This window comes from Cryptomeria japonica, chromosome 5 (genome assembly GCF_030272615.1).
Source record: "Cryptomeria japonica chromosome 5, Sugi_1.0, whole genome shotgun sequence".
NCBI classification, from domain to species: Eukaryota; Viridiplantae; Streptophyta; class Pinopsida; order Cupressales; family Cupressaceae; genus Cryptomeria; species Cryptomeria japonica.
Genome location: NC_081409.1, coordinates 203,829,955 through 203,902,043, shown reverse-complemented (window position 1 = coordinate 203,902,043; position 72,089 = coordinate 203,829,955). Strand labels below are relative to the sequence as shown.

The following is a 72,089-nucleotide window of genomic DNA, read 5'->3' as shown; positions in this document are numbered from 1 at the left end:
CACAATTGTGTCTATACTGGGTAAAGGAAACTCATCGTTCCGACAAGCCTTATTGAGATCTCTGAAATTTGTGCATATGTGAATGCTATTGTCTAGTTTTGATATGGGTACAATGTTGGAAATCCATTCTGCATAGTCAATCGACCGGATGAATCCTACATCTAGTATTTTTTTTTAGTTATGCTTTGACTAGAAGTGCCACATGTGGATGCATCTTTCTTAGCTTATGCTTTCCTGGCTTAATTATGGGGTCTATGGAGAGATGGTGCATGATTAAATATGGATCTATCACTAACATATCGACATATGACCAAGCAAAATTGTTTTTCTTTTCTTTGAAGAAATTGGTGAAATTTGGTCTCTCTTGATTTGTCAATGATTCAGCCAGGTATATGGTCTTAGTTGCCTCTTCAGTGCTGATATTCATTGATTGTGTCAGCTCAATCAATATTGATGATGGCATGCAATGAACAAAGACCCTGAACTACTCTTAGAAAAAAATTGCATTTTGCTTTCCCATATCTGCTTGTTTCTTTCGACATTCATTTGCAAAGTGTCTATACTTCTTGCAGTAATAACACTGAACATTAGATTTGTCATACCTTTGTGATGACTGATTATTATTGCGTCCTCTAGAATTGAAGCTTTGATTTATCCTTTCTCTTGGATCTAGACTACTTGTGCCTTCTCTTTCATAATTGGTTCTTCCTCTTCCTCTTCCTCTAAATATTGGATTTCCTCTTGCCCTGCCTCTACCAAATGTCATCTATATCTTGAATGCATTCTCCAATGAAGTATTTGTTAGGATTCCCACAGATACTGAGAGGGGGGGGTGAATCAGTATCTAACTAGTATTTAGAATTTCTCAACTTAAAACATGCAGAGCATAATATAACTGTGTACCGGTATGCAAGAAATAATGCAATAAATAGAAATGAAAACAACCACATGAAAATCACACCATAACACAATGATTTAACGAGGAAACCCGGTGTGGGAAAAACCTCGGTGGGATTTGTGACCCACAATATTTTCTTACTAGCCAATAAGAGAATACTACTTACAATAGGGGGGCCTGCACATGCAGGAAGGCCAAGTGCCTAGAGCTCACTGCTCAATGGAAGTCTCACTGACTTACAATGTGCATTATACAAATCCAATAACTTGTACTGCTTTACAATAACATCTTCAATGCCAGATTCAGTACCGGTTGCTGCTTCGTTCTTTACATATACCCCTTAACCTATATTTCGCATAATAGGTCTGCCTAATAATATTTCATCCCATTCATCATCTTCCAAAATGTCCTACAATGACTTCTTATATATACAAGTCATTTTACAATGATATCAAGTCGGCTTATAAAGTTTTTCAATAATAAACAAAATATATTATGTCAAAAATCCTGTCAGCCTCTATGTCGGTGTTGGTGTTCTGAGTGTCGGTGTAGAGTGTGTTCTGTTGATGCCGGTGAAGTGCCTTGTCGGTGCCATACAATTCTAAGGTTGCCATCAATGACAAAACCTTCAATCACCTTCAATGTCTCATTGAGTGTTTATATGCCAACAATCTCCCCCTTTGGCATTGATGGCAACACTCATGAGAAATTTCAAAAGTGTTATTCAAAAAATGTGGAGTCCAAAAATGTTACCAAAAATGTGTGCTCCCCCTAAGCATGTGATCTCTGTGATATTTGAATTTTCTCATACCTCTACTCCCCCTTTGGCATCAATGACAAAGGTTGTCAAGATGTCAGTAGAGTTTGTAGTTTCAACCTTGTAACTGGGAAGTTACAATTTGAAATAGATCTGCCAAAATTAAGTTTATGCTCTCCATAAACTTTTTACTATCTCTGATAGTTGTCTCTGTCCTCTGGACTGTACCAGTGAGTTGTTGCAAGTGTTATGTCGGTGTCCTTTGACCCTGTACAAGTGCCTCAGATATCTCCTTCCGCATAAATATTAGATAGACCAATCTTGGACTTAATCTTAGCCTTAAACTTTTTGCTTTATCCACTATTCTCTCTTTTTCTCTTCCCAACTTTAGTATCTCATCCTCAAAATTTGTTATCTATTTTTCAAAAACTGATAGTGTATCAGGTGAGTTCACAAAACTGTCTGCAAGTCTATTTATTTGATCTTGTGCCTTGCTCATATGTTTATCTATATCAGCTGTTAGTAGATTTGTCTTACATACTTCACTATACAAGGTTTTGAACTCTTTTAGTAGATTACATAATTCCGGTAGAAGTGTGTCAAATTTACTTGTACACTTCTTTATTTGATTTTCAAAGAATTTTTGTCTTTTAATTTCCATTTTATCCTTTAATGCCTCTTCCTCAATTGTTACTATGTTTTCATTGATATATTTTGACAAAATTTCAATTTGACTTAGTGAATCCTTATTGTCTATGTTACAGTTAGGAGCTAATCTCTTCAAAATTGGAATAGTATCATCTATAGCCTTATAGGCTTGAGAGCTGCAATATGTTATCCTCTTGATTGAATCTAAGAGTACTTCAGTCACATTAGTTGCTTTAAAACCTGCTGATGAGGATCCAACATTCTGAATACCACTGGTGGTGGAAGTAACCAAGCTTGTATTGACCTCTGGTAGGTCTGTTTGTGTTTGCATTTCCTTAAGCAATGGTCTATCTACTTCTCCAATTGTCGGTTTCCTTGTTTCCACATGATTGTGTTCCTGTTTCTATTTCAGAGCCTATTACTCATTTTGTGTCTCTGATGGTGTTCCAGTTTGTTGCTTTGTTGGTTGCTCTATCTCTGTCTGAGTTTCTACCTATTCCCCTGTGTTATCATCTGCCGGTTTCTTTTGAGTGTTATCAGTCTGCTCGGCTATCGGTGGCTCACTAGTCATTTTAGTCTTATCAATTGAATCTTGGTCTACCACAATGTTGATCTTTTGTTTATCAACATTTACTGTATATAAAAATTCAAGATTAGGATTGACATCCTCTACATCCATACGTTCAACTACCGGTTGATCATCTGTAGTTGTTGTTGTTCTTATTGTTACCGATGGAGTAATAAAAGGAGGTGGGGGTAAGTTGTCTTTGACTTTGATACTAGGTGGTCCACCAACTTTACCTTTACCCTTGTCTCTTTCCTTCTGATATACCTTTATAGGTTTGGAGCTCATGTATTCTTCCTATTTTTCCTTTTCCACTAGGAAGATATCCCGTCCATTCTCTATTTCCTCAGTCACCTCATTGACTCTTCCAACCATTAGTGCAATGTGCCGGTGTGCAGTAGAAAATACTGACTGGTTGGCTTCAGCAATTAAATCATCAATTTCCTTGGGTGAGTTCACTGGGTATACAACAAGTATTTTTTCTACCTTGATTTTCTTGTCAAGTTCTACTACTGCTTGTCTCCTTGCTTCTAACCTTTTAAACAATTCTTCAAGTAATTCCTCTACCACTTCCAACAAAAATTTCTTGTATATATCCATATGCAAAATAACACTGTTTTCCATTTGTTCTTTTTCACCTACAGTAAAAGTTCATTCATTTTCTTTACATTCTTTAGTTTGCCTTCCTCTGTGATTTCATTTAGTAGTTTGTCTAGAGGGGCCATGTCTTGATTTGTTTTCTTCTTCTTCTTAGGTGTTAACTTTTTCTTTGGTGTAGTTTTCTTTACCGGAGATCTTGCTACTTGTTGCTTTTGTCTTGTCCTCCTAGGTGAGGGTGTGGTTGCCAGTGAGGGGTCTCTTTTCCTTACAACTCTCTTGAAGGTTGTAGGCATGTCATTCTCTGAAGATGTGCCTACCGGTGATAGGTGAGTTTCAGGTTCAAGTGTTTCTAACTCAGCCTCACTGATGCCAGTTTTCTTAAGTACATCTTCTTTTATTGCCTTTGCTTTTCTACAACCTCTTCTCACAACAGCTTCAACCTTTTTGAAATTCTTCTTTGATTGAATTTGACTCTCTATGGTCTCAGCATTACCATAGACTTTTTCTTCAGGTTCTCTGGGTGCTTCTAGAAGTGCTTTAGCATATGTTTCAATGATTAGGTCATCTATCTCATAACCCATTTCTGTTACCCAAACTGTCCTAGGGATGACTGCTTCCATCCAGATCTCATCCTTTTTAATCACAAAATAGATTTCTTTCTTGTATTTGTCAACAATCTTTTGTGACAATCTGATTCTTTTCTTCATTTTGGCCTTAAGTGCTTGGAAATAGTCTTGGATATTCTGATCCTTATCTTCTCCCATATTGTTGAATAGTTCAGTTAACTGTTTACCTACCGGTATATCATATCCAAGTTCCTTTTAGCCTATGCCAGGAACCTATTTGGTTATATGTAGCATCAGACATACTAGCAGATTTCCAAACCTAAAAGTTCCTTTCTTGTCCTTCTTAATCTTGCCTAAGTTGTCAATTAATTCGTCCTTCAACCACTCACATATATCAATCTTTGCATTATCAGTGATCATGTCATAAGCACTTTTAATGCACAAACTTGAAACTGAGTTGAGTTGGTTTGCATGAGTTGCCTTATAACCTAATATCATGCTGACAAACCTTATATTGGTGTCGGTTACATCATTTACTCTTAAGGACCTTTTATTAGATGTAGCACCAGTTAAACTAATAACTAGGTCATTTGAGACCTTCTTGGTTTTGTCTGGCCTTTTACCGGTTGAGGGTAACCCTGTCACTACCTTGACAACTTCTTTGGTGATTTTGTGGATTGCATCTAGCCAAAAAAATTCTCCATGAACCCTGCTTAAGACTATCCTAATCACATCCTTGGGGAATTCAGGAATGCTAAGGATCTTTGTAAATCCTAGGGTTTCAACAATTTTGTGTTCATCTTTTACATTACCGGAAGCATCACATATGACAGTTTTAAACATGGTTTTAATCTCTTCATCACCTAATTCCTCTATGTTGCAATGGATGTAAATTCTGGGGTCTTCAGCATAAACAACTCCTTTAGGGATTTGGGAAAAAGCACCTGCAGTATCATCCTTCTTTGCTATTTCGGGAACTAGTTGAAAAACGGGCCTAGGGTGTTTTATAACCTCGACCACAGTAGGGTTTGCTATGTATTCAAGTGCAGAAGTGGATGCCATGATGATAAATACCTCTTTCTGCCTTAGGGTGGATGAGTGCTTGAAATCCTTTGCTTATTCGTTGTGAAATGCCTTTGCTCTGGGGATTTCGCACTCTTCAGGTGTTTGAATTCACAGTGAAGTGAAATGGAGCTAAAACCTCATATTTATAATGTCTATTTTGCCATCTACCACATTTAATGAATGTCGGTTAAGTAGTCACTTAACATTGTCTGCCGGTATAGAAGTAATTTTAACTTCTCACTTTAACCGAGGGAAAAATAGCACATGTGTCATTAGATTGCTAAACCCTCTGAGAAACTTTCTTCAATTTGATGAAGAGCTTCTTGCTGATGGAGTACTACTTTGTCCTGTCGGTGAAGCATCACTCTGTCCCATCGGAGGGGTGTTGATTGGTTCTACCGGTGGAGGAGTATTCCCAACATTTAGATCTGCTTTCCTAATCCATTGTTTTGAGAATTCTTGCTTGACTTCATCAACCTTTTCTTTCCCTTTCAAGCTAGCACTTTTATTGTTTGTCGGTGATCCTTTGCTTCTACAGAATTTTGCAATATGCCCAATCTTGTTACATGCATAACAAGTTACATTATTCTTTTGAATAGCTTTGCCATAGCCTATGCCGGTTTGAGTTCTGCATTGATTAGATAGGTGTCCAAATCTTCCACAAATATAACATCTTACATTCATTCTGCAATTTTCAGAGTCATGACCAACTTTGTTGCATTTTGAACATTGACCGGTGGGTGTGTTGATATTCTGATAATTCCTAGATCTACATTGATTTGCTCTATGACCATACTTGTTACAATTAAAGCATTTGTCATTGAACATATAAGCATTAGGTTGTCTTACCGGTTTGCTGTGATCTTGAGTGTTTCCAGTGCCGGAGCTTTCACCAACTTCAAAGCCAAGTCCATTTCTGTCACCATTAGGTTTCTGATTTTTCAATAAGTCACCAAGTTCTTCTGAGCTTTTCTTGAATTTGTCTTTATGTTGATTTGCAGTTGCCAATTCTCTTTCCAAGATTTTTTTCTGTCTCATGAGTTCATTTGAGTCATTCTGTGTATGCATCAGATATGTCTTCAATAAGTCATTTTCATAGCTAAGTCTTGTGTTTGTATTTTCAGCATCATTCAGTCTTCTAGTCAATTCTTCCTCATTCTTCTTTCTATCTTCAATTTCCTTACAAAATCTCATAGTCATATCCTACATTTCATTCTTTGATGCCATTTTTTCTTGTTTTAGTTTGCCAATCATATCATTAAGAGATTCTTTTTCATCATTTTCAAATTGCAATTTTCACAAAGTTCTCTTCTCTTGTTTCTTGCAATGGTGAGATTCTCTTGAAGTGCTTGGATTATATCCCGAGCTGCCTTTAGATCATCTTCAAGTTTTATGTTTTTCAATTTTTCCGAATCATAGTTTGAGAGAGCTGCTTCAAGTTGCTTCATCAGATTTTCCATCTTTACCGGTGTCAAGATCTTCCTCAAGCTGTTAGGCTTCTGAAAATAGAGGACCAAGCTCTAATACCAATTGTTAGGATTCCCACAGATACTGAGAGGGGGGGGGGTGAATCAGTATCTAACCGGTATTTAGAATTTCTCAACTTAAAACATGTAGAGCATAATATAATTGTGTACCGGTATGCAAGAAATAATGCAATAAACAGAAATGAAAACAACCACATGAAAATCACACCATAACACAATGATTTAACGAGGAAACCCGGTGTGGGGAAAACCTCGGTGGGATTTGTGACCCACAATATTTTCTTACTGGCCAATAAGAGAATATTACTTACAATAGGGGGGCCTGCACATGCAGGAAGGCCAAGTGCCTAGAGCTCACTGCTCATTGGAAGTCTCACTGACTTACAATGTGGATTATACAAATCCAATAACTTGTACTGCTTTACAATAGCATCTTCAATGCCAGATTCAGTACCGGTTGCTGCTCTGTTCTTTACATATACCCCTTAACCTATATTTTGCATAATAGGTCTGCCTAATAATATTTCATCCCATTCATCATCTTACAAAATGTCCTACAATGACTTCTTATAAATACAAGTCATTTTACAATGATATCAAGTCGGCTTACAAAGTTTTTCAATAATAAACGAAATATATTATGTCAAAAATCCTGTCGGCCTCTGTGCCGGTATACTTGTTTTCTTTGTGCCGGTGCCGGTGTTCTGAGTGCCGATGTAGAGTGTGTTCTGCTGATGCCAGTGAAGTGCCTTGCCAGTGCCATAGGATTGTAAGGTTGCCATCAATGACAAAACCTTCAATCACCTTCAATGTCTCATTGAGTGTTCATATACCAACAGTATTGTTATTTATGTTTACCCTGCATTCATGAAGTAACAAAGATCCAAACAATTCATCTATAGATAATTTTGATAGATCTTTAGTCTCCTCAATGGTTATCACAACACTATCAAAATTGCTTGGAAAGCTTCTGAGAATCTTTTCTACAACCCTCTGATCTAATAACTCATCACCATTTAGCCTAATTTGGTTAACAACATTCATGACATGAGCTAAAAATTGATCTACTGAATCTGAATCTTTCATTTGAAGATTTTCCAAGTCTCTTCTAAGTGCTTCCAACTGAGCTATTTTAACCTTAGATGTACCTTTATATTTAGTTTCTAATATCTCCCAAGCATTTTCAGCTGAAAATGAATTTTTAATTCTTTCAAAAATCAACTTTTCCATACCTATTTATATAAACTGCAAAGCTTTTCCATCTCTTTCTCTATTTTTTTGGAGTTCTCTTCTTTGATTATCATTTAATACATACTCATCATTTGGTTTTGAAAATCCTTTTACAACAATATCTAACAACCCTTGAGACCAAAATAAAGTCATCATTTTTATGGCTCAATTATCATAATTCTTACCCATGAAAAACGAAATTTTAGGTTGTACAAAATTGATGTTAGATGCCACACTTTTAATCTCTTTGATCTTCTCTATCTTGCACGTTATAAACACAACCAACAACCTTCCTTTCTCCCACGATCCACTTGCTTTGATACCAATTGTTAGTGGGCAGAGGCAAAACAAAACACAAAAATAATTACAAATTTCTGCACAAAATTTCTAATTCTATTGCTTGTACAAAATTGTTTTACATCTGCCTCTTTTATAGAGTCAGTACAGAAAATCCCAGAATGAACCTACTTACAAAAATTACAGAAAATACTATATGACAAATAGATTTACATGATTGAAAGAACGAAATAACTAAAAATTTAACTAACTATAGACTGTGGTAGAAATTTCCTAAACATTATAGAAATTTCCTAATCCAATAGAAATATAAATTTTCTAATTTGGTAAAAATTACCAGTACATCTAGAACATTCTAACAGTGAAAATCTACTGTCTATCTACCAAATAGATAGCTGGGTTTCAACAACCATTATCAACAGACATACCCATCCTTATGATTATTCACCAAACAATGCTAACCGCAGTTCCAAGTCCTTCTAACTAGCAGATTTTGTAGAGATTTTCCTTATTTCTTCATAATATAATGAAGCTACACAGGTTATATCTACTCTTCTTTGCAAAAGAGAAGATTCCTGGAGATTGTGAGAATAGCAGGAACAAGCTGCTTTAGAAGCTGCAGACAATATGTCAAGAGGATCTAACCCCTTCTCTGCGATTTCTATCTATGATGAGTCCATATGCTTGGCTTTGTCCATTTAAAGAAATGGAGGTGGTGCATTGGAGGGCGGTGATAAGAAAATTTATGAGCATGTATGCCAATTTTTCCAACTAGGATTGACATTTACTTACTTTGGAGATGGTGCACAATATTTTTGTTTTTTTCCTGTACATGTTGTAATTCAATGCTATAATTTATTGGTCAACTGGGTTTATCAGTGATTGGAAAATGACTGCTATAGTGTGCACTCCACAACAATATCGAATACTTGGAAAGTTGATTGCCAGTTCAGCTAGCTCAACTTTTTTTTCAAGAAAGTGAGCCTGCAGACAAAATGAAAACTTCTAACGAATTGAAAATGGTTTACTGGGTAGTAAAAAATAGTTTTCAGGCGTGAGACATCTTTTCGGTCAAAGTTTCTCACATAATATAGCCTATTGGCTAATTATTTGGGCCAAGCCCTAGTTTACGCCCCTTTCCTATGGTAGCTTGCCGAGTTGGCCCCTCGTTTATCCTCTAGCAAATCTAGCTTGAATGAAATAGACACATTTTTTAACAGGTTTTTAGAGTATAGCCATGCAAGTTTTGATTAGGATTAAGGGTGTGCTCAAAGAAATGATTGAGGTTGAGTTTAGTATGTATGAGACCTTGACTTCTTCATATGATCATATTGCTAAGCTCTTAGAATTGGATCTATCTAGTTATTTCGAGACTAAGATGAATCTTAGACAACACTCCTCCAAAAAGGTGGACAAATCAACAAAGTGGTACCCTCACCTAGTGGGTTTTTTAATATTGCCATAGATGGCCCTACTCATGGCAATCCAAGTGCAATAGGGGTTGATGAGATTCATCTTAACATTGAAGGTTTCTCCAACTTATTCTTTTCTACTTATGTTGGTTTGCATACAATACTTTAATGGAATTCTAGGCAATTCTTCAGGATTTAGAGATGACTAATGAACTAGGGTTGAAAAAGGTTAGAGCGAATCAAAATCTATGATTTTGGTTTGTTTTCTTTTTCTTTTTCGTTATGACAGGGGTATCCCCGTGACCCAGCCCAATGCCCAACCTGCCTTACCTTGGACTTATTTTATTGCCAAGTTGGGGTCGAGGAAGGGGGTGAGTTGAGGTGAGGCTAGTCCCTTGTAGGGAGGATCCACAACCCGCAAGTAGTCCCCCCTCTAAAACCCAGGAGGGAGTCGAACTCAGGACCAATGGAGATCAAACCCACGGCCCAAGCCAACTCACCTACTCGTGCGGGCTAGTATGATTTTGGTTCGTTATTGAACAAAATAGAATTGCAAGTTTCCTCATGGAGATTGACTCAAATTTTTAAGAAAATTCTTATTGTTGCAACAAAATTTGATTCTATTTTATTTGTTCATACCCTAAGGAAGTGAAGCAAGGTGGTTGATTATCTATCCAAATGGGCTTTAGAGGAAATGAAGAGTTGTAATGTTTTTAGATGGGAAGTTCAATCATAAGACAAAACTATCCAATTTCATCAACTCATACAAAATGACTAGGTGGATTGATTGTTGTGAGTTGGTTAAAAGAAAGATTAGTATGACTAGCAGTTTTGGTGGGTGTGCATTTGACTAGTACTGCGCAAATTCTTTGTGGGTATTCCTACATTGGGTTCACTTGATGACTATTATCATTTATAAATCTATTTGGTGTATATATATTTTGATCTCTTTGAATAAAATTTTATCTTTACCCCAAACTAAAAAAATAATCATAACTTAAAACCTAATGGGAAAAATAAACTTAAGGAAAGTCCCAAAGGGTGTATGAATGATCAGTTCACTAATTTATGTAAGAGAAGCTAACCACGTTAGATAAATATGCATGGGTAGATTAATTAATCTACCATGAATAAAAACCTGGACTTCAAATAAATAAAATACTTAAATTTGAATTCAACAAAGATCTCGTTAAGCTAAATGTTGTCAATTTATTCATCAATATGTTAGAAATTAGGACTTATGCCTTAGGATTGATATTTTTTTATCTATCATTTTAATCCACTTTCATAAATGTGAAACTGACCTTTGCAATTGTAGATCTAAACTCTACATGTAAATTTGAACTATAACTATGGATCCAAACCTTATGCATATATTTGAGCTTGACTAGCTTTATTGTTTTATAAAAAAATTTATAGTTTTTAATAGAAAAAAATGATCCTACCCATCACTTGATTTATTCAAATATACATATATATATACACTTATTATATTATAATTAATTTAAAAAATGTTAATAGTAAGAGGAATAAAACTCTCAAAAGCTATTCACCTTAATGCTTACAAGCTATGTTTGAAAAGAGACACTAACAAACATCATTTAGAAGTTATTCTTCCAAGTCAAACAATTATTACCAAGTCACTAATACAACATAAATATTAAAGACAATAGACAACCATACAATATGCTTATAGTGTTGATGCAATGTTGATGTTGCATTCAAATATCTTTTCTATCCATAAATGCATACCATATTCTTGCTTAGATGCTTTCTTAATTATAAACATTCATAATGACTTAGGAATGATCATTTTATATAACATCCTAATGTGTAATTTGAAATATAGTTAACTCTAACAACTAGACTAAAAGGGAAAACACAAGCCCATTTTTAAATTTTGACTTTGGAAGTGTAGGGTCTTTGATGTACACAAATATGACCGGGGTTAGTTCCTTGAGTGCAAAAATGACCCAAGATGAATGGGTAAAATAACTATCAAGACCATTCCTTGGGGGATGTGTAATGATGGAAACAAATTAGGATCAAGTCATTACTTTCACACAAGAATATGGCGTTTTCTATGCTAGCCGTTATATTAGGGAACAAATCAAAGTGACTCAAAAAAAGAGTTTTAAGTGAACGCATACAATTATGTAACCATTTGTATCTATCCTTTTTGTTTCCTTGAAATTTTATGATGTAAAATATATTTTCTTTTTTTGTCAGCATTTTGACTTAGTATTTAATATATAATATTTAGTTAATTTTTATTTTAAATTTAAATATCTTTTCTTAATTTTTTATTTCATAATTGAATTTAGGTACTTTTGTTGCCAACTTGGCAAGATTTCAAACCTCGGTTAATTTAGATGAGAATGCTTTTAAAGTTTATCTATTTCTATGAACCAACATTCTCTTTGATGGCATCTTGTGATCACTTGCTATGATTGACCTTTAGTCAAAGAAATATGGGTTCATAAAGGGATTTGATTCACTTCAAATATATTTTCCAAATCCACCAAAAATTAAGCTAGCTTGGCTTGAAGCCAAGGTCAATTATTAGCTTTCCAACTAAGATTTTGAGTTAGACCATTATTGAGTCGGTTCCTTTATAAATGCTCCACAAGATTGGGGTTAGATGCACTAGGTCCTAGAGGAAAGATTGTAAATGGTATCTAGATACTCATTTTTACAAATACAAGCCTTGTAAATGCTATTCACAACTTATCTCCACGTCTACCTATGGTTCAAAATCTCAATAATAGACCATGTCTTCAATCCACAACCACTATATGACAATAAAGGCTTCATGCAAGAATTGTTTATCTTGCTTCATATATTCTTTAATAGGCTCTACCTATTGGATCTTGATCAATCCATCTAAGTGTTTTAATCTCGTTGTCCTTATGTGTTCATCTAGAAGCATTTAAGCACCTCTTATGATTTTGCTTATGGGCTCAAGATTCTTGGACTTAGACAAGTGATTTCTTTAGGCATTTTAGAGATAAGCTCCTTTCTTGGCACATGATTCTTCAAGTGTGGTTGCAAGTGTTGGCTAAGTTCACCCAAACTTGACATGCTTTTAGAATGCAATTTTTGTTCAATATTTGGAAAGATAGAAGATCAAGTCTGTTTTCATAAGCTTTTATTGACTCATATATTCCCTTGTATACTTTACCAATGATTTGTCCCAATGTTCTTGAATATAGGTTGAAGTGCAATTTGACAAGGTTGCTCTTAAAGTTATCTATTTATAAATTCTTATTGAGCATTGATCTCATGCACATTATAGTATTGCATGTGTGCTAACTTCCCCTTCCAACAAAGGCACATCTTCTCCTCGAGGGCATATGCATGACCATAATCATACTAATTGTATCAAAAATAATTATCATGATTTACACAATTCTCCTCAACATTGAGGAGACAGGTGGTCATAGCAAACATTTGTGTTTTATGTTATTTTTTAACAACATGACAATCTCAACTAATAACAAGGTCTCTTAATTGAATTTAACTATCTCTCTGTAAGAAATGCACCATAATTTAATGAGATTAAATAAAAAGACTCCATTATGAAATGAGAGACAGTTCTTAACTACCATAAATCCCTAAATGACTAAAGACAACTCTTTAATTATAGCTTGTCTCTTCCTCTTACTATTTCTATTGACCGTTAGTACTCTTTTTATTTTGTTTTAAGCTTCACCGTACCTAAACATTTTGAAGTGTAATCACTTTCCTTTTTTTTTAGTAATAAATATTATAAAAATCACTTATTCATTGAAAAATAAATTAATTTTTTTGGCTCCTATTTTAAGTGGCTAATAAAACTCTCCCACTTTGGCTTCAAAAGGCCTATTTGTTGTCGCATAATTTGTCATTACCTATTTATTGATGTTATTTTTTCGTTAACACATGTTTGATATTTTGGACACCAGATGATATTTTCAAATATTCCTGGCAGACAAGCATGAGGAGTAAATAGTTACTAAACAATGGCTATGGCCGTGGCAGCATACCGGGCAACAAGCACCTCAAGACAATTTGCAGCGATCATCAATAAGAAAGGCATTCAAATTCTGAAGAGGATTAGTGCCTGTGCATATTCAAAAGGCATTGTGAATAACTCATCTTCTTCTGGTACTCAGTTATTTGAGGTCTCTGGCCATAGAGGTTTTCTGCCAGCCGTGAATCCTCCGCTTCATCTCTCGCACCCACAATTCAGTCCATGGGAAGAAACTCTGCACGACCTCCCCAAGTTGCTTGTTGCCTTCGACCATGGCCAAAAGCTCCGCCAAACCATAGAGAAATTACCACCATTTTCTTACCAACAATTGTTAGAAGGAGGTGATTCAGAGATTTGGAGAGGAATGTTGGTTTTGTCGTTCATCGCACACGCTTATGTATGGGGCGCTCCGTCTCCAGTAAGTGTGCTTCCCAGTAAGTTGGCAGTTCCATTCTGCAAAGTTTCTTCATGCCTGGACATGCCTCCTGTTCTCACATATGCCACTTATAATCTCTTGAACTGGCGGGTTTTGGACGAAAATTCTGCAATCGAACTGGGAAACATAGTTTGTCTTCATAATTTCTATGGTGGTTTGGACGAAGAATGGTTTCGTCTTGTTCATGTTGATATTGAGGCCAAGGCAGGCATAGGATTGAAGGCTCTGGTGGATGCCCATGATGCTATTGCTCAACAAGATGTGGCTCAGGTGAGGAAACTCCTTACTCTTTTGTTTATAACTAACTACATGCATTGTTTAAATACTTTATTTTTCTTGTTGTGGGCTTTTTGTTCATGAGGCCTTTGTCAACAAAATACCTGCTTACCATTACACCTGATTTTTTTTTTTTTGGAGGGGGGGAAGAGAATCACACGTTTGATTGCAAATAGACCTAAAGTTTAGTGATAGAGCACCTCCGCATGCTAGTTGGAGGTCCCAGGTTATCGTTCAGTTATATTCTATATAAGGGTTCTAACATAGTTTTAGAGAATAAGTGTACCGGGAAAGTAGAAGCGGGTTAAACTTTTTTGTTTTTGTAGGACAAGATCATATTATTGTCAGTGAAACTTGGGTAAATGCATTCAACTAAATGTTGTATCAAATATCGATGTGATGTCAACTGATCGATGCAGAGGTGAGACTACTGGAATTTTTTTATCGGTTGGAGGACCTGGGCTCTTTCTCCCCTTGCCTTTAGAGTGCTAATCAATCTTGCCTTTACTAGCATGCTGGCAGTTGACCGATATTTGAGCCATCAAGCGTATCTCTAAGATTCTTTAAGATGGCAGTTGGATCCATTAATAGCTCCCTACTTCAAATGACCTTATAAGTTTGGGCTACAGAGTCCCATCGAATGGACTACCGGACTTTGCTCACAAGGTGTTACTTATAGAATTTAAGAGTGTTTTTGCACAAAATCTGTCCTTGTGCTTCTTGAGAAAATATATAAAATAATAAACCATAAATAATGTCTAGTAAGATTAGAAGCTTCCCATGTTTAATTGAAATTTGTGTTTATGTGTTCTTCTAGTAATTAGCTTGTATGGTACCCTTGCTTTTGAAAAATCTTGCCATTCCGATCTGCATCGCAGATATAGCGAGGCTGACTTAAATCGCAGATATAGCGAGGCCGACTTAAGGCCAAGTGTTCCTACAACTCATTTATGTAATTTAAATTAAAGATACACGGGATTTACCAGGAAGATGGAATTTCGTTCAGAATTGTTTACATATATGCATATGCACGCGGTCTCCTCAATTCGATGATTAATTGGCAAGTAATAGAGTAATATTTTTTCAGAAAATCTATGCTTACAACACTGTTTATGCCCTTCTCCTTTCCCTCTACTTAAGGGCTGAAAGTATTAAATGGTATTCGAGAGGGGTAAGCGAGAATTATTATTTTAGAATGAATTGAAACGTTAAGTAAGGCAGCATAATGTAGGATGGGTGACAACTATTTTTTTGGGAAAAAAGAGAAAGCTATTTTTACAAAAGAACTTTTTAACAGTGGCGAAAGCTCTATGTAGAAAAAACTAAGGAGGCAAGGGATGGTAGTGTAGAATATACATCATTGGGACATTAAAACAGTGGAAGCACCAAAAGAGTTACAATAGGGAATTATCTACTAGAAGCAAAAATGCCCTTCATTAGTAAATAACTTTTCGGAACAGGGAAGGAAAGCAGCAGAAAACACTGCAGAGATTCGATCACCCGTCCTTCCAGTGGAGCTCTGAAAAAGAGTAACAGTGTTTTCAGATTTTTTTCTTCCATGATAACAACCAGCTCCATTGAAGTTGCTGTTTTTGAAATAGCAGTAGCAGGGCTATATAGGTCTCCACAGAGCCACCTGTAATAGCGGCATCCACAAAATTTTAGGTTGGACAGCATGCCTTCTATTGGCCTTGATATTTTATTGGATTACTTTAGTGAGCCATTTCCTTTTTTTCTCCACAATGAGTATTTTCTCAATGGCCTCAGTAGTGCTTAGAGAAATTTGAAACTATGGTTCAAATACAGAAAAACACTTTTCTTGATTCAGCATTTATACCTGAAGGGCTTCAATGTATTCTTGCTGCTGCTGAATGCATTTGACCATTATAACACAGGTATTTTCCATGAATAGGATATCATGATTTTTTCATCCAACACACGGATCACACTTAGCAGAAGCCAATTATGTTATCAAGAATTTTGAATAAGGTAGGATTAGCCAAAAAAGGGTTTGCAATTTATTTGCATCAATGTTTTGGATCACACTCTATGATCCAGCTTTATTTCCTCACCTTGATGGTGGATCATGGAGTGTAGTCCAAAACATTCATGCATATAGGATACAATTTTTTTCAGAAACTTTTTTCACTCATTCTCATGAAAGGTGAACCATGAAAACCTCATGTTAATAAGGTAGGAATGTGCTTGCCATCGTTAATGGACCCTTTATGAGGTTGCTGATAGGTTTGTCCAGGTTAGAAAGCAGTCTACTAGGAGGAGTGGGACGGTTATTTGTATTAGCCCTTATATTTGTCTATGTAATTAATATGGCTGACTGTACCCTTTCAAAACAATCATGGATCCCTCTTTCCTTGGTCATCATTTTTCAAGCTCGGCTGCCTCACCAAGGATGTTTTAAGGCACAAAGGTTTCTCATCACATCATTAATACTGTCACATTTTCATGAATTGCACAAGTATGCATGGTTTCTAAGACCCTCCATGAGCAAAGAGTGATTCATTCATCATATGGATCAAGGTTACAGAATTGGACACAAATATATAATAAATGTGATTGAGATAATAATCAGCGATTATTCCATGTCAAATTTTTGTGCTGGAATCAATTTTCCTTGCTTTTTCTTTGTTATGAGCTGGATAGTAGTTCTGATGCCAGGTCACAATGTTTGTAGGAGATTCTATTGCCCAATGGATAAGGCTTAGTGATCCCAAATTATGTCAAAATTGTAACATTTGTACTTTGCAATTTGCATTTAATTCATTTGTGAATTAATGCTTACCAAATGTGGATTTTACGCATGTTTATGCTATGAGAATATTTTTAATGTCCAATGTTACAAGGGGAAAGTCCCTTTTATAACACGTTGTTACAAGGTGAAAGTCCCTTTTATAACACGGGTGAAAGCCTCCTGAATGAATTGAACTTTTTAAACCTGTTAACCATGAATAGAAGCCATATAAACGTCGATCATAAAGTGTTATTTTTAATGAAGAGGTCAGGTTGTGAAGTCGTGGTCATAAGTGGTTGAAAATGTTCAGCCTAGAATTGAAAAATAGCTATAAAACTTTGTGCAAGATGGGGAATTGCACAAAAGACATGAAAAGGAATGGAAAAGCATTCTTCTCTTCTTGAAGGTCTATTAGTCTATGAAAAATTGTCTTTTTGAAGCAATTTAATATGTGTCTCATTACTGCAAATTTAGAAATGAGTATCTCATTATATGCATTGTGGGGTTTTCTTGGTCAATGTGCTATGTGTCGTAACTTGTGTTGATAAGAAGATGTTTTTCATATTCATGACAAGTCAGTCGTTGTAGGTTAAAATCTGCATTGTAATTCAATGAGGTAGACTGAATGTGTCATTAGATTAGTCTCAATTATGGGTATGCTCTTGGGATTTTTTATTAATAGGTGTAGAGACATGCCTTGAGATCTAGAGGACTTTGTGCCAGAAGTAATTAAGGTCTGATTTGAAAATTGTTTGTGCTATTGGTGTTAAGCAAGGGACTTTGGGGCCTCTTTTTTTTCAATTATCTGGTCACTGGTGTATGCAAGTATCTTCCACCTACATTTGTTGTGTGTTTTACAAGAGAGCAGAATGTTTTCACTACTGACCACCTTCCTGTGTTTATTTGCATTCATTTTGCCAGAAGTACAAAAAGCCCAACAATACTGTCACATGAGGAAAGCTATCCTTTCAAACGTGGAGAGGCATCACTTGTTTGGTGGTGTGATTTATCCTATTTGTTGCTTGCAATTTTATTGTTAATTGGGTCCCAGTCAACTCAATCAGCAAAACAAATTAGCAACAAAAATATATGTAACAAAACAAAGGAGTGGTATTTCAGCTGCCTCTCAAGGGGGAGGCATGACATCATCTCAGAGAAGGAAGTTGAGCAGCACCAGGATTAATCTCGGTATATTGAGTTTTGGAAACAAGAGTGTATATTGAAACTAGGGTGCTTGGACTGAGAAGAGTTACATAGATCTATGGTAGAGAACACTTGGATAGACTAAAAAAGCCTTGGGGGCAAGGGAGGGTGACCAGGCCCAGGGATATTAAAAGTAGTGGAGGGAAGGAAATTATATGATTGAGCAAAAGATTATGTTGTGGATACCTTGATGGCAAGAGGGGCAGCATAGGGCAAACCTAGTGTTTATGGGCTTCTCATCATCAATTCTAATCAGCTGATCTCTTTTTTTAGGGGGCAAGCTATCTCTGATCCATCTCTTCTGACCAACACACTTGTTCATAGCCTTTTGTTGTTTGCAACAAAAATGTATGCTAACAAAATAAAGGAGTCGTATTTCAGCTGCCTCTCATGGGAGAGGCATAGCATCATCTCGGAGGAGGAGGTTGAGCAGCACCAGCTTTAATCTAGGTATATTGAGTTTTGGGAAAAGGAGTGCAGACTGAAACTAGGTTTGCTTGAACTGAGGAGAGTTGCATAGATCTTAAGTTTTGGATACCTTGATGTTGAGCAAGAGGGGCAGCTTATTTGTGGCTTCTTGTCATCGATTCTAATGGGTGGATCTCTTTTTTTGTGGCTTAGCTATCTCTGATCCATCTCTTCTGACCAACACAATTGGTCATAGCCTTTTGTCGTTTCCTAACCTTATTTTGGTTTTTCAGCTCTTAATAAGATTTCAAGGGGCAATGAGGATTTTGGAACACTTACATTTGCACTGGGCTTGAGCTAGCAGTCCAGGGTTCTAGCATTTGTGCATAGCCATCACTATGGTTATTCTAAAAGCAAGGAGACTGGGTGAAAATACATAAGAAAATCATTGCATATATTGTAGATAAATCATTGAGATCTCCTCCCCAACAAAGCTATAAAGAGTTCATGGAAATTAATATCACTAAGGTGATGTGACATGTCTTGTTATAAAATCTGATTTGCACAACAAGAGGTTCATAAACACTCTTATGACAGTTTGATTTGGTGTAAACCTATTAAATGAGGAGTTCACTGGTACAAAGATCAGCAGGAGCACAATTGTCAACCCCAGTAGGCTTTTTTTGTGTATGGAGTTTGCTATCTAGAAACTAACATAAAAGCATGTGATCTTCTGTTTATATCTCTTGGTAGTAGCAATTAACGTGATGCAATAATGTGATCAATTTATTTTTCCTTTGATGAAATAGATGAGGAATGTTGTACTTTTGCAAGAGACGGGTACGTAATGTTGTTGCTGTTGCAATTCATTGTGGGTGCCATTGCAAAACAAGAGCACTGTGGGTAATGGTGTCTAGCTGTTGCACATGTTGCATGAAGGGTATGCTGAAGCAATTTGAAAGAAATAAGTCAAGTGCCATGGAGAACATAAAGATTTCTTTGTATTAGGCATCCAAAAATGAGAAAGTGAAAAAGATGGTGAAGGTGTAAGGTAAAGATGCAACGGAGGGAGAAGGCAATGCTAGACAAGTGACTTTGAGAAAATAAAAGCCAATGTAGTCTATGTAGTTAGGAAAATACAAGGGGCAAATAAAACAAATATAAAAACAGAAAAGGTAAGGGGTAGTGAAAAGCATACAATAACATAAAAGGACGATGTAGGAATCAATAGAGTAGTGATCCAATTCAAATAATCAACAAGGATGATTACATATTAAAATAATACAATATGTGTGAAAACAACTATATACTCCCTAAGTTGAGACTAATAAAATATATTCTATGGGCATGCATAACAAACAACATAAACAGCTTTTTAAATAGTAATTATGCTAACTTCTATATAGTTTATCTATCCTAGCTCAATGATGTAGTAATTAATTTCTCTAACATCCCCCCCTACTACGTCATGGTCTTAAGAATGCAAGAGAAAATTTTGAAATGAATCAAACTTCACACATGCAATTGACTTGGTGAAGATATCTTCCCACCAATCTTAGGACAAAATTGGAGCTGAATATTATGTTGCTGAATTTGCTTACTCATGAAACAGCAATAGACCTCAATGTGTTTTGTGCACTCATGGAAGTGGATTACAAAAATTTTTTAGAATGCTCTGATTATTGTAGTATAGGATCATTGACTGTGTTTGTGGCACTCCCATTCTTGCTAGCATACAATGTAATAATATCACTTTGTAGACAACTCCAATAGGTGTGCATTCTGCCTTGGTGGAAGATTGATCAATTGTGTTTGCTTCTTACTTCCCCATGAAATTTAGGAGGGAATGTAATCATGTTTTGCTTCTTCTTCATAATTTAGGAGAACAATCATGTTATATTTTTGAATTGACATGTAAAAGGAAAAGGGGCATAGAATCATAAGGCAAATAAGGGAGACATTCAACTAATGGAGCAAGAGGTGGACTGCATCCGTAGCCAAGGTCTTAGTCAAATGGAACAAGGAGAAAATTGTATCCATGTTATTTTGTGTAACTCATTGTATATGCCATTTTATGACATAATATAGGTAGTAGGCAATTACCACTGCACTAGTTTTGTTTTTCACTCTTTGGAGAGTTGCTAGGATAAACATAGTGTTTTAAATTGTAGTCTCTTCCCCTCTCTCTAAATTATTCACAACTAACGTTTATTTTTTTAATTAAGTAGAACAATATACTAATTCTTGATATTATTGATTTTAAATCAAAGTGTTTATAGATTTATTTGGTATTAGTGAAGCTACACAAAGGTTGCTCTTGGATTTGCAAAAAGGAAGAAAAATTGTGAGGTTTGATTTCCACCTCAAGAAAGCATGTAAAAATTTGTACCACTTGTTGTGTGTAACAAGTAGGAAGGAATCTGCAAATTTCTAACCCATAGCATCCAATGTATCATGCTTTTGATCATCACAATAGCTACCAATGTTTTAGCACAAGTTGATTCACATAGAGATTTCACAAATGGGGTGAGTTGATAGTGAACCCCACAGCTTCCAACCAAAACACTTATCACATTTGAAGAGAAAAAGCCATGATTAAGCTATGCAACCTTGAGAGATGAATTGATCCAAAGAAGCATTTGATATGCCTTTTTGTATTGATTTGATAATTGGATTCAACTAGATAGATTACAATGTACAAATGTATGCTTATAAAATCAAACCCTAGATGAAACCCTAAGTGAGAATTAAATTAGATCATAAAAAGTGTCCTCATCTTATGATTTGAGACAACATGACCTATATATAGCTCAATCTAAATATAGTAAAAACACTCTTAAGTTTAGCTTAAGTGTAATAAAGTAAAAGGGGACCTAAGTAATTAATTGATGATTTATTAATTACAAAGGTGATTAACCTATTTACTCCAACACTGCACTTAAAGATTAACTTAGGGGGAAGCTAAAAACCTAATGGTGAATGCAATGATGGATGCATGGATGGGTTTCAGCTACAAGGCTTGATGAGATACCCATGTACAAACAAATTAAATCTCTCATAATCGGAGAAAAGGAGAAAACCACATAGGAAAAAACTCCCCTTCAAAAGAGAGAAAAGGAAATAAATGGACCAATTGAAGAAGGATAGAAGGACTTAATATGCCCCCACAAGGATTGTTTACAGCACATAAGTACAGTTAATACTCCCCAATAGGAGAGAGAAAATAAGGATATGAATTCCCCTCATAAAGAAGTAGCTCCCATGCCAATGGTGAAATCTTGAAGACAAAACATAATCCACTGTCTGTAAACAACGTTTCTCCTATTACTAAAAAACAAATCCATTAGTGATTGGAGAAGCCATTCCCATAAGCTAGATGAATAGGGAATCCAGTTTCAAATGATGTGTGCCTTTGAAAATTGCTCAAATGTCCACATGTCAGAATGAGATAATGCCAGTCTAGAAACTTGTAAAACTAATGTACAACAAGCTCCAAAGATGATGATGTTGGGCTGACCGATTGGGCTGTCATAAGAGAGGAGATGAATATCCTCAAAATAAATCTCCAAATTTGCAATTTGAGACTCCACAAACAAAGATGATAGATAGGAATCCCAAGTAGCCATGTCCAGAACAAGATGAATGTCCTACTACATTGAATCAATAGGGGCCATGGATGTGGCGATACCGAGTTGATCATGAACAAAAGAAGATGGAGATTGGGTCTCAATGTGAGGAGTAGGAACAAGGAGACAAGCCTCTAAACCACCAAAACATGTAAGACCTATGATATACTCAAGCTCCTCTAAAGTATCATCTTTAAAGGGTGTGCAATTTGCACCTACAAGGGGAATGGGACAATCTACAACAAGAACCTCTGGGAATGGAGAGATATGAGGATCTCCATGCGTCTCCCAAACTCTAGTCCAAAGTGTGTGGGGACAATCAATGTCCAATACAATACACAATGTCAGGATCAACACTAGAATGAATCACTCTAACAATATGATCACTAATAATACCCCAAGTTGATATATTCATTGGTGTGTGTGGTATAGGTATGAGCCCATGCAAATAAGGCAAAATATTAAGCCACTTGAGATGTGTCAGGATACTGTTTTGTTGGGACTCAAAATTATCCTTTCCTAGGATGACCACAAAAGGATGAATATGAAAACCCATGATACCTCCTCAAATGAAAAAAATCATAGACTAGTATCCTCAATGCATGTAAAGTAGACCAAATGAAGTCATCTCATGCAAACAAATCCTTTCTAGGTGCCAAAATGTCCAAGTGATTGGGTAGAATGTGAAATCACAAAAAACTAAATAAAATGCCTAGGGTAAATTTTGGAAAAATTGTATGGATGGAATAAAAAAGATTTGAAATACCTTTCCAATGCCACAAGAATCATGAAAATTGGAGATACAAGTGAAAAGTTGTGAGCTAAGAAGCAAAAAGGTATTATGTGACTTTGACTGAGAATAAAATGTATCAACAACAATATCAAATGATGAGACCTATACCACTATAAAGTGCTTGGAACCAACTTTTCCATGATATCTCATTTGCCCAAGTTTGACATTGTAAGTCCAAGTTATGGCCAAAAGAAGAAAAAAAAAGCTACCTTAGGCCAAATGAGGGCTAGGAGGGGGCAAGGTCTAGTTGTAGAGGTTGACGTCATGTTGACGTTAGCATGGAATATTCCCCCTTGCTAGAAAAATGGCAATTGGAAAGAGCTGCCATTGGAATATGCCAATTTTCTTGTTAAAATTTTTGTTGCTTTGTGGAAAAATTTTGCCGACAACCCTATCCTGTTGGTATATTCTGAAATGACCCAAACTATGTAAAAAAGATTTGCTTTGATGTAGTTTTCCATTGCCGAAGAATGGGAGTTGCCATTCATTTAATGGGCATCGATAGATGCGCTAGTTTTATGACGCCATTAGGGATTTTAGGGCTGTTGGGGAGATTGTTGTTGGCTAGCAATGGAAAAACGGCTAATGCCAACAGAGGAGTGAGGGTCATCAGTGGGGCCTATGGCAATGGTAGGTCTACGGAGGGTACAGTACCTTACACAAAACCTTTTCTAATTTGTCATATTTGTTTTTTATATTCCAGATCGTTTACAAATATTTTGCTCATACGAGCATCAACTTGAGACCATTACATGACACTAATATTTGCTTATATTGAGCAACCACAACCATGACACTAATACTAGCTCATTTCAAGCAACCACACTAGAATCAACCTATGGAAGACCAAGAGTCACAAATTAGAATCCACTTATTAGAAACCACCATTAGCTCATTTTGAGCAACCACACTAGAATCAACCTATGGAAGACCAAGAGTCACAAATTAGAATCTGATGCAGAGGGTTTGGGATGTTATATCACTTTCTTAGTTTTTACTCAAAAAGGGTCTCCACTTGGTATCACCCAATGGACCAATGTCTTTAACCTTCTCAAGGTTTCTAGAGCTTGCCCTAGATCCTTCCCAAGGATCTCTTCACTTAGGACAACTCACAATTGACAAGGAGTCTCCTACCCCTAAGGTTGCAACCCTTCAACCAAGGACACCTAACAACCCCAAACCCCAAGCAACAGGATCTTTACACAAAAGTGGAAACTAACCTAGGTGAGTGTTTACACGTGTTATATGGCTTGTGCACTGATCTTGACCCCTTAGATGGGAGTTTACTAGCCCTTTGTATCTTTTCCCCTTTTGGACCTAGGAAATAGGGCTACAAGTGATTAGCCCTCCATTCGGACTTTTCTTGATTTGTCTCACAACCTACTTGAACAACCCCCTGAATAAATTTTATATTCGAATACCCTTTTGGACATTCCACAAGATTCCAAACTTCCGCATCTGGGTTTTGAGTACGGATGGTCAAACCCTACTGACCCTATTTAGCCTCTTCTAGCCGGACCCTATTTAGCCTCTTCTAGCCGGTATTGGGGTTTAAGCTCAAAAGCTTCATCAGTCACAAAGGAATGAAAGGATAACACTTGCCAAGGGTTTGCACTTCTCCAAGGGTCCTTCTCATGCCAAGTTTGACCATCCTTCAATCTGTTGTTCAAGGTTTCCACCCTCTTTTCCTACTGCACAGGCTTGCCACATGAGCGATGTCAAGCCTAGGGTATCATCTTAGGAAAGACAAATGACACTCCTATCTCCAAAACCACCAGGAACATCTAGTATACATGTCAAATCAACATCCTCCCAGGTTTCAGATTGATCCCATAGAGAGATGATGATTTGTGTCATTGTTTGCATCCAACCCTGGTTTTGAGGGTTTTGTTAGGCCAACGGGATAGAAAATTCAGTTCCTTCCAAACCCGAAGGCTTCAAGACCTCAGATCAACTCCAAATGGACGGTGAACCTCTGTTACAACTTGCCAAATGTTTAATGCATGCCCACCATTCACAGGGAATTATGCAAGAATAGAAAACTCAAGAAAAATGCAGGAAACCACAATAACCGTTTGCTTTGAAGACAAGAAATTCATTCAATATCATCTCTAACCAGTAGGCATCGTTCCTCTAGGCTTATATCACGCCAAGGAACTCCTCCAACTACCTCCAACGCATACAATCAACCAACTAACCGTTGGGATAACCATATTTCAAAATCTTGCAAGAAAATTTGCTTAAGACAACAATGCAACTTTGCAACTTTTGATAACTTTCTACAATTCGGTCTTGCCTTCACACCAAAGGTCAAGAATGAACATACCACACATTGCAGATCCCTAAACATCAAAAATACATATAAAATGCCCATACAAGGCCTTTGACCAAGTTGACACACCTTGTTGCCTTAAGGCTTATTACACTGCCTAGACCTAAACAATAGGCCTTCAAACACACACATTGCACATTCTATTCCTAAGCATAACCATGAATCAAAATGATGTAGACACATGTCCTAGTGCCCTTGCACCAAAATCCACTTATTAGAAACCACCTAGAAGCCAATTGTGGAAGACTAAGAGTGACAACTTTGAATTCCATATTAGATGTCCCTTTGGGATTTGAACTTTGATCTCCACAATGAGAACTCAATGCTTTAACCAATAGAACACAACCCCTTGGACTAATTTGTTGTATTTTTGAAAATTTGATGATTAATTAATTACTACAGTGATTAACCTATTTACTCCAACAATATTTTCATCTCAAATGTAAGCTCTTGTGATATTAAAAGCTCCTTTAGAAGGGAGGTGTGATTTTAATGGATCCAAAAAAAATATTATAAAGATGAGTTTTAGTGGACACGTGTGTATCACAATTTTTTGTTTGTCCATTTCACATGTTCATCGTGCCCTTATAACCCTATGTTGAGTATTGATCAAAGAGAATTTACGTCATGGTTCATATATGTGTGTGTGTGTGTGTTGGGGGGGGGGAGGGGGTTCGGGTTTTATTTGACATTGGTCGCAATGGTTCATGTTGTCTTGAATGGGGACTTCCAAGTTATTTGCATACACCTTCAGCTTGCATGTCGTAATGTTGGTAAATCAATTTGTTCATTGCATTAATGATATCATTTTTTTGCTTGATTTGTCTTGGTCATCTTTTGCCTACCACACGTTCTCTTTGGTAGTGTTTGGCCAAGCATTTATCAACATAGCATCTAATTGACATATGGAGGCTAATCATTTGGCATTCTATTGTAGTTTGGTGGTAGGCTCAAGCACTTCTCTAATGCAAGGGCCTTTTGTCATTTGTGTGTGCATGTGGAGTATCCTTATTGGTAGTAGCTAAAGATGGCCTCGTGTCCAAACTCTGAGTGGACACTTTTGTTTGTGTGCTATATGCCAAATTGTTAGGTTTGAAGTGCATCATCATTGTTATTGAGGCCCTCTCAATGTTCAAACTAGTTAGGGTTTGCACCCAAGGCTATTATGTTCATTATTTAATTTTTTCTACTAAACATTATGTCTTTGATATGATAATGCAGGTTGTTGGGGCCATTTTTGACACATTTGCATTCTACGTGATCTTCTCGGGCAATTGGATGCTTAATGGTAGTTGTTGAAGCCTGTATATCCAGCAAAGCTTGTGCCCTAGACGGCTTATTTAATAGCTCAACTTCCTTGTCATGGCAGCAATTGAATATTTAATGGCTGTAGTAGCTTCCCTCTTGTCTTGGTCATATGGTTTAATATTACTACTCTTGGAGCCATGTTTAGTGTATAATCAAGAAATTCTTTTATGTTTGTGGTTTTCTCTTGATGGTCGATACATTTAATGATGGGAATAGATCGAGGTGGTATTTTCATGAAGTATAAAGGTGCTCCGTGCTGTTGTAGGGCTACAAATTGAACGTATTTACTTCCGTATACTAGACAATTATTTTCCCACGTGGCCAAGTACCAAATCATGACCCAAGAAAGATTTTCTCCCATTTGTAGGTATCTTCCCTTTGACTACAAGAAAATGCTGATGTGGACAAGGGCTATGCTAATGTGGCTTGACATGTCACCTATTCTTCATGCCGAAGTGGCTGTATGTAAATGCATTGCTATATATACGTGAGAAAAGGATGTAAGCAGGTTGGGTTTGTGAGCCAATATCTTGCCTTTGTGGACAAAAATGTACTCTAGGGACTCCATGAATGTTAGATGCAGCATTGTAAGTGAAGACTTATCTTGTGTATGGGTGTTAGGAAAAGATGTTGTCGAGCTAGGTAGTTGCATGATCAGATGTCTCCATGTTTGGTGATGATTTCTTAGGACTTATGATATAAGCTCTCTTATATCACATTTGCAGTCCCTTTCAAGTATTCTTCTTTCTTGCATGTTGTAAATTACGCTTCTCAATGGAGTAGGCATTGGTCCAGTTGATCTTGGATCCAATTACATCATTAAAAACATCTTTTAGCCAAGTAAGAGGATCCAAGAAATATATCAAAGGAGGTACTCTATCCATAGAAATGTCAGTGGAAAGGAGTGACCTAGTTTTAGAGTACCAACAATGATAGTGCTGAATTAGGTCCAATGAAGTAATCCTCTCAACAGAATGGACTAAGTACGGATATCTATCACAACCAAAAGTAGAATCACCCATGGATTTGAGTTGTGTACATAGAAATCCAGTTGGAAGGTAGTCTTGAGATGTGGTGGTGGGCAACAAACTCAACCTAGATGATGTTTTGAGGAACAAATCACTTGCACCTGATAATGCATTGCAACATGAGAGTTTGGACCCTCTAAACACAAGTCCAATCAACAAATCTTAAGTGAGGCCCTCAAATCTCGAAACCATACAAAGTTGTAGGCTTGACAATGGTATCCAAAAAGTGTGTCTTTGAATTGGATCTAGAAACACTAACATTCCAAGATAGAGAGAGGCATATCCCTTGCAATGATGTAAATGGGAGGTAGACTTCATATTGAAGGAGGGAACAAAAAATTCAACCCCTAAGTATGTGTGAGTGGATCTGATCTACATAGCTTCCCCTTGTAAAAGAACTAGAATTTGGAAAGAAGACATTTGGAGATGTTGAAAACTATGACCTTGTTTTTACTAAGGTTAACCACAAGTTGGCGAAATTCACAAAAATGAGCAAGTGCATCAAGTTGCAACTGTAACCATTTGACAAAGTGAGAGAGAACAACATCATTAGCAAAAAGTAGAATGGCAATAACAACCTCATTTAAACTATAACCATCATTCATATTAGTATGTAGTCAAAGAAACTCCTCCAACTGATCAATGCAGATGCTAAAGATGGTTGGAGAGAGGAAACCCTTGTTTGACCCCAATCACACTCACAAAATTGGAGAGACCATGAGAGGTATGATGTTTCTCGATAATTGTCTCATAATCTGTAGGAAAAGCAGATGTCTCAAAGTTGATTCAAGGCCTTCTTGAAGTGTAAAAATAACAAAATACTTGAAAGAGTAGTGGCAACCTCCTCAATAATATCTCAGAGTGTAAATATGTGGTTAAAGGTTTGATAATCTCACTTGAAGCTGACTCACCCTTAACTCAAAGATCACCTTTCTCTGGGTACTTAGAAAACTACATGTCTAACATTGTGGCATAAATTTTTGCAAATGTATGCCCAATCTGATAACCCTGTAATTATTGAGATTGGAGAGATCCCTAGACCTATGAATAGTATGAATTATATACCAGGACCAAGATTGAGGAAAGCTTGAACAAAGGACTACATTGACAAGCTTTGCCAAAGGGGAGGTGAGGGAATCAGCACGAATTTGATAAATTCAGCATGGAGGCCTTCACAATTTGTTGCTATGTTAGTACATAACTTCAGAATGGCCCTCTAAACATAATGTGTGGAGAAAACGATAGAATTCGGTGGTGAAGTAGGGACCATGATGGCAGGTTGGTTTGGCACATCATAAAGAGAGGAATAAAAAGAAAAGGTAAAATGTAAAGTAGAAGCATTGTACTCGAAAAAAATAAGTATATGAATTTTTCTGAAGGAATTTTGGGAGGTTAGTGAATGCGGTAAATGGATTTACCCTACACTTTTTAGTCAATCAATTATGTTGATGGAGGTCTGATAAGTATACAACCTTAATTTGCCATTGGTTTTCTGCCTTTTTCTCTTTCCTGTTGAAAAACACTCTTTTTTTGGGTCTCTTTGTAGCTCTCTTTGCATGTTCATTGATTGGATCCATTTACACACAGATTCAAGAAAAAAACAATTCAATATTTACCTAGTAGGGTATGGGCAGTTCTCATTAATAATACTCAATTATATCAAGGAGAGTTTTATAGGGGTGCTTGAACTTGAGGGTGTGATGCAAATTCTGTTAAAATCTTCTCAAGCAATGGTGTGAGCTTGTGCTTAAGGTTATTTCACACTTACATCTTTGTGCAAACTTTTTTCAATTGTTCGTGAGAAGTAGTGAGCATAGCAGTGGTTTTGGATTTTTCTTGTTGTCTACCATTTACATGAAACACTGTCTCTAGTCCTTTGGTTTTGTTTAATTTCATAGCCTCTAGGTTGTGATTTCAATCTCGACTCTTGGAATTACCTCTTTTCCAAAGTCACAATCTCACCTCTTGTGCATTTGTTCTCTGCTGATGTATTGAGCGGCAAGCCAAACCCCAGGGCCCAACCCACAAACCTTCATTAACTTTATCCATCACACAACTAATTTTTCTTCTCTCTTTTAAGATCAATTTTTATTTTATTTTTAATCCTGTTTAAGGGTTGACCTGAGTTTTTTCAAGGATTTTATGATTGGTGTGGCCGCAATGAAGTAGATACAAACAATTAAGACCTTTAGATTTCAGAAATAGTTGGCTAAGATGACTGATATTGACATAGGATTTATTAACATTCACCTTTCAGCAGTGATGTTCTTATAAGTTAGAAAACCATTAAAGAGTTTCAGGCTTGGTAATGGTTGCCAATTTTCCCAGCACCATTCCATGTTTAGAGTTGGTTATTGAATGTGCACGCCAATACTAGTTCATGGAATGTGAAACTAACGCAGTGTAGGTGAGTTCATAGTGCACTTGAAGAGTCTTTTGATAAGATTTTCGATATTCACAATGTGGAGTTGGCAGTGGTCAATGTGGATGTTTGATAAATGTAATTCAAACCTTTGCAAACTCATGAACAAGTCATTCCTGTAAGAGTTCAAGAGGTCTCTTAGAAAGGTCAAGTATGCAAAGAAGAACAATTTCCAAAAGGATATTTCCTAAATATGATTTTGTCAAGTCAGGTGGGATGAACACAATGCCTGTATCATGCACTATTGGATGGTTATCTTTATCCATGGAACCTTGCAAAATAAAGCTTATTTCAAATGTCAGGTGTCATCAATGATTGCTTACATATGCAGCTAATGGTTGCTCAACTAAGGTTTCATTTCAGTAATGACAAATCTCAAATACATGACATACATTTGCACAAGTTTGAAATGGTCCATAAGTGCTACCTAATTCTTTATCATCAACAATTCTTGAAGTAATATTGCACATGTCACATGTATTGATTGTTTGGTACAGAGGGCAATTGCTGAGTTGAGGGAGGATTCCATGCTCATTTCTTACTCTAGGCCAAAGAGCAATAAGAAATTAGGTTGATCATTTTATCTAAGCCAAAATTGTATTTATAAATTAGAGCCTTCGATTGAATTCACTAAGTAAAACTCTCTCAGTTCATAATGTTTCCATAAAAAAATAGCTCTCCCATCTACAGAGTCATGTTAGGATGTTATCTATGTAAAGGGAGGTCTTGTGCCACCAAGCCAGCAGAACACATTGAAGTGTATGCCCCAAATGAAGGTCTTGCACAACAACCTTTCTATGACTATAAGGGGTAGACGCAAGCAAGATGCAGTCAATATTGGCTTGGAAATTTTGTTCTTGTGGAAAAGATAAAGATAGGGAAGATGATAATGCTAGCTCTCATCAGTCCATAAGTACGAATAGTTCAAATATAGACATTAACTTTAAGCAAGATGAGTTTGGAGACTTGAGGTGGAGGATGAAGCTTCTAACACCCTGAGTATTACTAGATTGATTGACATCAAAGCCTATCCTTTCATAATCTAACCATGGTGATGTCAGCGATGAGACCTTCCTTTCTGCAGAACAATCAATGATCCCATATGTGCCTAGTCATTTTCTAGAGAACCCACATCCAATTCAACTTGAAGAAAAGTTGGTCCTACAATGGAAAGTTAGTTGTAGGGATCTAAGAGTTGATGAAGGTGACTTGGTGAGATGGTAAGAGAGGTCAAGGGGTTAGCTTTGATGGTGAAGATGATGAAGAGAAGGAAAAAAAGAGATTCAGCTCTCCTCCAAGTACCAAACATACATATACATATAAGAAGTGGAAATTTCTGAAGTTGTGTAGATCAGCAGAAGCATGAAAGTGAAATTAGGAAAGAGATCCATTAGCAAGTTTACTTAACACAAAAGGATCACCAAGCAATCAAGGAAGTCAGACTAAAAGATATTGGTTGAACTCTAATAAAAATAATTGAGAAATGAAAGAGCTTGGGGTACTAGCAATGATGAAAAAATCCACTAGGTAAAAAGCAATTAGGGAAAACCCTCAAAAAAGATCTGAATGAGAAAACAAGGGTGAAAAGGGACACATAATCTCCTCTAGAGACCCTACCATGAATGTTTCAAAATTGCTCTTCAAATAAAAAGAAAGACACCCAAAAGTATTTTATTTGGAAAAGATATTTAGGAAAGAGAAGAAACCCCAAAGCAATCAAGCCACAATAAAATGCTAAATTTGATCTTTCAATTAGTTGTATGTACCTTTACACAGCTGAACTCAAGCCACAAGAAAATGCTAAATTTGATCTTTCAATTAGTTGTATGTACCTTTAAACAGCTGAACTAAAAGTAATAAGTATCGTTGACATCAAGGCCAACTATTTTGGACTTAGTCATTGAGTGTTATCCAAAATTGATCTTGAAGATCTTGTGAGTGGGTTGCAGCGTCTGATCAAGTGAGCTAGGAGGAAATGAGGGCTCCGAAAGGAGCATGGACCAAGAGAGACACAATAATTGAGAATGACAGCGATCTCAATTGAACAGTAACACCTTATCCAATTTGAGTCCAAATGCCAGAACTCACTCAAGAACATATAATGCTATAAGAAATGTTTAATAAATAGGAATCCATGGTTGAACATTTGAGTTTTTCGTTAAGGAAACAAAATAACTCATGGAGAGAAGCTTTGAGGATGTGTGAGTAATCTTTGATGACTTGACCAACCCTTGAGAAAGCCTCATCATACGCTAGACTAAGTATGGCAAGCTTCTCAAGGCATTGGATCCTAAGCTTGTCTTCTTGGATGGTGAAGGGCAATACATTATCAGCAGCCCAAGCCCAAGAAGATGCAGCAACAACAACAAGATGGGGCATAAATTCTCACCTAAAGAAGAAACGACTCAATTAATCTCTTTAGGAAATTGAACCAGCATTTAAGTGACCAAGCATGAATTACAAACATTAGGCATGGCATTAAGACCTATGGGGCTAAATTGAATGAAGGTTCATGATGATGTGGGTTCAAGTCACTAAAGAGATTGCCCACATATCCTTAAAGGTCCTCTCCACGAGTTATGCAATTCAAAATGTTAGCATGTCTACTAAAATCTTGTATTTGATGTTATGACCTGTGTTGAAAGGGCCAAAGATCTATGATCCTCTCCTTGGGATATAACTACCTATGATACTTGATTGTTTACCACCTTCTCGAGGCTCAAATGATTTAGTGTTGAAACTGATCAACTCCTTAAGTTTCTAATCCATGTCCTAAATTAATATTCTGCTAATGTCAACAGCAGTTATTATTTGACATATTTTTTGTTTATCAAAGTTGGTGTACAATTCATTCAGGCACAAGGAAAGTACAAAACATATTGTTCTTTTCTAAATATATTTACCGAATGCCACTGCATTATTTTATGTCAAGTTACCTCTTCCTTGAGGCCGACCTCAGCCCCACAAAAGTGTTTTTCAATACTAACTTGATATTTATATATTTATTATTAATAAAAACATAAAAAATAAAATAGATAAATTTAAAAATATAAATTGAAAATGTGGTGCCAGTTTTTTAGCTCCGGAGCCCTATTTTTTACAGGTATATTAGATGCTGTGTCTGTTTGGGTGCCAGACATGGAAATTGGTATGCATTTTGGAGACACTCCTAAACTGGTCATAGCTGGGATGAAAACCCTAACCTTGACCTAGTGATTTCCTTATATTCGTGCAAATTCCTCTGATCAGAAACTTTATTGTCTAATCCAGCAAAGAGATTTTTCATTTTTCCAGGTCTAATTGCCATTCACTGAGAGTGGAGAGAATTTACACATCACCTAGGCTACAGACCACTAACTTTGCCATCTAGGCACTATCATTAGTGACCATTCAGAGTTTCATTGCTGACAGACCTTGAAGAGGGTTGCAGGACATGATTTCTAAGGCTGTGTGAGCTCAGGAGAGAAGCAATCTGCAGGAGCAACCAAACTGAGTCAAGCAAACAGTAAGTTTCCAAAATCATGTGAGCTTAGAGGAGAGGTGAATTGCATTAAGTTTTAACAACCAGGTTTTGTTGAATAAACAGCAACATTAGCAACACCAGGGTTTGAATGTCATAATTTCAAGGGCGACTGCAGTGATCCTATGCCCAGGCTTTTGTAACAGACCCATACAAGTGGTCCTCAGGAGAAATCAGGTTGAAGGTTTTGTTGAATGAACAGAATATTGGCGACTCTAGGGTTTGAAGGTCATAATTTCAAGGGCAACTGAAGTGACCCATGCCCAGGCTTGCAGCAGACCCATGCTACTGGACCTCAGGAGGAATAAGGTTGATAGGATTGGGTGATCCCGTTTAGGAAGTCCCTCTTCAAACCACACAGCAATAGTGGATTACCAGATCCATGGGATATCAGGATTGAACAAGACCTACAACAAACCCATTTCCAACTACAGTTTGACCCAGCAACCAAGAGTGAGGAAAATTGGCCAGAGTCACTGCTGATTAGACTCTGTATCTGTACCCGGTATTTGATTCTGTAATAAATCAGGCTGAACTTTGATTGAAATATATCTATATTTTGTTTTGGAGGTGGTCATTCAGTTAGATAAAAAACTTGTATAATTCAGCTGCATTAAAAATAAAGTTTGTTGTTGAATTTGAATGCAAATATGTATTGGTGAATTCTTATCAACTGAAGGTAAAACTCAGATTTTACTCAGGGCTCTTACATTATCCTAATTAATTAATTTATCAACAGTAGTCTTTGAAAAAAATTTAGTTACAACAAATAATAACATGTTACAAAATCCAGACTTCCCCAAATTTGTTTCAATAAATTACTCAGAGATACATTTGGTTATAGACGGCCTATAAGTTTAATTTTGGGGGAGAATTTTAATTTGCCAGCTTGATTTAAATTATAAACAAAGTTACCTGAAATGGTACATTTTTTGTTGACTGAACAATGCTTACACAAAACCATTCTCATGCATGCAAGTATGAAATGCATGGATTGTAAAACGATGCATTACAAATTGAAATAGTTATAAAAGGATGGTTGGTTGTTATTTTATGTAATATATTCATCACATTTTCTTCTCAAATCGAATAAATGACCATCTTTAATATTGCTAAATTTATTATGAAGGGAAAATTCATAAGTCCTCTGTACAGTCCTATGATAATTTATAGTTCAAATTGTTTTACTAAGTGTGTTGAATTTGATGCTCACCACAGGTTCATTCAAGCTTGACAAAAATGGCCCATACCTTGAAAATGATGCAAAAGACGTTGAGCCAAATGGGAGAGAAATGTGATCCTCACATATACTACCATCGGATTAGGAAGTTCATGTCAGGCTGGCGAGGTAATCCAGCACTTCCAAATGGAATGTTTTATGAGGGCGTGTGGAGTGATTCCAAATTTTTCTATGGAGAAACAGGTGCTCAATCATCTATCATTCCAGCCTTTGATGCTGCTTTAGGGGTAACTCATGCTACTGGTCCTCTTTCCGATTATTTGCAGGTATCTTGATCTTGATCTTAAAGGTAATTATTGTCTTACTGATCAAATCTTAGCTGCCCTTTTTGATTGGGCAATTTATCTTGACCAAAATCAATATCAGATTGATTTGTGTCTAAAATGTCAATTATTCAATTGATCCATCTTGTTGCATGGATTACTTCAATCAGTATGTTCTAAATCTGGTCATTTCATCAGGTCATGCGCTTGCACATGCCCCTGTCCCATCGTTCTTACATTCAACAGATTGAGAATGGCCCTTCAATACGACTATTTGTCAGTGCTCATCTGTCAGAGCTGGGCGAGTGCTATGATACATGCTTGACTGAGCTTTTCAGGTTTAGGGCTCTTCACATGAAGTATGCCTCGGCATATATCACACAACCAGGTAAAAAATCTCAAAAAGAGGAAAAGGGAACTGGGGGAACAGATTTTATTCCTTACTTGCTTCAAAATGCAACAACTACAAAAGAGCATCTCATCAAAGCTAATGATGTCTGAAGGATGGTTCCTCATCTGGTTAACTCAACATCTTTGTTTTGTTGATGAATTTTATAAAGCAAAATAGTAGATTACAAACCAAAGTTTCCAATAAGTATATTCATATTGATTGATTCTTTGTAACTATAATCTGTTACTCTCAAATAATCTACTTAGTATCCTGAACGCGCAGACACTCCTGTCCTTGCATCATTCTCATGCCTTTTACTTGGATCTTCCAAGGAGAATGAGTTGAAAATAAATTTGTCACTTATGGTATCAATATCTTGCTCTGCACAGTTTGAGAGACAAGATAAAATAACATTTCACACAAAAGGATGAACTACTCAGATCAGTACCTTGTGAAGATCATTAATTCAGAAATTACAGCACAGCCCTAAATTGTGAAATATTTTGGTGTAATTTAAGCTCCATTATTTTGTTATACATAATGACACAACTCATCTTAGAGAATCTTATTGTGGGGGAATGATCTCTACATAATCCAAAGCCAAGGCAGGCCTTATCATCCTCTGGATTGGGTGTAGACTCACAACTCAAGATATTATCATGAGGTCTTTGGACTTTTCTCCTGGCAATTGGATAAGGAGTTAGATTCATCATAGGGTCACCTATAATCAGATTTTTTGAGGATCTAGTATTGGAAAAATTCATTACTTTAGTTCCTTTATGCTCTCAAATTGATGCGTGCAAATGAAAACTCCACCAATTGGTCCAAAGTAGAACCACAATTCAGTCCTTGTTTATGTTTCTCCCAGCAAAATATTTCTGTTCAGGGGACACTTAAATCTTTTCCTTTGCACAACTTCTTCACTTCCAGTTCTGTGCTTGTGTCTAGTGAGACCTATTGTTAATTCTTGTATTTAAAAAAACTATTCTACATCCCCTGATTCTACGTATCCCAGATGAGATTAATTCTGAATTTGGTACCAATCCATTCAAAGGAGTTTGTGCCTGTAGCGCATCTGGAGACCCTTGTTCAGGAAGCATGTCAATTTGTCATAGTCTTGCTTTATATAATCAGATTTCAAAGATCCCTTGTAGACAGTTTCTTACCTGTTGCCATTCCTGATCCATCCTCACTTAATTGTTGAATATGCATCAGCAATGTTAGTTGTCCATTTCTCTCATGGAATCCTTTGCCACTTTCATATCTTGGTGGTATTCCTTAATCTTTAGTTGTGATCTTTTGCATTATGAAAAGTATCTATTGCCAGGCTGATGCATTTTCATAAGTGAACTTATTAGATCCACCTAATTTATTGGAAGATACAAATCTATTGCATAGTTATCAATTGGCGTCTAGTGTTTGGTTACAATGACATGCCAAGGATCTTCTGTCACATCGTTTTCAAATGGTATTTTGTTGTTAATGCCTACAGTGATCTCTTATTGTGTCTCTGTTGATCTGGATCCTGGGAATTACCTTGGGGATAGCACTCTAAATAGCTGGAATTCAGATGTCATAAGGCAATCAAAATAATAAAAAAAAGGACATTCTTCCACACACCAGAAGAATATCAGAACAGGGACAATTTTTATTTGTCCAAATGGTCTGTACATGGCATTCTCTCGAAGAGAAGAAATAACCATCCCAACTTGAACACATGCATGTATTTGTATTGAAGGTAAAGAAGGTTAAGGAACTATTGTGGATGATGTAATAGTTGGGCTTACATAATTGAGTTGTCATCTCTAGCCATTGATGATGTGGCATCGAATAGGAATGGTTGGTTTTAGACTTACCGCAGGGGACTTAATGCGGGCTACCATCTTGTAAGGAGAGGACAAGGGAACATGCATTGTCAAGGACAGTGATTCATTGTGCTATCATCAACCAAGACCACGATGGGATGCTTGTTCTTAGTAGGGACGTAATGGGAATTGCCATCTTGTAAGAAGAGAGGACATGGGGGCAAGCATGGCGAAGGAATTGGCACTTTGTGCTATCAACCAAGGTCAAGGTGGAATGCTTGTTATCGGCAATGGCATATCCTATAGCATGTGGTTGACTCCATAGGTTTGTACAACACTTGTACAGTTAGCCCACACTACCTCCTGTATCATCTATGACAGACAATTCAATTCCAAAATTGGTACACTACCATTACAACCTTCATAGGTTTGTCATTCGTGTGCATCTACGCATAGAAACTTTATATGCTCATCCTTAGGCGACTTTGCATCTAATTCAATTTACTTCCGTATTTTATTCACCCACTTCTTGGTTTCGCTTGTACATTGGCTTCCACTTGGTTTTCAATTGCACTTGCATATTTTAGATATCACGCTTCTTGCACACTTAATGAGATCTTCTCATATTCTTTTGTGATTTTGCAGCAGCTCTGCGTTCATTTCCCTTTCCCTTTTGTGATCTTAACAAAAGTTTCTTTTAAATTATTAGTGGCTTAATTTGTCATTTTTGAGACAACAGAAAACAGAGCAGCATTAATGATTAAGGCAAAAAAAATTGTTCGAATTAGAATGTAGTAGGGGAGGTTTCCTTCTAAAATAAAAATTTAGCTTAAACCTTGAAAGAATAATTTATGGACAAGCTAACAAATTTTACATATAGAAAGTTTTTAATGGTAGAGCATATAAAATGCTTAAAAAACTAAACAGTAATTGCAGAGAATGACACAAATGTAAAAGTATTGAATTTGTCATGACCACCTCGTTTATTTTTTTATTGCATTACATTGGCTTATAAAGCCTTGTTTTCCCTGTACTAAACAACCTATTAAAAGCTATTATCTATTTATAAATGAACATTAACATGTTCATTTATTATTTATTATCTAACCTATACTGTTGATGTAATATAAATTCCATCATTCACCCCTTATTACGTCAATCTGAACAAAGGACAAAACACTACATGTACTAAACATAATTACCCATTTGGAAATTTGATGGACTATCTCCACCAAATTCCCCTCTCATATAACACATCAAATTGATTGCATTAGTGGATTTCTTGACTGTAGAACCTTGCAAATCCTTTGTACCACATGAGAGAGCCAATTCCAACCTCCATATACAGTAGGGGATCAACTCTCTTGTAAGAGTCCATCCTCTGAGAATGTCAAAATCCCTCCTTTAGTGCCTTCACATGAGAGAACAACTCTACTTTGTGAGTCCAATTTCCTTTGAAAATGTCAATAGCCCTCCACTGTTGTGGGACACAAATTCCTCCATTCATATACAAGAAGAACAAAGCCACAGTTGACACACTAACCTCATCTTATTTTAGATGTTACACTCTCTAAAAAGCAAGCAAAGTGCAGATACACCAACCCCACCCTATTTTAGATATTACACTATTTATGAATACTGTCAAGCCAATCCCCTTGCTCAAAAAATGGACATAAATGTGGGGTTGCTTCTCAAATAATCTCTCATCTTGGAGTGAGAAGCTAGCTCGAGATGTGGAAATCCTCCAACCTCCTCTTTGATTTTTTATACTTACCTATTTGGTGTCGCAGCAAACTCTCCAATAGCACAAGTATGTGAGTCTCTGAAATCTCTTTAAACATAGCATGGGTCGTTATGAAAGTACAAGGATTATATGATACATACTTGATCATAATTAATAGCAAAAAACTAAAAAGTAGGGTGTCTGATTTCATTGGTATTGCACGCGATTACAACATGACCAAATTATATGTTTTAAAAAAATCGTTTTGATTCCTTCCAAAAAAAACTTGGTTACTTCTTTTACAACAGACATTAACCTTGTCACTCCATTCTCTATACATAATACATAGTCAAAATGCTACCAACGCAATACTTAAGCATTTAAAACTATTCCCTCCACAATTGAAATTTAGCTCTGCTTAAACGCTCTCCACCTTTCTTAATTTTAAGAAACTTCATATTAAATGACCTCCTTAGCACGTACCTCCTAACTCTCGAACAAATTATGTTGTACTCGAACCATGTATCACCAACACAGCAGGGACAACCGTTAATCACTAGCAGCCCCTGGGTTTATTCAAACCATAATTCCCCAACCAAAATCGAGGGGCAAGACAAATTTTAAATAAAATTTACAAATTTCTACACATTTTTCTTCTCACCAAAATGAAATATTTTATGTTATCTCTGCAATTCAAAAATGCTTCCTTATCAAACTTGCGAAGTATACCATTAAAATAACTGAAATTTACGAATATGCCACAGCAACCTTGATCAAGATCGCAGCGAAAATACATACTAGTGTGCAGTCGTATACACACCAACAAGGCTAAATCACTCCGGAAACTTATAATAGTAATCCATTACGAACGGCAAGATATTATATAACTGATAGTTGTCAATTAGAGAACAAAACTTGATGAAACAATTGCAAAGAATCGACAAATCACCCAACCCCCAACGCCATCCATTTTCAGCAAACAGTGTGCCTCCTCTTTTTGCTATGTTCTGCAGTCCAAATCGCCTTTCAATTAAATACAATTTTACACATTGATTGTTTGAAACAAATCACTAATTTCTTAAAAGAATAAAAAAATTCAATGCTATGATTTATTGTCTTTAAATTTGTTTTTCTTGTTTCTTCGAACAAGATTGCAAATTTACGACATTTAAATCCGAACCTAATCATGACTAGCCGATATGAATCCCCATCTCCCTTCACTTTGCAAGTGAAAATACCTAAATGATAATTGCTGTCTAGCAGATTCCTCTATGTGATCTAGATGTCTCCATCATTGACTAATTTTAAGAAATAAATGTAAGGATACAAGTGGCCACTATGATCAATACATATAATAAGTATACCAAAATTATCTAGCTTGCATAGGAGTGAGGTGAGAAATTTAAACTAGAGAAGTAGAGCCCATACAAAATGTCCTAAATAACAAATATCCATTGGAAGGGACAATATAGTTAGGATAGCAAATTATATCAATGGAATCATAATACCAGGATTCTTTATAGCCAACAAGATGCATTCTTATTTGAATAAGGTATATTTTGGTCGAAAATGAAGAAGTCTTTGAATTTGTAGTTTATTGTTAGAGTTACTACCAAAGTAGAACATAAATATCCAACTAGTTAGTTATATCTATGTAGACACCTAAAAATGTCTTGTGAATCATGTACTAATTTATTTGTTTTATTAATTAAGTAATTCTTTAATTATTTAATTAAGCTAATTTGTTCTTCTAAACTAATTTAATCATCACTTTCAATCTTACTAATTATCCAATTTCTATCTATTAATTAATTCATCATTAACCCCATTCTCAAATATTAATTATTTAATTAATTACGATTAATTCCCTTAATTAAATAATCTTTAGTATTTAATTAATCCTATTTCTAATGATTAAATTATTTAATTAATTAACTTATTCCTCCAAAGCCCCAAATTGGAATTTCACCTAATCTCATCTAATTTCATTTCTCACAAATTCACATTTCACCAAATCTGAATTTCAATGAATTTCACTAAATCTCATGTGCATTTCAGCATTAGAAAATCAAAATTAAAATTAAAATTAAAATGAAAATGAATTTCAGTTCAATCTCCTAAGCACATGTTGAGAATCTTAATTGGTTCATCAAATTAGTTTACTAGGTATGCATAGAGTGGTTTTCACATCTACCACCAAGGATTACCTCATGGGGAGAGTTGACTGAGTTGTTTATTACAAACTTCTCTCACAATATCGGCAATCCAGTAACTCTCATAGATTTGTGTTCTACAAAGCAAAAGGAAAGTGAGACCCTTTCTACATTTTTGCAAAGATGGGGATCTATATACTGTTGGTATCCAAACCACATACCAAAAACAAAACAAGTGAATATTTTCAGTGAAAACCTCGTACCTCCAATGAAGTATCCTTTACAAATGCAATGTTTGAGTACTTTTAAAGAGATCACTGAAAAGGGATTAAAATGTGAGAAATGATTGCTAGAACAAGGCATCCTTAAAAGTATCAAAGATGGTGGTACATCCAACACAATGGGTGCAGATAAGCCTAAATTCTGGTCCAAAAATAAAAATGTGACAAATGATGGAGTGATAGATGCTCATGTGGTAAATAGAGTTCAACTAGTAGTATCATTGCAAGGGCCAATTACCTCTTCTTCGCTAAGTGTGAATTAGTCACAAGTGAACAATACAACAACTACCCGTACAAATGCAATGCAATCCAACACCTTCAAACCTCCAAGGTATAATGACCAAAAAGAAATTGTACACCCTTGGGAGATTTGATAGACTCTGCATTGAAGAAACTTGTGCAAACCAAAGTAATAACATTGTCTAAATTGCGGCAATATAAACCAAAATCGTTCAAACCAACATGGTGGAATGGCAATGACTTTTGTGAATACCATCGAGAAAAAGGCCACAAGACATCTAGTTGTTATAAGCTAAAGAACCTCATTCAAGATTTAATAGACCAAGAGGATGTCATAGTGGATGCCAATAAAGGATCTACAAATCAAGCACACATTGTCTACAAAGATCCGTTTGTTAAGCACAATCAAGGCCAAGCTTTTGGTTCAAGAACGCAAGATAACATGGCCAACTACACAAAGGTTGATTATGACTACACCATCAATACACTCAATGAAGGAGATGCAATAGTGGCCACTATCAGTGTTAATCCTAGAAACAGAGATTATGTTGTTGTGACAAAGATTACACTACAAGGAGTACCTTCCCATACACCTCCTCAAACGAGTAACTTCAATGTTGTAGATCAATTAAAGAAGACTCCAACACAAATCTCACTCTTTGAGTTGCTTCGCATATCGTCAAGTCTTAGAAAAATCTTAGACAAGGCACTTGAAGATTTAGTTTTTCTCAATACATATAGATGAGACTACATTTCAAGCAATGGTGGGAAACATAGCTACTTCATCCCGAGTTGCTTTCATAGAACAAGATATCCCCACAAATAGAATCATGCACAATGATCCTTTACATCTGGTAGCATACATTCATAGGAAAATGATCAAAAGAGTGTTGGTTGATGGAGGAGTAGGGTTGAATATACGCACCCTCAAATTTCTTCAAGCACTAGGCTATATTCATAGGACCCTACAAAGAGATCAACATAAAGGCATATGATGATGAAGAGCGTCTTTCAAAAGCGGTGGTCACGCTGCCAGTACAAGTTGGACATATTACTACCAATGTTTTGTTCCAAGTATTAGACAAAGAACTGGGATACAATAAGTTATTGGGTCGTTCATGGATACATGCCATGTAGGGTGTACCTTCCGTATTTCATCAATGCATCAAGATTCCATTCAATGGAATTGAAATAATAGTACAGAGACCCAAATCCTTTTCGGCACTGTAACTACTTGAGAGCAAGTACAGACAACCAAGTCCCTATCAATCAAGAATCTATAATCATTCCACGATCGGGATCTATGGCACCATCAGATGCACAAAATTCTACACCATACATTCCTATTGCACCTCCACTGCAAATCAAGGATGAAGGGTGTGGGGAATGCTCTATTGCTAGATCATGATCAACAAGACTCGTATCTCTATCTCCTAGAACTTTTGGGAGACCCTCGTCTACTGTCACCAAGCAAGATAAAGGAAAAGATATTGTCAAATATTTAGACTATTTCTCATTTGTTAGATGGGGAGACATACAAGATGAAGCCCTAGAAAAAGACATGAATGTTGAAGAAGACTACCATGTTATTAAACATCCCTTAGATCTATATGGGAATGGATTCACAATATTACAAAGATATGGCTATGATGGAACAACATAATTGGGACTAAATGCTCAAGGCATCATAGAACCCATCTTACCTATAGACAACCTAAAACACCAAGGGTTGGGATATAGCCACACAACAAAAAAGTCAAAAAAATCAGCTACTCCAGTAATTGTGAACATGCCACTAGCAATACCACATCAGTCAACCAGTGAAATGGTAAGCTCGTCATAATTCATCATCTCCCAAGGGATCTCATGCCGACCTCTGATTTGGAGTTCCTCCTCTATACACTCACGCAACTTGCACATGTTGGCTATACCAACTCAATGATCATATATCACCCTCGCACCATGAATGAGAATGTGCAAGATGTGTCATACATCCTCGAAAGTGATGGGCGCCTCTCCATTAGGTAAATGTAAAGAACATGTCTCTAAATTCCAACACTCAACTAATGTTATGATCATGGCGTTGTTGGTCGTAACCTTGGGCAAGTGCAATACGTGATACAAACCAACATGTCGGTGGCAACCTCCTCAGCACTCAACTCGGATCAAAGACCGAGACCATCATATTCTCCAGCAAATAAAAACATGAAAAAGTCAAATAGAGTATTCGCATGACAAATTAAAATCATACATATTGAAAAATCAATCGAATCAACAAATGCGCAACAATAATGACAAATGTGCATTATTAACAACAAATGTGAATTACTTATCACATATGCGAATTGATAAGAACAATTGTGAACCATTTAAACAATTGTGCATTAGTTAAATCAATTGCGAATTATTAAAGACAAATGCGCATAAAACAATATACAATTGCGCATCACTTAAATTTTATGCTATGAACAAATTTTGGAAAATTTAGCACAAACAGGCAAAAACGAGTAATTTTTTTGGAATACGTACCATGCCTCCCGTCCCAGGTGGTCTCTGGTATGATCAGACTCGATCAGATAAGTGCAATCGCACTCAGAAGCCGACCATGATGCTCGCAAAGTCGCAAGAAAGCTTGAAAATCTGAAGGAACTCCAAGAACTCAAAAGAATGCAAATGAGCAAATGAAAGGTCAAAGTCACTATTTATAGCTCAAAATGAGGGTTTTTACCACTCCAACGATCGTCATCCCCTTGAACTTCAACACACTTGTAGACAGATCAAACAAAATTGAAATTGCGCAAAACTTGAAACGATTTCTCATTACCACTATATCGGGAAAACGGTCTCAATTCCATAATTTTTCGACCACCTTTCCCGAGGGGGCATATTTACACCTAAAGCGTCACTGGGGCATACTGGGGCAAAAAAAAAAAATTTCATTTTCTTTGAAACAATGTCGTTTTGACATTGTATCAAAGAGGGGCAAATAAAGATACCTAAATATGTCTTGTGAATCATGTACTAATTTATTTGTCTTATTAATTAAGTAATTCTTTAATTATTTAATTAAGCTAATTTGTTCTTATAAACTAATTTAATCATCAGTTTCAATCTTACTAATTATCTAATTTCTATCTATTAGTTAAATCATCATTAACCCATTCTCAAATATTAATTATTTAATTAATTACAATTAATTCCCTTAATTAAATAATCTTTATTATTTAATTAATCGTATTTCTAATGATTAAATAATTTCATTTAAATTATTTAATTAATTAGCTTTTTCCTCCAAATCCCCAAATTTGAATTTCACCTAATCTCATCTAATTTCATTTCTCCCAAATTCACATTTCACCAAATTTGAGTTTCAATGAATTTCAATAAATCTCATGTGCATTTCAGCACTCGAAAATTAAAATGAAAATGAAGTTCAATTCAATCTCCTACAACACATGTTGAAAATCTTAACTGGTTCATCAAATCTGTTAACTCAATTAACTCTCCAATCTCCCATTTTCACTCCAAATCACCTTTCTGACTAATCAATCAATTCAATCTTCTCCTCAATCAATCTAGTCAACTAGATAATCAATTAAGTTATCTCCTTAATCAATTCAATCCACTAATCAATCAAATGAGTTAACAAATCAATCTATCCTGTTAACAGATCAATCAATTCACTTAACTGATCAATCAAAATTTGTTATCTATCAATCACCACTTCAGTTTAATTTCTCACCCCATCTCACCTGAAAATTTATAAAAGCAAGGCTTATTTCCCAATTTCAATCTAGAATCACTATCTTCAAAACAATGGTCTATCTTATGTAGGAAATATCAGTGCAACCCCTGAGAGCCACCTACATACACAATTCAGAGAAGAGCAATGGAAGCTTTGTTGAATCAATTGAGGGAATTTAATTAGATTTTTATTATTCAATTGATTTAAACATTATTTCATTGTCATTTAGGAGTTAATTTTAATTGGATTTAGAGTTGTGACTCACTCTTTTATATCTGAATATCTTTTATGACTAATTTTAACCCTAAGAAACAATCCACATGATAATCTAGAATGGAATAAGATGTATTTTTCCTAGATTTTATTATGGGATTACCCAAAACCTAGCAATGACATAATTTGATCTTGGTTGTGATAAACAAACTCACTAGAGTAACACATTTTATACCAACCCAACATATAGTAGATGCAATCAAAATCACCTAGATTTGTGTAAACCAGGTAATTAGACATGAGTATCGAACAGATTGATGTGGGTTAAGAATCACTATTTAACTACTTTTTAGATTTCTATTGAAATCAAGTTGAATCTTAGTACCACAAATCACCTAGGAACTAGTGGATGGACATGGATAATCAAACGCCACAATTTTGCAATTTTAAAAATTAATTTCAATGGTAAGATTATGGTATTTAAATTTGCTTTTCTTGATTCTTCAATCCTTAGGTTTTTGGTATTTGCATCCAATGGTATCAAGATGTGAAAGTTAAAGTCTAGGTAAAGCAGGCACTACTTGTGCTTATAAGATTTGACTAGGAAGATGGCAACCCAAGATCAAGGAGCTTCAATGAAGCACAAGAACAACCCAAAATGAGAATAATTTTATTATATCAAAGGATGTAAATATGTTGCAAATGAGAGATTACAAGAGATTACTTAAAAGAGTATGTGAGGTGTGCATATATAGGATATAATTATATAAATGTGCAATTAAAAAATTCACTTACACGTCACACCTCTCAATAAGAATAACATGAGTGAGTAGGAAAAATTAGATGGATGGATTTGAGAAAATGTGTGGTCATGTAAGGTGTGCATGTACAAAATGGTTTCCCTCTAAATATGAGAAAAAAGTTGTTGGGCAAAACTCCTCCAAAGGGATGAAAAAGAAGAAGAGATACTATGCAATTTCCCTTATGTGCATGCCTTGCCCCCCTCTCCGACCTCCCTACCCCCCACTACAAAGGAAAAAAGTATAATGCTCTTATGGTAGATGTTTAACTATAAATATTTAAGAAAACTCGATAACCTACAATTGATGAACAACATTTCACCTTGTTGTAAGAAATGACACAGTTGTATGTAAGATACCTTCAAATTCTAAAAAGGAATATGAGGGGAGAAAGATAGTAATGTGAGGTCTCTTTGGAAAGTGCTCAAATATAAACATGTTGGTTCAAGAGGTGCCAACATCGAATGAGGAGTCATAGACCAAATTGAAGAATGTGAAAATAAAAAGCCTAGTGGAGTCAAATATAGAATCCAAAGACAATGAAGTAGTGAAGATAGTTGTGAAAAGGGTGTCATCAAAGAGGATATGAATATCCTTAACGATGTCCTCTAAATCTATATAAAGGAACTCGTGAAGCAAACCTAATATATTTGTCAAGTACTTGTCCTACAAAGTTTTTATATATATTGAGTATCATTGTAAAATAGGTGCAATATGAGGTGAAAGTCACCATATAATATTAGTTTGTACTAATAACAACCAATAGTAAAGCCTAATCCACTTGGGCAACAAGAGCTTTCAAAGTATCAAAAATAATACAAAATCCTAGTTTAAAAGATAAAGAGATAATGTAAGATTGATCCCAACCATATTTTAGTTTGTATTGATAATCATTGCATAAAAAAAGCCTGATAGGAGGATCAATCGAGCTTTCATATTTGGATCTTTAACAAGTTGATACTTAATATTGGTTACATAGTTAAACTGTTTAATTTTATTAGGAATGTTGATGTTCTACTTCTTAGAATACTTTCTTTTGATCTTCAATTCCTTGTTTATGTTGCTCCTATCATGAGGCCAAAAGTAGACCCTTTTCACATATTTTTTGTTGTTGAGAACTTGTAGTTTAAATTAGTAAAGTGCCTTCTTTTGTCTTGAAAAACCTTATCTTTCCCCACTTAACAAACATGCCACAAAATATAATTAGTAAGGACCAAAGGAAACTTATTAAGCACCTTAGATACAATAAAAAAAGATGTTCAATAGTAACAAACTTGTTGCAGAAAGAATAGATCTAGCAGATATGCTAGGAAATGTTTTTATCAAATTAACAAAAAGTTTCTTTAGGATTAAAACCATCTAAAGCACACTTTTTTAGGCTCAACAACAAAAGACCAAGTATTATTTAATATGTAAGATCACTAATCAATAGACCTGTTCAAATTCCATCTAGAATTAGGGAAGCAAATAATCTCCTTAGAATCAGCCAAAAGGACAAATCTTTTTAGCAATCAACGAAAATCTAGAGACGGTCATAAATCTCAATATTCAACACAACAAAAACTGGAAAATAACCCCATATAATTTTTCTTTAAAATAAAACTGGAAAATAACCCCATATAATTTTTCTTTAAAATATTGTAAGTTTTTCTTTGAATAATAGAGACGCTTATCCCAAGAAGTTGTATTTGGAAGATGATGAATATGATCCTACTATAACAATCACAAAAAACTCCATTTGAAGCAACATTAAATTCTAAAGAAGCGAGAAATCAAAGAGATGAAATATAACACATATCTCCAGAACCTTTGGTGATGAAATGATACCAAGATTGAGGGGATCAAATTGTATCTCAATAGAAGTGTCCATACTAAATGTCTAAGTGAGAATATTAGTTGAAGGAACATTAGTTGCCATTAATGAGGTTTACAATGTCAATCAATATTGAGTTTTTTTGTTGTTGAATGCTTATCAAAGAACATAGTTGAACATAGTTGCCTTTTTGAGAAGATAGTTAGGCTTATTGGTTCATATGTTTATTTCTAATAGGATAGGCTTTATTTTGATGATGTTGGGTTAGAGTAAGGTAAATAACTCCTATAGAGGTGGGTCTCGAGGATGCTAGAATAGCTATTACAACTCTACAAATAATGAATTTATCAAAAGTGACTCTGGAGTTTGAAGAAGCACTAAAATTTGTTAGGGTGGTAGGGATTTTCATTGTTTATGTAACAAAGGTCATGGCAAAATCACTCAAATATCCATTCATGTGGTGATCAAAAACCCTCAATTATGGAATATTTTGACCTTACTACACACAAAGAGTGAACATTGAAACTCTCATTTTCCCCTAATCCTAATCTTAACCCCCTAAATCCAACCAATTTGAAAATAATATTGAAAAAAATGTTATAAACTAGCTTTCTCACTTAGCCTCTCATTCTCGATAGTCAAATCATTCTCATCATCATCATTTGAAATTTGATCAACCTTTCTACTTGACTCAAGTCAATAGAATTATTGGTCACCTTGAATCTTGACCTCTTGCACGCCCTTCACGTCATCCCACCACCTTTTCACAAGTTGTCCCTTCTAAATCTAAGTGTGGTAGATCATCTTCTAACCCACCTTTGCTAGCACAAGTGCTTAAGAAAATCAAACTAAAAGTGTAAGATCAAGTCAATAGAATTATGGGTCACCTTGACTCTGAGATAGGGTCAGTAGAATTATTGGTCACCTTGACTCTTGACCTCTTGCATGCTCTTCACATCATCCCAACACCTTTTCACAAGTTCTCCCTTCCACATATAAGTGTGCTAGATCATCTTCTAACCCACCTTTGCTAGCACAAGTGCTTAAGAAAATCAAACTAGAAGTGTAAGATGACGCTGAGGTTTTAATAGGACTCCATATAAATACACAACGTGAAATAAATACCAACACACTCTTGTTAGATTTGAATTGGAAATAAGCGTAGACTATTTGGTTTTCAATGACAGCTTTTTCCTCCTTCTGCATTTTCAGTACACTAACATTTTTTTTTTGGTACTTCAGTTATTATATGGAATTTAATTTGATTAAAGTGATATTCTATAGTTAAAATAAATTGTGTATATGCTTGCATAGGTGGCAATTTCTAAGTGTATCATTATTCGCATTACCATGCTCGTTCAAAATTGTTAGAGAACTAATAAAATGAATGCCTAAAAAGCTATCATAAAAATGAATGAAATATAATGTGCAATGATCTCCTTGAATATGTACTACAAGGAAAGAAGGTAGAAGCAGATGATTGACTCACCCTACAATAGGTGTCACACACGTGGAACAATTGGGACAAGTTTGAGTACGTGTAAATTCCACGTGAGATCATACAAAAACTTTTATAGTGAACATAAATGTGGCATATGTTTATTGGGTAATGTAAAATAGAAAGGTAAAAATATAAATGCTAAAAAATGGATTCCAAAAATTGGTAAGAGTTTTCCCTTCACTGTGTCTATGGAACAAGTAGCACTTCATATTTTGTATCTGAGTATTTATTTGGATCTTATTTTACATATCCAGCAACTTACACCCCACAGTCCTGCAATTTAGAACTAGACCATGCAACCAGTACGTCTACAGCGTAGAGGAACTCATTTAAATATGACATACATTAACATTTTTTGGTGTTGTGCATCTTTCTTAGTAGGAAATGGCACAAAACACAGTTCAGAGTGACAAAATCTACTATAAAGAATAAACAGAGCCTTAAGTGCCCCACTATCCACTGGCATTGCAACCATGTCCTGAACTGCAATTATGCCAGGCTGGAAGTGGATTACGGCATATAACAGACATTCTCAAACCTGAAATTGAAGATATGTTTGAGTTAACCAACTAATGAAGGCATTTGTGGACATCAGATACAATTCCAGCACCACTGCATTTTCTTAAAATTTAAAAACAGCAAATGCTATGATGTTTAAATAGCTCCACTTATATGCACTTATTCCATCTCCAACAATATACCTTGCTGCTGCTTCTTCTTCTTCTCATGTCAAACCAACCTCAGAAACGGATCAAGAACTTTCTCCAACATTAAATGCAAAACATAAGATGGTACTAATTTTAACAAGAGACTGCCAAGAGGATTTAAATTGACCTTGTTTATCCAGCCCCATGGTAATAAGTAATAAGCAACGAGAACCTAGACAACTTTTGTATTAAGCACCTGTCCTTGTCGGAGCAGTAATCAATCAGTGCTTTCATAGTACTCCCATTGACCTGTTAATCAAAGAAAGATTCCACATAATCAATACACAAACACAGAGTTAACCCTATAAAGCTAAATTTTATCATACTGCATATCCCAATTGCAAAATTCAAGTACAACCGAATTCTTCTCTAAAAGAATACATTTAGTAATTCAAAAAGTAATAGCTATATGACGCTAAATTTGATCATACTGCATATCCCAATCACAAATTTTAAGTGCAACTGAATTCTTCTCTAAAAGAAAACATTTAGTAATTCAAAAAGTTATCTTTAACAAAACAACTCTACTATATAGACAACATGCAACCATGATTTGAATAGACTGCGAGAGAACTTCAGGAATCCAGGCATTCATTAAAAAATCCGATTCTACAGAAGATTCAACAAGCGTGAACCAAAAAAAGAGCATAAAGCTATAAATCCAAGGACGATAAATCCAAATTACCCCACCTAATTGTGTAGCAAATTCATGGCAAAACAAATCTGACAATGCTCATGAACACATGTTTACAGATCACTATCAATTTAGAATGGTATTTAAATTGAATCCATAGTGCAGTGCAAAACAGCAATACAACAACTAGAAGTAAAATTCAAAAGCTATTGCACCTTATCAGTGTACCTCACATTTCAAATTATTGATTGCCTGGGGTACTAGATACTCTGAAAATCCTAAATTGAAATCCCTATTTCCAAGCCCCGCTTGAGCTCGATCAATCTCATAAAAACACTTTGTCACAAGGTTTCATCATCTACCACATGTAAGTATTTCACAAGGGATAGGCATGGAATGTGCTTTGACTGCTGATGCTACTGCATCAGGTACTGGATATGTTATTGGTACTTCTGAATGAATTGAAGTTGGACACAGAAGAGGATGTACCACTCCATGATGTAAAAGGTGGTCTTGATTATTATCATAAACCAAATAGCAAATCAGCTGACTTCTAAACTTTGTATTTTGGAATTCCAAAGCCCATTTTTTCTGTAAATTTGACATCTTATCAGTTTGAACACACCATTCATTCCATTATTAACATGCTTCACTTCCTTCAGGTGTATGTACCACGTATTCAAATTTCCACATTCAAATGATTCTTTTATATTTGTGCACTTTTTTTAATCAGGTGTACAACCTGCTCATCTATAGGAATATATTGATGAATGTAAGCTCTCTTATGATTGTCTCGACTCTCTACAAAAATGATAACACATACCAATGCTCTTGGAGCAACCATAAAACACTGAATGGATTAAATCTAGAATTCCTCTAGATCTAAGTTCTCTGCTAGGAAAAGTAGTCTTGATGTGCTTGCCAAGTGCACGTCCCTTGCATGCACTAGTCTTTTCTACCTTAAAATACATGACACCATATTCTTCAAAAGATGTAGAGCTCCACAATGCAACTGGACAAATCTCTTGTGCCGAAAATGACACAATTTGTCAGTCATGTTTCAAGGTTGTCTACTTAATTTGATCAACAATTAACTGCGGTTTCTAATGATAACACCTTTGGCCAATATTTGACCTAGATCTTGGCTGCGGTTTCTAATGATAACTTGTTGATCATCAAATTCAGCCACACACCGTGAATATTATATGGCTGAAACAGAAAGTAAATTCTTTGTCAGTCCTGGAACATAAAGAACATCAAGAATAACACCAAACGACATGCCAAATAAGATAGTTCCAATCCCCATAGCAAGATGAGTGGTATCATCAACAAGCTCAACCTGTAAACTTTTTTGTTCATGAAGAAGTTTGGTAAAGCCTTCTTATTAAAGGTCATATGTCTATACACTCCACAGTCCATATACCACTCTACATTAGCAATGGTGTTAATTGATAAAAATGAAACCAGGAAAAAGTAGTTGCAAGCCTAAATAAAAGCTCAACCATATTCAAGCCTCTACAGTCCCTGCAAACTACTTATGTTTCTGTTGTTGCTACTTAACCTTACTCCTTGGCAACTGAATGTTTGAAACATAGTGGCCAAGCTTTTGGCACCTGAAAGTTTGAAACATTTGATGTGGCTCAAATATTTCTTCCCTTGATGAGAGTAATTTGTATCCTCGTTTCTTTGCTAACCCTTCCCAAGTCCTCCCTTGCCGCTAACAAGAGCTTGGTTCCGACTATCTTCCAATCTAACTAAATGCAACTTCAAGGTTGGTTTCATTCTAAATAAAATCATCCCAAAGCTTCTCAACCCAAACAAACAGATCCCAAGATGAGGAAGAGCCATTTAAGGCTGTGGGTAAGAACACTTCAGCCTCAATCTTATTAACCTCGATCGCCACAAGCTAACATGATGTTTAGTGATCTTCATTAGAGAGGTGGCTACTGCGTCTATGTCACTCATCCATATGACACTGAATTTGTTCTATAGCAACATCTTATGAAAGACATTCACACTGATAAAGAGCAGAAAAAGTATCAAAGATCTCCTTTGTTGATTTATTTTCAACAATGTGAGGAATCAAATGATCCTTCACATAACCAAGATTATATGCTTTGCCTCAACCATTTTCTTGTTATGATCAGCCAACCAAGCATGTCAATGTGCTGAAACAAAACATATCAGCTAAAAAATGTCAGCCCAACAACTTGACTGGGTTGCAGATCTACACTCATTAGTGCAACTAGGGCATCACACCCTACAACCTTTCCCAAGTCTCAAATACTTCAATCACTGGAGTATAGCGCTTAAAATCTTCCTGCGACTCCCTATCACAGGTCTCAGATGATTCAATCGCTTAAGGTGCTAAAGTCTTCCTCAAACTCCCTATCACAAGCAGCAGCAAATCCTTTCATGAATTTGGAGGATCTCAACAACAGTGATTTGATACCATATTAAATTCAGCAATAATATGCTGATTGTACACTCTAGGGTTATTGGTAAATCTTGTCTCAATCAAACCCACAGCTGAAATGCCCTATCCTACATACACAGAAAACTGAAAGTGCAAAAAACTTAAGTATTAGCTTAAATCAGAATAAATCTGCAATCTGGGAAAAAAGATATCTATTATTCTCAAAAATCTCAATAGCACTTCTCTACAGTTTTTATTACAGAAAACAGTGATACCAAGGATTAATAAATAATCCATGAACTAGGTGCACAAAATCTGCTTATTTTTAGATTCCTTTATAACCAAAATCTGACCAAAAAAAATCCAGTCATACCATAAAAAAATGTTTTTTCAAAAAACTTTTAAAAGGCACAGTAGCCCTACAAATATGACCAAAGTGCCTAAAGAAAATCGACTAACAATACACATACAGCCACCCACCCAGCAGCTGGAACTCTAAAGCACTCAGAAAAATAACAGTTTTAATCTCTAGAATAAGCAACCAAAACTACGGATCAAGTTGCAGCACTGATACACCATCTAAGCAACAAAAATTTAACAATGTTGCCTCCTCCATAGGTTAAATTATAATAATATTGGACGTTCTCTAAAATATCAGTGTCATGCGTGAGTGAAAGACTATAGTTCAAATAAAGGTGTCAATTTTCCTTGGTCTTTTGACACGACCACAGATGAAAACTACTACAACGGAATAACAAACTTAATCACAAAACACAGATCTGATAAACTAGAGTAATAAAATAGATAAGCAAATTAACAGCACAACACAACACCAAGATTTTGACGTGGAAAACCCGGTTAAGGGAAAAACTACGGTGGGAACCAACCCACAGTAAGATGATACTCTGCAGTAGTATGTGAAAATATTACAATGGAGAATGGACATGCATTCAGGCACACTACCTAGAGCTCACTGCTCAAATATAAATGGCCCAGAAGGCTACAACCCTCAAGGAAGTCTCACTGACTTACAATAAGATTCAAACTACAATCCGAAAGAAGTGAACTGAAAGAATAGCATCTCCAAATGTCTAATTACAATTCCGGTTAAGCACAGTTGTCTGCCCTGCAACACCAATTTCACCTCAATCTCAACACCGAAAGATAAATCACTTGTTCGCACACAAACCTCTTTCTGATAATGCAAACACAACATCAACACCAAAATTACATGACTATATCACCTATATATACAATTCATCAACCTTGACATCAAGGTCGGTTAAACCCTCAACCCTCAATTACAAAATTACATCACACAATACAAAGATCGACCACCGAACCAATATAATGGTTTACATAGCATAACATGGTCCTAATTCAAAAACCCCAAACGCACAACTCTACCGGAAATCACACCAAGATCAACCGCAACACACTACACCAAAAATACAGTATAACACACAAATCATCACCGGTTGATAGAAACCACCAAAAACTCGCACAACGATCAATGCAGATCACCAAAACAAATAGGACATGACTAAGAAACACCAGCAAGCACGTTAGAATCATCCAGAACAATTGCACCAACACCACTTTTCAAATCTTCATCGATCAATGTCTGAAAGCTCAAGAACACAAACAATCAACAACTGTCATAAAGAAAGATAAATTGTGGAGCACCAAATCACGAACCATCTGAAATGAAGATACACAAGATCATCCAAAACAATATCCCAAAATCTCAGCACAAGATCTAATCACCCCGGATGGAACTCTGCAAAACAATGATCAGCAAACCAACACTACAAACCGGATCAGAAAATCTTCCCAATTTACAATCACCGGAGCAAATCACAGGAATATGTTGACATCAATGACAACAACATATCCTAGCAACAACAATGACCAACAATATCCCAACAATCTCCTCCTTTGGCATTGATGGCAACATATGAATGTGAAAAACAATCAATGCAAAGAAAAGAAGATATCTCCAACAAACTCTCCCTAAGATCAAAGACTTGGAAAGAAGTTTTTCACGTGATCTCTCCTCCTTTGACATCAATGCCAAAGCTCTAAAACAGATAACCAAACTCTCTCTCCGAAAATAGACACATGAGTCTCTCTCCCCCAGAAACACATAACAAGATCAACAAACTACTCCACCAGAGGAGCAACACCAACTCACTAATCCGGATAAAAAGATAAGGTTCTGATACCAATTGTTAGCAGCAGCCAAGAAGGAAGACTGAGAGGGGGGGCACCGGAATACCAAACTTAATCACAAAGCACAGATCTGATAAATTGTTGTAATAAAATAGATATGCAAATTAACAGCACAACACCAAGATTTTGACGTGGAAAATCCGGTTAAGGAAAAAAACCACGGTGGGAACCTACCCACAATAATAGGATACTTTGTTGTAGTATGTGAAAATATTACAATGGGGAATGCACATGAATTCAAACACTGCCTAGAGCTCACTGCTCAAATAGAAATGGCCTGGAAGGCTACAACCCTCAAGGAAGTCTCGCTGACTTACAATAAGATTCGGACTACAATCCGAAAGAAGTGAACTGAAAGAATAGCATATCCAAATATCTGATTACAGTTTCGGTTAAGGACAATTGTCTGCCCTGTGACACCAATTTCACCTCAATCTCAACACCGAAAGATAAATCACTTGTTCACACACAAACCTCTCTCTGATAATGCAAACACAACATCAACATCAAAATTACATGACTATATCACCTATATATACAATTCATCAACCTTAACAACAAGGTCAGCTAAACCCTCAACCCTTACTTACAAAATTACATCACATGATACAAAGATCGACCACTGGACCAATATAATGGTTTACATAGCATAACATTGTCCTAATTCAAAAATCTCAAACGCACAACTCCACTGGAAATCACATCAAGATCAACCGCAACACGCTACACCACCAAAAATACTGTATAACATGCAAATCATCACTGGTTGATAACAAGCACCAAAAAATCGCACAACAATCAATGCGGATCACCAAAACAAATAGGACATGACTAAGAAACACCAGCAAGCGCATAAAATCATCCGAAACAATTGTACCAAAACAACTTTTCAAATCTTCATCAATCAACGTCTGAAAGCTCAAGAACACAACCAATCAACAATTGTCACGAAGAAAGATAACTTGCGGAGCACCAAATCACGAACCATCTGAAATGAACATACATAAGATCATCCAAAACAATATCCCAAAATCTCAACAAAAGATCTAATCACATCGGAATATACTGGAGGATATACCGAACTCTGCAAAACAGTGATTAGCAAACCAACACTACAAATTGGATCAAAAAATCTTCCCAATCTATAATCACCGGAGCAAATCATAGGAATATGTTGACATCAATGACAACAACATATCCTAGCAACAACAATGACCAACAATATCCCAACAATCTCCCCTTTTGGCATTGATGGCAACATATGAATGTGAAAAACAATCAATGCAAAGAAAAGAAGATATCTTCAGCAAACTCCCCCTAAGATCAAAGACTTAAAAAGAAGTTTTTCACATAATCTCTCCCCCTTTGACAGCAATGTCAAATCTCTAAAACAGATAACCAAACTCTCTCCAAAAATAGAAACATGAATCTCTCTCCCCGAGAAATACATAACCAGATCAACAAACTACTCCACTAGAGGAGCAGCACCAACTCACCAATCCAGATAAAAAGATAAGGCTCAGATACCAATTGTTAGCAACAGCCAAGAAGGAAGACTGAGAGGAGGGGAGGATTGGGGGGGGGGGGGGGAAGGGAGGGGCACAAGAATACCAAACTTAATCACAAAGCACAAATCTGATAAACTGCTGTAGTAAAACAGATAAACAAATTAACAGCACAACACCAAGATTTTGACGTGGAAAACCCGGTTAAGGGAAAAACCACAGTGGGAACCTACCCACAGTAAGAGGATACTCTATTGTAGTATGTGAAAATATTACAATGGGGAATGCACATGCATTTATGCACACTACTTAGAGCTCACTGCTCAAATATAAATGGCTCAGAAGGCTACAACCCTCAAGGAAGTCTCAGTAAGACGATACTCTGTTGTAGTATGTGAAAATATTACAATGGGGAATGCACATGCATTTAGGCACACTGCTTAGAGCTCACTGCTCAAATATAAATGGCCTTGAAGGCTACAACCCTCAAGGAAGTCTCACTGACTTACAATAAAATTTGGACTACAATCCGGAAGAAGTGAATTGAAAGAATAGCATCTCCAAATGTCTGATTACAGTTTCGATTAAGCACAGTTGTGTTGTGACGTATTCACACATCACCCCATTGCAAATAGGGACCCCTACTTTTTTGCTTTCTAGGTTTTTAGGGTTTGTCTGTTAGCCTTTGCATTTTGAGTGTTGTCAAAGGGATCACTAGGATGGCAGGCTCTGCTTGAGCCAGGGTGAGTCCACGGGGCCCCAGAATTAGGGTTTCTTTGAGAGTCTTCCTTAGGGCCTGGTTTTGCTCTCGTTGCTAATTGTGTCTTGTTTGAGTTTGAGGAGGTCAATGAAGCTTGGTGAGTGAATATCCTCTTTGAAGGTCCGAGTTAGGTCAAGTTGGTGAGTGATGAAGTCTAGAATGTCATCCTGATCTTCAAATGTCCTGAAATTTGGCTAAGTCTAGAATGTCATCCTGATCCTGAAATTTGACTGAGTCTGGAAAACTGAAGAATCCTTCAAAAACTAGATTTTGCATTATAACTCCTAGAGGTCCGAAACCACTCTCAAACATCCTGAAAGTATATATGGAATATAACTTAAAGTATAAGTCTTTCTTATACTTAAATGTTATATTCCATACGTGAATCTTGATGGAGAGACCAAAATGTCAAATTTCGCTCCTGACCCTTCCAAAGGGTCCAGAGCGAAATTCTCCATAAGACATTCTAGTTTGACCCAAACTTAGAACTAACTCATTCCCAGGCATTATTGAGGGCAAAACACTTGTTTGGATGAAGAAATGTGAAATGAAATCAAGATTTGAGCCTAAATGTGAATTTCACTCCTAACCCTTCCAAAGGGTCCAGAGCGAAATTCTCCCTAGACACCTTTTTTCTCCTTGTTTGCACTGGAAACCTTGATTCCTTGGGCATGGTAAGGGCAAATTCACATATTCTTGCCTTAGGAAGTGATTTGAGATGTTTGAAAGTGTGGATTTTGTCTAAAGCATGAATTTCACTCCTAACCCTTCCAAAGGGTCCAGAGCGAAATTCACCTTTTCCTCTATTCTTGCTCTTTCATATGGCCAAATTTTGGATTTTGGATTTTTGGGCCATAGTTGAGGAGACTTGGATGCATGTTTGCCTTGGAGAGGAGGTTTAAGACTACAAAGTGATGGAAATTAGCCTAGAGGAGGAATTTCGCTCCTGACCCTTCCAAAGGGTCCAGAGCGAAATCTTCCATTTGACCTTCTATCCTGCTTAAAATGATGAATAGAGTTTGAAAGGACCTTGAAATTGATCAAGTTTGAGAGAAAATAGGATAAATCAAGATTTTCGCTCCTAACCCTTCCAAAGGGTCTAGAGTGAAAATCCTCATAACCCTCATTTCCTTCCTAATTTTGGCTAAGTGTTGGTCTCTAAGGCATATTGGAAGGTGGATTGGTATGTTCTTTCCTTGAGAGGGAGTTGGACGCTTTGAAAGATGAAGATTTTGCCCAAAGTATGAATTTCGCTCCCGACCCTTCCAAAGGGTCCGGAGCAAAAATCCTAAAACTCATCCTATCCTCCAGATTTGTGTCAAGACAAACCCTGATCAAGGTGAAATGGGCTTGGAGATACCCCTCGGCATGCCTTTGAATGGCTTGTGGTCGCCAATGATGAAGATTTTTGAGCTTAGACTAGAATTTCGCTCCTGACCCTTCCAAAGGGTCCAGGGCGAAATTCCTTATAGGTCCTGTCCCTGGCCATGATTTTGAGCGAATTTTCCTTTTCAAGCCATTCTGAGGTCAAGCAAGTGTTGAGGTGAGAAGCAAGGTGGAGAGAAATGGAGTTAAGGGAAAACAAGCAAAGAGAGAAATTCGCTCTTGACCCTTCCAAAGGGTCCAGAGCGAAATTCTCCAAATCAACCATTTCCTCCTTGAGTGAAGCTAAAACTTTGATACTTATGGCATGGTTGAAGGTGGAGTGAGGTATTCTTGCCTTGTAAGGTGAATTGAGGTAAAGTGTAAGATCAAGCCTAAAACTTGAATTTCACTCCTGACCCTTCCAAAGGGTCCAGGGCGAAATTCACAAAATGTCCTTTTTCCTTCAAGTTTGAGTTGAGCCAGGATAGTGGTCAAGGAGGATTGGACTTGGAGATTGCCACAAGCATGCATTTGAGTAAGTTTTGAGTTCAAGAAGTATGAATTTTGGGCTAAAGAATGAATTTCACTCCTGACCCTTCCAAAGGGTCCAGAGCGAAATCCATTTCACCTGAATTGCTCATGATGAAGATCAAGAGATGGATTCCCAAGCCTTGGTGGAGAGAAGACTAGTGTATTCTTGCCTTGGAAGACATTTCGAAGTGGAGTGATAGAACTTGAGCCTAAACTAGATTTTCGCTCCTAACCCTTCTAGAGGGTCCAGAGCGAAATCCTCAAAAACTCCATTTTTCTCCAATTTTGCACCAAGCTTGATGTTGGTTGAGATTAAAGGGATCCTTAGACATGCATTTGAGCGAGTTGTGGTCACAAGTTGTGAAGATTTTGTCTTGAAATGCAAATTTCGCTCCTGACCCTTCCAGAGGGTCCAGAGCGAGATCCTTTGAAACTCCTATTTTTCACCCTATTTGAGCTAGGCAAAAGGGCTAGTTGTGAGATAATGATGAAATGAGGTCTAAATTGGGCAAAATAGCAAATTTCGCTCCTGACCCTTCCAAAGGGTCCAAGGCAAAATTCTTATAGGGCCTAGCGAAATTCCATTTTGATGTCTTCTCACTAATAATTTAAGGTGGAAAATGCTTTGTTGAGATGAGTATGTCATATGTGCTTAATCACCTTTGGTTTATTTTGCAGATGGATCTCTTCCAGTCCAGCATCATCAAGAACGACCAATTCCAGTCCATCATCATCAAGGACGTTCCATAGGCAAAAGGGAAGACTCAAGGTGTTCAAGGAATTACCAGCTACCTCCAGAACCTTCACTTCGCCACACTAAGGAACCACAAGATGACAATGAAAGGCGTTGCCAGCATTTCAAGGAAAGGTACACCACCCATCCATCATGTCAAAGACAAAGGAGAATCAAATAAGGACAAGGTGGCATCCCAATCATCACTCCTCCAGTCCGATTGGTCCACCTCAGCATGACCAGATTCAATGTACCTAATTTACCAGAGGTGGCACAAACTTCGAGGCACCTACCCTTGCTTCCTATTGGTCCTCACTCTTGGAATGTAATTTTTTCATTGGCTAGAGGAAGTTTGTTGTAACAAACCCTAATTAGGGTTTCTATCTTGTAATCCTTGCCATTGATTCTAAATCAATCAGAGTCGTCTATTTGTAAAGGGTTTCCCTATATAAAGCCTGGGCTCCTCATTTGTAAGGTTAATAGTTGGTTAATAGTTAATGGTTGGTTAATAGAGAATAGATAGTAGTGAATAGTCAGAGAGTAGGAAATAGTTAGAGTAGAATAGAAAGAGAAGGCAAAGATTGTTGCCAAGATGTTGTTGTAAAGGACTTGTAAACTTCATTGAAGAAATGGTGAATTCTATGGGTCAATTCAACAATTTGCATGGTCTCTATACTTCTCAAATTTGATTTCATGTTATTAGATGAGTGGAAGAAATGTGTATGATCAATGGTGAAATATGTATATCCATACTACTAGCAATTTGTTGATTGCAGACTTGCCTTGTCTAGTCAACTGGAATCATTCAGCTTAAGCTTAACTTCAATTGACGCCTCTTCATTGATATGCATCAGCCCGATGGTGTCCATGCTTGTAGCGATGATCTGAACATCATAAAGCTTTCCTCAGAAGATCGCACTAACCTTGTGGAGATGGTCCTAGGATGTCAAAGCAAGACTTAGTTAGAATTTCATCAAAGGTCATTCATTGCTCTTACATTCTTAGTATTAGAAATAGATCTCGTTTCAATCTTTCTCCTTTTTCCTTTTTTTTTCAAAATCAACGACTAGTAAAATCTTACGTTCCAGCAATATCCAAAGCAAATCAGACGTTCAGGTCGTCGAATGTAAGTCCCCTTGTGATTCCAGCAAAATCACATCATACCACGAGAAGCTTATCCACACATAGAGACCCTACATACAAGAACCTTGGAGTTGCCTCGATTGATCCTTTGGCGAGATCTTCAGCAATCAGGAAACTTTGTTCAAGAGAGGATAAGGTACCTTTAGGTATTTTATTCTGTGTTCGTATGTGTACAAAAGATACATCAACAAGTTGTCTGCCTTGCAACACCAATTTCACCTCAATCTCAACACCAAAAGATAATTCACTTGTTCACACACAAACCTCTCTCTCATATTGCAGACACAACATCAATATCAAAATTACATAACTATATCACCTATATATACAATTCATCAACCTTGACAACAAGGTCGGCTAAACCCTCAACTACAAAATTACATCACACCATACAAAGATCGACCACCAAACCAATATAATGGTTTACATAGCATAACATGGTCCTAATTCAAAAATCCCAAACACACAACTCCACCGGAAATCACGCCAAGATCAACCGCAACACGCTACACCACCAAAAATACCGTATAACACACAAATCATCACCGATTGATAGAAAAGACCAAAAACTCACACAACAATCAATGCGGATTGCCAAAACAAATAGGACATGACTAAGAAACACAAGCGAGCACGTTAGAATCATCCGACACAATTGCACCAACACAACTTTTCAAATCTTCATCAGTCAACATTTGAAAGCTCGAGAACACAACCAATCAACAACTGTCATGAAGAAAGATAACTTGCGGAGCACCAAATCACGAACCATCTGAAATGAAGATACACAAGATCATCCAAAACAATATCCCTAAATCTTAGCACAAGATCTGATCACACCGGAATATACCGGAGGATATTCTGAAATCTACAAAACAGTGATCAACAAACCAACACTACAAACCGGATAAGAAAATCTTCCCAATCTGCAATCACCGGAGCAAATCACAAGAATATGTTGACATCAATGACAACAACATATCCTAGCAGCAGCAATGACCAACAATATCCCAACAATGTTTAAAAAGGTTATTAATTTGAAAAGAATGTCCATGATGGAGGCTTGAATGTTTTGAATGATTCCACAAATCCATTACAGAATCCAATCAATTCTTTTATAAGCAGACCATCTTTTATTTAATGATGAATATCATGTATCTGAGATTCTTGTTATCTAGTATCTAGTGTTCTAGTCTCTAGGAATTCACTTTCGAAATGCACCCAATGATTTTTATTCTATTCTCTGAGTTTATATGTTTGCACAAATCAAAATGGAACCATAGGTATTTCATTTGATTTCAGTCAAAATGTGTATCATTGGGGATGTTATCAACTTGTAATGATTAAGATAAGAGTTTGTATCTTGGCAGGATATAGAATTCTCAATTTACAATCCAGGATGGCAAATCTTAGAGCGGGTGTAACATCCCCATTTTGAAACAGGATTTGATAATATATAAATTATAATAGACAAAAAAATAAAAATATAATATAATATAATTAAGTTAATGAATGGTCAAAAGGCATGGAATGAAGAGTTGTTACTCTCTCAAACATATATGAGAGGAAGAAGTGTTCATTTGAAAAGGGATAAGGAGGAGGGAAGAAATGAATGAAGCATGGGAATCAAGGAAGGATTAATGGAGGAAGAAAGGAATGGGACGTAGATAAGGTTGTGTCTCTTTCAAAGGGCAAGAATTATGAAGGGTTATACTATTTCAAAGGGTGCTGATTGTGAAAGGTTGTGTCTCTTGCCAAAGGGCAGGCAGTATGAAGAGATGTGACCTCTCCCTCACATGGCAAGATATAAAGGGAAGAAGGTTCATTTGAGGAAGAGAAGGAAGGGAGATCAATTTGGAAAATAATATGTTATTCTCAAAAGTAGCAATGAAAAGTAGTGATTTAATTGTTATGAAAGGTGGTGCCTCAATCCCTATGAAGAGTGATGACTTAATGGTTATGGAAGGTGGTGCCTCAATTCCTATGAAAGGTGGTGACTCTTCCACCAATAAAGTATAAAAGAATGAAATCAGATTTGGCATTTATAGGAAAGTAAATATACAGCAGTGCCATTTATATATTGGTTGGGGTATAGGTTCCCATACATAATGTAATAATTCTGTGTATATCTGCATACTTCTGAATTAATATGCATTGCTGTTTATGATAATGTGACATAGCATAATAGATATATTGCTGATTCATGGTGTGTTACTATCTATGACTGGTTTAATATATGGATATAGGAAATATGTGATTATGATCTAAGATGTTATGCATATTTATTCTGTCTCACTACTGTAACCAGCAATGGTAGAGAAATTGGGGAATTATGGGGAATTACAAGTACGAGAACAGTGTTGGGGTCATCTTCTAGGTATGCCACCTCATGGTATAAGACCAGGGAGTCCCATGGGGCCAAAGGGGTACGAAAGGTACTACCTTTGGGCTTAGAAAGGATGGACTTCCAGGGCACCCTATTGTGAATGCTCTTCATGCTCTCTATCATAGTGAATGAATGCATTAAGAATGTTCAATCATGGGAAATAGGATAGAAGTGGCAAGACTGAGGGGAATGGTAATAGGACACCTCACTAGGTACACCACCCCATATGGATGGCACAGGCCACATGGGGCCAAGAGAGATGGCATATCCACTCTTGGGCCTAGGGTAGAGGATCACTAGGGCACCCTGTCAAGTCACCTTATCCTAGCTTATGTATGGTTGAATTTCTCCAATAAATTAGAGATATCTTATGATTAAGTTTATGTTTCCTAACCCTAGTAGGAACGTTCCTTGGAATTGTGATTTTAGGGCAAAACTTAGGGCATTTACAAAAAGGGACATTACAGCGGGAAGTCCAGTAACCATACCCAAATGTTTTTTTAAAGTCTGAAACAAAATACAAACAAGATCCTTGGAACATTGAGTGCTACGAGACAGGATATTGTATATAGCATAAGATTTATTGAGTATACAATATAGAAATTTGGGCCTTACATGGCTATACTAAGTATTGGATGAGTTTTACTTTTACCTATTTTCCATGTTTAATGGTCAAGGTCAGATCATCCTCACAAGTTGATCAAAAAATCTTCTAGATTTGGAAACGATGCCTTAGCATTTTTGGATAAAATTTGGTTGTTATTATGGGTTTTTTCTATTTTCACCCATTTGTTTTGAAGTACTCATGTTTCTTTCTTTGTATGATTTCATGCAATGTGTAAAACCGCTTTCAATGTGCCTACTTATCTCCACACATGTTTAAGAGTGAAGATAGAGATTCATTATTGTATTGAAGAACAGTTTAGTTTTTGCAATAGTGAAATATTTTACTGTGTTAGGGTTTTTACCAAAAAGGGTTTCCCAGGGAAAATAGTGCATATTGTCTTCTCTTTCCATTGTTCTACTTTTTGTTTCAAATTGTATATGCACTACTTCTATTGTACAGGTTTATCAAGGTTTGTTTTGTAAGTCAAAACGGATCTCACTTAAGCTATGGTTTCTATATCAAATTGTACACAAACAAACAAAAAAGAGCCCATAAAGCTATTGTAAAAATAACCAAGTATTCTGGAGACAGTTTCAGGAACAGGAATTGTTGTTTATTTGTAAGCTTGGGATCAGAAATATCACTTGAATCTGCCTGGAATAAGAGTTGCGTGCATCTATTTAAAAGTTTCTTTGGAGTTTGTTCAGAAACAATGTTAAATGATATCCGTATGTTCTGGGAAGGGTCTAGAGATTCCAAAGAATCCGGTAGATTTTCAAGTATATTCTGGGATCAGGATCAGATTCATAATGGTTCATATATGATGAACAGGGAGGCAGCAAAGGGGTTCTGAAGAATCCATCACGATAGAAAAAACAGTCCATCAAAAAAAGAGTTTCAAATCAGGGGCTAACTTCCTAAAGTAATTATGCCGCAATCCCAACAAGCTGAATGCCCACACAAGTAATTGATTGGGTACCAAATATGCATGGTACAAAGACTGCAACAAAAAGTTATTATAATAAATCTGTTCTATAAAAATGACTCAATCGATATAGCAACACTAAACAACAGCAAGAAAGACAGTTATAATTCTTAAAAGTAAATCTGTTTTATAGAACCGATTCGATTGATATACCAACACTAAACGACAAGAAGAAAGACTCTTTCAATAGCAGTTAGTCCAGAAAACAAGCATCCTCGAGACAAAATTATCCTATAATTGCGAATTACTATTTCACAACTGAGCTTCACAAAATTAAAATCTAGTATAGGAATCAAAAATCCATTTGATAAACAAAAAAAATAATGATTTGAAGCGTTTCTAGAAAACTGACCTCTGAATTCATGCAATTTTACATATATCCTCATAATCAATTGCCGTCAGCAATCTCCCGTTATAGATACTTTTCTCAATCTGAACCTTCGCACAAAACTTGTCAGTATCAATACCAAGCAACCTAGCATTGCATCCCCGGTATGCACCATTAACAATTTTAACCGTGCCCCCAATCTGTGGTATGACCGTCTCAAGTTCCTCCTGATCAACCCTCAGAACATGGCCAGTCTCAATCATCTTAATCTCCCCAACGTATTTCTCAATTACCTTTATCACAACTCCCTTCTGTTTATAATATCCTTTCTCAGCCAAACCCTTGCTCATGACCTTCACTACAATTCCTTCAGTGAGCCAATAATCTTTCCTGTTCATTTTATCCTTAGCGCGCTCCTGCTCCTTCATAAGCTCTGCCAGAGCAGCAGCCCCCTCGCCAGCCTTGCCCCCATTGATTTCTTTCTTATCCCTAGGATTTGAATCCCCAAACCGAGATTTTCTAGGATTTCGTTCTCCAAAATTAGGGTCGTCGGAGTTTCGACCATGAAGGTTAGAATTTTCAGGTTTACCAGCTCCAAAATTAGAATTTTCGGGGTTCTCCCCATCTTTTTCAAAGACAGACTCAAATTTTCTCTTTTCAGCAGCTTCAGGAGCCAGTGCCGACTTAGACAGAGAAAACGCAACTTTACCATTTGGTACCATTTCCGACCTCGCTAAATCCGGCGCCGGCGTATGATCTGATGTTGAATTAGCAGTTTTTTTCTCCGCTCGCTCGATTTGCTCCTGAATTTCCTTCTCATGGCGCTCTTCCTCTGCCAAATCCGCCCGGGCCCTCTTATTCTTCAGGTTCTCCTTCAACAACGTCTCCGACTCCCTGTCAATGTAGGTAATAAACCACCCTTTTGGGGTTTCATCAACCTTGCACTTGCCAGTACGGCCTATATACTTCACAAAATCTGTCAAAGTGGCCCACTGCGTGGAATTCATGTGAACATGGTGGCGGTCAGCAATGTATTCATTGTAAACAACGGTAGCAGCCACGCGGCTGAATCGATGGCTTCTCTTTATGTGCTCGAGGAAAGAAGCCTCGAATTCTTCAGAATAGCCGTCAACGAATCTGTCGGGGTTTTGGCCGAAGACCTGCATTTGCCGTTGATGACCCTCCGAAATACAGTGACATTTAAAGCCATTCTCATCTCGGCATTGCTTCTGGCACATCTGGCAATACCATCGCAGTTTTTGTAGACCCTTTGCTTTAATCCGATTGGCTATTGCTTTGGGGGTCAAGAAATCGTTCTTCCCCATTAGAATTCACTGTAATTCAAGCGTAAAAATACCGTAGAATGGAGAGATGAAGAGGACCAGTAACTTAGCCTAAATCAAAACTCCTTTGATACACTGTAAACAATGTTCTTCAGTAGTCCGTCCTGGCATATTCAAGAAGCCCGCGAGACTCTCGGTCCCTTTCTGGTCCCTTTCTGCTAACGCGGAACATCAGAAAGATTATTTGCCTGAATCAAAACGATAGCCACGTCTTATTATGCCCTAAGGCCATTGACCATAATTTTATTTATTGTACATGCCGTCGGGGCATTATTCTATGGCAATTGGGTCGTTTTATTTATTTTTAATTTAAAAATTCATGCCTTTTTATTGTCCATGCCGTCGGGGCACCATACCATGGCAACTGGCCCACATTTTATTTTTGTTTAATATTTGTTTTAATTAGTATTAAATTTTTAGGTTAGATTGTGTGTTAGTTTTTAAACTAACATTTTTAATCACATTTCTTATTGTGATCTATCATCAATATAAGAAAGAGTTAGAAGACATCCATCATCAAAATTTATTTGTTTGGTCAAAGACACTCTTTAAAAAAAAACCATGCACCACCATCTTTGTCCATTTATATATGAAAATAAATTAATCGAAAGATTCCCATTATGAAGTTGCTATCAAGGTTGGTGATAGAATATAGAAATGATTAATAGACTATGCAAAAGTAAATTTTAGATGTCAAATTTGTTTTTCTTCTAGTTGTTCAACTTTCTAATGTAAGAAGAGAAATGTTAAAGATGCTTAGAAACCTATCTAATGGGATGGGCAGAATCTCGTCACTTTTTAATCACTTTCCATTTTTCAAATCAAAATCCAACTCAAATATTTCTAATGTTGAAGTAGATTGGAAGGATACCTATTCTTTCTATCTTATTTGATCAAGAGTCTAATATCAAAGGTTTTACTTTGATATTTTGCATCAAATTGTTGCTCTTTGTTGGCAATTGCAAGGGACACCAAGGATCATATTAAGTACAAAAAATATTTGGATATTATCAAACTTCAAGTCCTTCAACATAACAACAATGATTTCACGTGCTTCAGGCAACTCCATACTCAGTTCAAGTTCCAACTATAGCTACTACTTTTTGCTTTCTTTTATATTGTTGGTTTGGTCTTCTCATGGACTTTATGTAATGGTGTAATTAAGTTATAGTTTGGTTCTTAATCTTGTCTTTTGACAAGTTGTTATGTAATTGGTTTAGCTTCCTAGCTTGAGTTGCATATAGATGCTACTTCCAGCCTTCTTTTATCTTGATGATGTAGTTTGGTTCTTATCATAGTCTTTTGACTAGTTGCTATGTAACTGGTTTAGTTTCTCAGTGTCTTACTGGTAGCCTTTTGACTACCCTTTAGCTTTGTATTTTTATTTATTTATTAATGCATTATTCAATATAAAAATGGGAGTCTAGTGATGATCCTTTAGATCATGAAATTCCTTGTCGAGAGTGTGAGATGGGTAAGGCTTTTGATCTTTCAAAATAGGTAAGAGGTTTCTTTTAATAATGAGAAGATTCAAACAGAGTATTTGCAATCCATTAACCCTCCAATTCAAGTCTAATATTTCCATCTAATTAAGACTTAGTGATGGGAGTGAATTGAGCTTAAGGGAAAGTATAAGAAAGGTCTAAGCAACAATATTCACTGAATGTGTTGAAGGTCCTTCAACTATAATGACAAAATTTGTTAGAGGAACGAAGATATGATTCTTCTATTCTAATGGGAGGGATAACCATCTAAGTCTAGTGATAAATGCTTTTTGAAACCTTGTTTATGACTATAGGAGAGGATTCTTTTAACAACTAGATTTTTCTTCCACTAATATCTCATCAATTCTTTACACGGAAAGTTTTGATGAACTTGGTGGATTTTTGCCACCAACATCTCAAGGAATCCATTCTTATATCCTATAAAGTTAAAAATATAAATCTTTGCAAAAAAATTGTGTTATGCACTTTAGAAGAGATATTATAATTTAAAGACATTCTTTAATTTTTTAATAAAATAACATAATTATAATAATATATTATATTTTTATAATAAATATTATTATTTAGATATAAAAACGTATCAAAATACAACCAATCAAATTATATAATCTAATAAATTTTAAAATTATTAAATGTAATCTAAAATTAAAGAAATCTATAAAATATTTCTCTAGGCTATTCGAAGGTGTATTTTTACAATACCATTACACTATTATAACTTCATGACCTAACATTGATGGACTTTCATTTGTTATTTCTCTACTCATGATTTCTAATAATATTCTTTCATTGAATACCATAAAACATTTCTCTTGACCATTCTAAGATGTACTTTTACAATAGCATTACACTATTATAGGCATGCCCAAACATTAATGGACTTTTGTTTGTTATTTTTTTTTCTTGAAAAATTGAATAACAATTTTTATTTTTTTTCTTTTATGTGAGAGAGAGATGCCTTGAAGATCTGTACACTTGTTGAATACTTATTTTGTTTTAATTTTTTTTAAATGTAAAGGTGCATATTCATATATTTATGTTGGACATTTATCGTTATATTTTAACATTTTTGAGCCTCATGTCGAAGACATAAATACATTCAATCCCTTGATTTACCACACTTGTTTAATGTGTAGGTAGTTAAACATCTACCTTCATGAAGATGACAAGATTTGGTCACTCCTTTAAACTTTGAAGTTACATCTAATAGAGATCACAAACATGGATTCGCTTCCATTTCTTAATAGTAATCATCTAATCTTTCAAAACTTAGCTATAAATATTTTTCAACTCAAAAACTTAAATATTTTTTTGTAGGAAATGATATGCAATTCTAGTTGGAAACACGTCTCCTGTAGCAAATTTATAACTTTATTCTCTAGAATTTCATAATTGTGTTAAATTGAGAATAGACTAATTTTAAAAGAGGTTGTTTTTGTGGAGTCACATTTGCATCCCCACACACACAACTATATGTTTTTAAATGCAATACTTATGAAGATGTGATTTCTTGGCCTATAAAAGGTATGGCTATATAATGAGAGCAATTTATGGTAGTTATGTCTATGCTTGTATTGATTTTATTTTGTTTTCTAAAAAACAATAATATTTTATTTTAAAGTTGCATGTAGTTGAGAGGGGATAAATTTAAGCTCACCAAAATGTAAAGGATATTAAAATCTCTTTTATATAGATAAATAATATAGTATTTAGGATTTATTTTTGATAAAAAGAGTTATTTTTCTTGGATATTAGTTAACAATGAAGAAGGGTTTGGAGTTTGGATTTATATATTAAATAGTTGTCTCTATTTGTTTTCTTATTTATTTGTAACTATTGTCACAAAAGTCTCCACCCTTGATGAATTCTCAAGCTCATCAACCCTCTGACACATTGAAACAACTTCCAAGTGTGGGACCTTGCTAAATGTGAGGTTGAGTCTTTGGAGAAGATCGACTTCCTTATCAATCTAATGCAAGTGTTGGTCTAACCTAACACATATAAATCCCAATCTATTGATCTAAGGGGGGAAAGGGGAAGAATAAATTCTTGAAAGGGAAAAGGTTTGCACTTGGATTGAATATGTGATCTTCCTTGCCTATAACTGGACAAAACACCAATAAGAACTACCCAATGGATTCACAAACTTCTACCTAAATCAGCTCCCTATGGCATTAGTGAAAGTTGGAATTCTTGTAAGATGGTAAGAGGAACTGAAACTAGTTCGCAAATGACATTCAAAGATGGATCAACACAGTCACCTATGCTAAGGAAACAAATGAAGATGTATTCAGACAAGAAGGTAAAGACATTACACAATTTGGAAGAACTAAAATAAGGCAAGACAAGTAATTCTCTTCATGCAAAGGCAAGACAAGTAATTCTATTCATGCAAAGGCAAGATAAATTTACAAATACAGAGAAACATAAGTTATCTGCAAAAGAAAGAAAGAAGATCCTAAGAACAGGTTACAAAATTGCCTTTGTAGTTCAGGAATAACTCAGATTGAACTATAGTTAGAAGCCCTAACCCTACTAGGGTACAAAATTTGAGAAAGGAATAGATCAGACCAACTGATCTGATGGTTGCATGCACACAAGCCTCTGAAAATATCTTCCTCTACTAGGAAGAAGCAAATTCCCTATGTTCAAGGCATCTAGAAAACACTTGTAGGGCAAAAGTCTTCATTCTGCAATAAATGAGCATGGGTGGCATCTAGAAGGCACTTGCAGAGTAAAAAATGTCTTCAAAATGCATTGAAGAGCTACAGGTAGCATCTAGAATCAGCCCACACATCAAGTCTGGAGTTATGGTGAATTTTTGAGAATGGGTGGATCAAAATCAGATCAAATTTGACCAAATTCAGCTATTGACAAGGCTTTCGTTCAATTACTGACCCTTAAGTCAACAAATGCCTCTCTGCAAGAGATTTGAATTTGGGTTGTTTGATCCTTCCTATCACACATAGATGGACATGTCAGATCATGCCACGAAACCCTCCAAAGGGTTCAATGGAAGTTTAAAACGTGGTCATTCGATCTACCTCATTAATGAAATTGAACGACCGAGATCGCGTCACATCTATGTTATCACACCTAGGTC

At 36.1% G+C, this 72,089-nt stretch overlaps 2 protein-coding genes across 2 annotated transcripts; one reads left to right on the top strand and one right to left on the bottom strand.

Moving 5' to 3' along the window:
* Nucleotides 1-13,412: 13,412 nt before the first annotated feature.
* LOC131075031 (uncharacterized) lies at nucleotides 13,413-36,033 on the top strand. Its single transcript, XM_058011817.2, has 3 exons — nucleotides 13,413-14,243; nucleotides 34,857-35,144; nucleotides 35,340-36,033. Exons 1-3 carry the CDS (start codon nucleotides 13,527-13,529, stop codon nucleotides 35,640-35,642), a joined length of 1,308 nt encoding a protein of 435 aa, XP_057867800.2. The 5' UTR covers nucleotides 13,413-13,526; the 3' UTR covers nucleotides 35,643-36,033.
* A 13,958-nt stretch (nucleotides 36,034-49,991) lies between these two features.
* On the bottom strand, nucleotides 49,992-67,722 carry LOC131075030 (KIN17-like protein). The gene is made up of 2 exons (XM_058011816.2): nucleotides 66,163-67,722; nucleotides 49,992-50,762 (listed from the first exon to the last, which is right to left on the bottom strand). Exon 1 carries the CDS (start codon nucleotides 67,461-67,463, stop codon nucleotides 66,171-66,173), a length of 1,293 nt encoding a protein of 430 aa, XP_057867799.2. The 5' UTR covers nucleotides 67,464-67,722; the 3' UTR covers nucleotides 49,992-50,762; nucleotides 66,163-66,170.
* Between the last annotated feature and the right edge of the window lie 4,367 nt (nucleotides 67,723-72,089).

Bases quoted from the DNA above. Each gene is read 5' to 3' on its own strand.
- LOC131075031 (XM_058011817.2), top strand. From the start codon at position 13,527: ATGGCTATGGCCGTGGCAGCATACCGGGCAACAAGCACCTCAAGACAA. The intron at 14,244-34,856 runs GTGAGGAAACTC...TGCTCACCACAG, and splicing joins CTCAACAAGATGTGGCTCAG to GTTCATTCAAGCTTGACAAA. The intron at 35,145-35,339 runs GTATCTTGATCT...TCATTTCATCAG, and splicing joins CTCTTTCCGATTATTTGCAG to GTCATGCGCTTGCACATGCC.
- LOC131075030 (XM_058011816.2), bottom strand. From the start codon at position 67,463: ATGGGGAAGAACGATTTCTTGACCCCCAAAGCAATAGCCAATCGGATT.